At 47.8% G+C, this 72,089-nt stretch overlaps 1 protein-coding gene and 2 long non-coding RNA genes across 3 annotated transcripts; 2 read left to right on the top strand and 1 right to left on the bottom strand.

Annotated features, from left to right (window-relative positions):
• Positions 1–22,457: 22,457 nt before the first annotated feature.
• LOC123096389 (CBS domain-containing protein CBSCBSPB3) lies at positions 22,458–28,217 on the bottom strand. Its single transcript, XM_044518125.1, has 14 exons — positions 27,899–28,217; positions 27,635–27,794; positions 27,037–27,169; positions 25,757–25,927; positions 25,405–25,483; positions 25,196–25,309; positions 25,031–25,097; positions 24,833–24,938; positions 24,683–24,741; positions 24,484–24,593; positions 24,279–24,406; positions 24,112–24,194; positions 23,322–23,411; positions 22,458–23,152 (listed from the first exon to the last, which is right to left on the bottom strand). Exons 1-14 carry the CDS (start codon positions 28,054–28,056, stop codon positions 22,976–22,978), a joined length of 1,635 nt encoding a protein of 544 aa, XP_044374060.1. The 5' UTR covers positions 28,057–28,217; the 3' UTR covers positions 22,458–22,975.
• A 23,695-nt stretch (positions 28,218–51,912) lies between these two features.
• On the top strand, positions 51,913–54,780 carry LOC123096386 (uncharacterized). The gene is made up of 4 exons (XR_006446581.1): positions 51,913–52,485; positions 52,782–53,143; positions 54,294–54,546; positions 54,705–54,780. It is a non-coding gene; the product is annotated as an uncharacterized lncRNA (long non-coding RNA).
• Positions 54,781–54,880: 100 nt separating this feature from the next.
• LOC123096387 (uncharacterized) lies at positions 54,881–55,872 on the top strand. The gene is made up of 2 exons (XR_006446582.1): positions 54,881–55,051; positions 55,670–55,872. It is a non-coding gene; the product is annotated as an uncharacterized lncRNA (long non-coding RNA).
• Positions 55,873–72,089: the final 16,217 nt, after the last annotated feature.

Raw genomic sequence — 72,089 nt, 5'->3', positions numbered from 1 at the left:
TATCCGGGACTCCAAACTATCTACGGTACATCAAAACACATAAACTCATAATACCGATCATCACCGAATGTTAAGCGTGCGAACCCTACGGGTTCGAGAACTATGTAGACATGACCGAGACACGTCTCCGGTCAATAACCAATAGCGGAACCTGGATTCTCATATTGGCTCCTACATATTCTTCGAAGATCTTTATAGGTCAAACCGCATAACAACATACGTTGTTCCCTTTGTCATCAGTATGTTACTTGCCCGAGATTCGGTCGTCGGTATCTCAATACCTAGTCAATCTCGTTACCGACAAGTCTCTTTACGCGTTCCGTAATACATCATCCCGCAACTAACTCATTAGTTGCATTGCTTGCAAGGCTTATTGCGATGTACATTACGGAGAGGGCCCAGAGATACCTCTCCGACAATCGGAGTGACAAATCCTAATCTCGATCTATGCCAACTCAACAAGTACCATCGGAGAAACCTGTAGAGCACCTTTGTAATCACCCAGTTACGTTGTGACGTTTGGTAGCACACAAAGTGTTCCTCCGGTATTCGGGAGTTGCATAATCTCATAGTCATAGGAACATGTATAAGTCATGAAGAAAGCAATAGCAATACACTAAACGATTGAATGCTAAGCTAACGGAATGGGTCAAGTCAATCACATCATTCTCTAATGATGTGATCCCGTTATCAAATGACAACTCATGTCTATGGCTAGGAAACTTAACCATCTTTGATTCAATGAGCTAGTCAAGTAGAGGCATACTAGTGACACTCTGTTTGTCTATGTATTCACACATGTACTAAGTTTCTGGTTAATACAATTCTACCATGAATAATAAACATTTATCATGATATAAGGAAATATAAATAACAACTTTATTATTGCCTCTAGGGCATATTTCCTTCAGTCTCCCACTTGCACTAGAGTCAATAATCTAGATTACGCAGTAATGATTCTAACACCCATGGAGTCTTGGTGCTGATCATGTTTTGCTCGTGAGAGAGGCTTAGTCAATGGGTCTACAACATTCAGATCCATATGTATCTTGCAAATCTCTATGTCTCCCTCCTCGACTTGATCGCGGATGGAATTGAAGCGTCTCTTGATGTGCTTAGTTCTCTTGTGAAATCTAGATTCCTTTGCGAAGGCAATTGCACCAGTATTGTCACAAAAGATTTTTCATTGGACCCGATGCACTAGGTAAGACACCTAGATCGGATATGAATTCTTCATCCAGACTCCTTCATTTGCTGCTTCTGAAGCAGCTATGTACTCCGCTTCACACGTAGATCCCTCCACGACGCTTTGCTTAGAACTGCACCAACTGACAGCTCCACCGTTCAATATAAATACGTATGCGGTTTGTGACTTAGAGTTATCCAGATCAGTGTCAAAGCTTGCATCGACATAACCATTTACGACGAGCTCTTTGTCACCTCCATAAACGAGAAACATATCCTTAGTCCTTTTCAGGTATTTCAGGATGTTCTTGACCGTTGTCCAGTGATCCACTCCTGGATTACTTTGGTACCTCCCTGCTAAGCTAATAGCAAGGCACACATCAGGTCTGGTACACAGCATTGCATACATGATAGAGCCTATGGCTGAAGCGTAGGGACATCTTTCATTTTCTCTCTATCTTCTGCAGTGGTCGGGCATTGAGTCTGACTCAACTTCACATCTTGTAATACAGGCAAGAACCCTTTCTTTGCTTGATCCATTTTGAACTTCTTCAAAACTTTATCAAGGTATGTACTTTGTGAAAGTCCAATTAAGCGTCTTGATCTATCTCTATAGATCTTGATGCCTAATATATAAGCAGCTTCACCGAGGTCTTTCATTGAAAAACTCTTATTCAAGTATTCTTTTATGCTATCCAGAAATTCTATATCATTTCCAATCAACAATATGTCATCCACATATAATATTAGAAATGCTACAGAGCTCCCACTCACTTTCTTGTAAATACAGGCTTCTCCAAAAGTCTGTATAAAACCATATGCTTTGCTCACACTATCAAAACGTTTATTCCAACTCCGAGATGCTTGCACCAGTCCACAGATGGATCGTTGGAGTTTGCACACTTTGTTAGCATCCTTTGGATCGATAAAACCTTCAGGTTGCATCATATACAACTCTTCTTCCAGAAATCCATTCAGGAATGCAGTCTTTACATCCATTTGCCAAATTTCATAATCATAAAATGCGGCAATTGCTAACATGATTCGGACGGACTTAAGCATCGCTACGGGTGAGAAGGTCTCATCGTAATCAACTCCTTGAACTTGTCGAAAACCTTTCGCAACAAATCGAGCTTTGTAGACAGTAACATTACCTTTAGCGTCAGTCTTCTTCTTGAAGATCCATTTATTCTCGATGGCTTGTCGATCATCGGGCAAGTCAACCAAAGTAACACTTTGTTCTCATACATGGATCCCATCTCAGATTTCATGGCCTCAAGCCATTTTGCGGAATCTGGGCTCATCATCGCTTCCTCATAGTTCGTAGGTTCATCATGGTCAAGTTACATGACCTCCAGAACAGGATTACCATACCACTCTGGTGCGGATCTTACTCTGGTTGACGTACGAGGTTCTGTAGTAACTTGATCTGAAGTTATATGATCATCGTCATTAACTTCTTCACTCATTGGTGTAGGAGTCACAGGAACAGTTTTCTGTGATGAACTACTTTCCAATAAGGGAGCAGGTACAGTTACCTCATCAAGTTCTACTTTCCTCCCACTCACTTCTTTCGAGAGAAATTCCTTCTCTAGAAAGGATCCATTCTTAGCAACGAATGTCTTGCCTTCGGATCTGTGATAGAAGGTGTACCCAACAGTCTCCTTTGGGTACCCTATGAAGACACATTTCTCCAATTTGGGTTCGAGCTTATCAAGTTGAAGGTTTTTCACATAAGCATCACAGCCCCAAACTTTAAGAAACGACAACTTTGGTTTCTTGCCAAACCACAGTTCATAAGGCGTCGTCTCAATGGATTTAGATGGTGCCCTATTTAACGTGAATGCAGCCGTCTCTAAAGCATAAACCCAAAACGATAGCGGTAAATCAGTAAGAGACATCATAGATCGCACCATATCTAGTGAAGTACGATTACGACGTTCAGACACACCATTACGCTGTGGTGTTCCGAGTGGCATGAGTTGCGAAACTATTCCATATTGTTTCAAATGAAGACCAAACTCGTAACTCAAATATTCTCCTCCACGATCAGATCATAGAAATTTTATTTTCTTGTTACGATGATTTTCCACTTCACTCTGAAATTCTTTGAACTTTTCAAATGTTTTAGACTTATGTTTCATCAAGTAGATATACCCTTATCTGCTCAAATCATCTGTGAAGGTGAGAAAATAACGATACCCGCCGCGAGCCTCAATATTCATCGGACCACATACATCAGTATGTATGATTTCCAACAAATCTGTTGCTCGCTCCATAGTTCCGGAGAACGGCGTTTTAGTCATCTTGCCCATGAGGCATGGTTCGCAAGTACCAAGTGATTCATAATCAAGTGATTCCAAAAGTCCATCAGAATGGAGTTTCTCCATGCACTTTACACCAATATGACCTAAAAGGCAGTGCCACAAATAAGTTGCACTATCATTATCAACTCTGCATCTTTTGGCTTCAATATTATGAATATGTCTATCACTACTATCGAGATTCAAAATGAATAGACCACTCTTCAAGGGTGCATGACCATAAAAGATATTACTCATATAAATAGAACAACCATTATTCTCTGACTTAAATGAATAACCGTCTCGCATCAAACAAGGTCCAGATATAATGTTCATGCTTAACGCTGGCACCAGATAACGATTATTTAGGTCTAAAACTAATCCCGAAGGTAAATGTAGAGGTAGCGTGCCGACCGCGATCACATCGAACTTGGAACCATTTCCCACGCGCATCGTCACCTCGTCCTTAGCCAATCTTTGCTTAATCCGTAGTCCCTGTTTCGAGTTGCAAATGTTAGCAACAGAACCAGTATCAAATACCCAGGCACTACTGCGAGAATTAGTAAGGTACACATCAATAACATGTATATCACATATACCTTTGTTCACCTTGCCATCCTTCTTATCCGCCAAATACTTGGGGCAGTTCCGCTTCCAGTGACCAGTCCCTTTGCAGTAGAAGCACTCAGTCCCAGGCTTAGGTCCAGACTTGGGTTTCTTCTCTTGAGCAACAACTTGTTTGCTGTTCTTCTTGAAGTTCCCCTTCTTCTTCCCTTTACCCTTTTTCTTGAAACTGGTGGTCTTGTTAACTATCAACACTTGATGCTCCTTCTTGATTTCTACCTCCGCAGCCTTTAGCATCTCGAACAGGTCAGGAATTATCTTATCCATCCCTTGAATATTATAGTTCATCACGAAGCTCTTGTAGCTTGGTGGCAGTGATTGAAGAATTTTGTCAATGACACTATCATCCGGAAGATTAACTCCCAGTTGAATCAAGTGATTGTAGTACCCAGACATTCTGAGTATATGCTCACTGACAGAACCATTCTCCTCCATCTTGCAGCTGTAGAACTTATTGGAGACCTCATATCTCTCAATCCGGGCATTTGCTTGAAATATTAACTTCAACTCCTGAAACATCTCATATGCTCCATGACGTTCAAAACATCGTTGAAGTCCCGCTTCTAAGCCGTAAAGCATGGCACACTGAACTATCGAGTAGTCATCAACACGCGACTGCCAGGCATTCACAATGTCTGCAGTTGCCGGCGCGGGTGGAACACCTAGCGGTGCTTCTAGGACGTAATTCTTCTATGCAGCAATGAGGATAATCCTCAAGTTACGGACCCAGTCCGTGTAATTGCTACCATCATCTTTCAACTTTGCTTTCTCAAGGAACGCATTAAAATTCAACGGAACAACAACACGGGCCATCTATCTACAACAACATAGACATGCAAAATACTACCAGGTACTAAGTTCATGATAAATTAAAGTTCAATTAATCAAATTACTTAAGAACTCCCACTTAGATAGACATCCCTCTAATCATCTAAGTGATCACGTGATCCATATCAACTAAACCATGTCCGATCATCATGTGAGATGGAGTAGTTTTCAATGGTGAACATCACTATGTTGATCATATCTACTATATGATTCATGCTCGACCTTTCGGTCTCAGTGTTCCAAGGCCATATCTGCATATGCTAGGGTCGTCAAGTTTAACCCGAGTAATCTACGTGTGCAAAACTGGCTTGCACCCGTTGTATGTGAACGTAGAGCTTATCACACCCGATCATCACGTGGTGTCTCGGCACGACGAACTTTCGCAACGGTGCATACTCAGGGAGAACACTTATACCTTGAAATTTAGTGAGATATCATCTTATAATGCTACCATCGATCTAAGAAAAATAAGATGCATAAAAGATAAACATCACATGCAATCAATATAAGTGATATGATATGGCCATCATCATCTTGTGCCTTTGATCTCCATCTCCAAAGCACCGTCATGATCACCACTGTCACTGGCGCGGCACCTTGATCTCCATCGTAGCATCGTTGTCGTCTCGCCAACTATTGCTTCTATGACTATCTACCGCTTAGTGATAAAGTAAAGCAATTACATGGCGATTGCATTTCATACAATAAAGCGACAACCATATGGCTCCTGCCAGTTGCCGACAACTCGGTTACAAAACATGATCATCTCATACAATAAAATTTAGCATCATGTCTTTAACATATCACATCACAACATGCCCTGCAAAAACAAGTTAGACGTCCTCTACTTTGTTGTTGCAAGTTTTACGTGGCTACTACGGGTTGAGCAAGAACCGTTCTTACCTACGCATCAAAACCACAACGATATTTCATCAAGTATGTGTTGTTTTAACCTTCACAAGGACCGGGCGTAGCCACACTCGATTCAACTAAAGTTGGAGAAACTGACACCCGCCAGCCACCTGTGTGCGAAGCACGACAGTAGAACCAGTCTCGCGTAAGCGTACGCGTAATGTCGGTCCGGGCCGCTTCATCCAACAATACCGCCGAATCAAAGTATGACATGCTGGTAAGCAGTATGACTATTATCGCCCACAACTCACTTGTGTTCTACTCGTGCATATAACATCTACGCATAAACCTGGCTCGGATGCCACTGTTGGGGAACGTAGTAATTTCAAAAAAATTCCTACGCACACGCAAGATCATGGTGATGCATAGCAACGAGAGGGGAGAGTGTCATCCACGTACCCTCGTAGACCATAAGCGGAAGCGTTATGACAACGCGGTTGATGTAGTCGTACGTCTTCACGATCCGACCGATCCAAGTACCGAACACACGGCACCTCCGAGTTCAGCACATGTTCAGCTAGGTGACGTCCCACGAACTCACGATCCAGCAGAGCTTCACGGGAGAGTTCCGTCAGCACGACGGCGTGATGACGGTGATGATGATGCTACCGACGCAGGGCTTCGCCTAAGCACCGCTACGATATGACCGAGGTGGATTATGGTGGAGGGGGGCACCGCACATGGCTTGGAACAATCAACTTGTGTGTCTTTGGGTGCCCCCTGCCCCCGTATATAAAGGAGCAAGGGGGAGGCCGGCCGGCCCTAGGAGGGCGTGCCAAGAGGAGGAGTCCTCCTCCTAGTGGGAGTAGGACTCCCCTTTCCTAGTCCCACTAGGAGGGGGAAGGAAGGAGTGGGAGAGCGAAAAGGCAAGGGGGCGCCCCCCCCTTCCTTGTCCTAGTCGGACTCAAGGGAAGGGGGCGCGCGGCCTGCCTTGGCTGGCCGCTCTCTCTCTCTCTCCACTAGGTCCCATCAAGGCCCATTAGCCCCCGGGGGGTTCCGGTAACCCTTCCGGCACTCCGGTTTTCTCCGAGATCACCCGAAACTCTTCCGGTGTCCGAATATAGCCATCCAATATATCGATCTTTATGTGTCGACCATTTCGAGACTCCTCGTCATGTCCGTGATCATATCCGGGACTCTGAACTATCTTCGGTACATCAAAAGACATAAACTCATAATACCGATCGTCACCGAACGTTAAGCGTGCGGACCCTACGGGTTCGAGAACTATATAGACATGACCGAGACACGTCTCCGGTCAATAACCAATAGCGGAATCTGGATGCTCATATTGGCTCCTACATATTCTACGAAGATCTTTATCAGTCAAACCGCATAACAACATACGTTGTTCCCTTTGTCATCGGTATGTTACTTGCCCGAGATTCGATCGTCGGTATCTCAATACCTAGTTCAATCTCGTTACCGGCAAGTATCTTTACTTGTTCCATAATACATCATCCCGCAACTAACTCATTAGTTGCATTGCTTGCAAGGCTTATTGTGATGTGCATTACCGAGAGGGCCCAGAGATACCTCTCTGACAATCGGAGTGAAAAATCCTAATCTCGATCTATGCCAACTCAACAAGTACCATCGGAGACACCTGTAGAGCACCTTTATAATCACCCAGTTACGCTGTGACGTTTGGTAGCACACAAAGTGTTCCTCCGGTACTCGGGAGTTGCATAATCTCATAGTCATAGGAACATGTATAAGTCATGAAGAAAGCAATAGCAGTACACTAAACGATCGAATGCTAAGCTAACGGAATGGGTCAAGGCAATCACATCATTCTCTAATGATGTGATCCCGTTAATCAAATGACAACTCATGTCTATGGCTAGGAAACTTAACCGTCTTTGATTCAACGAGCTAGTCAAGTAGAGGCATACTAGTGACACTCTGTTTGTCTATGTATTCACACATGTACTAAGTTTCTGGTTAATACAATTCTAGCATGAATAATAAACATTTATCATGATATAAGGAAATATAAATAACAACTTTATTATTGCCTCTAGGGCATATTTCCTTCAGCCTCTACTTGACTAGCTCGTTTACCAAAGATGGTTATGTTTCCTAACCATAGACATGTGTTGTCATTTGATGAACGGGGTCACATCATTAGGAGAATGATGTGATGGACAAGACCCATCCGTTAGCTTAGCATTATGATCGTTAAGTTTTATTGCTATTGCTTTCTTCATGACTTATACATGTTCCTCTGACTATGAGATTATGCAACTCCCGAATACCGGAGGAACACCTTGTGTGCTATCAAACGTCACAACGTAACTGGGTGATTATAAAGATGCTCTACAGGAGTCTCCGAAGGTGTTTGTCGGGTTGGCATAGATCAAGATTAGGATTTGTCACTCCGTGTATCGGAGAGGTATCTCTGGGCCCTCTCGGTAATGCACATCACTATAAGCCTTGCAAGCAATGTGACTAATGAGTTAGTTGTGGGATGATGCATTATGGAGCGAGTAAAGGTACTTGCCGGTAACGAGATTGAACTAGGTATGAGGATACCGACGATCGAATCTCGGGCAAGTAACATACCGATGACAAAGGGAACAACATATGTTGTTATGCGGTTTGACCGATAAAGATCTTCGTAGAATATGTAGGAGACAATATGAGCATCCAGGTTCCGCTATTGGTTATTGACCGGAGATGTGTCCCGGTCATGTCTACATAGTTCTCGAACCCGTAGGGTCCGCACACTTAACATTCGATGATGATTTGTATTATGAGTTATGTGATTTGATGACCGAAGTTTGTTCGGAGTCCCGGATGAGATCACGGACATGATGAGGAGTCTCGAAATGGTCAAGAGGTTAGGTTCATATATTGGAAGGCTATATTCGGACACCGGAAGTGTTCCGGGTGATACCGGGTCACCGGAAGTGGTTCCGGGCAACTCGCGGCAAAGATATGGGCTTAATGGGCCAATTAAGGGAACACACCAGCCCACAAGGGGCTGGTACACCCCCTATAGGGCCAACCACGTGGGGAGAAAGGGAAAGGAGAGGAGGAAAAGGAAATTATGAAGTAGGACTCCTACTTCCTTCCCCTCCCCCCTCCTTCCTTTCCCCCTTGTCCAAATATGGTAAAGGGGGCCGAATTGGACTAGGGGCCCAAGTAGGATTCCTCCTACTTGGGCGCGCCCTAGGCTTCCTCCCTCCCTCTCCCTCCTTTATATACGTGGGGAGGGAACCCCTAGAACACACATCAATTGTTCCTAGCCGTGTGCGGCGCCCCCCTCCACAGTTAACACCTCGGTCATATCGTCGTAGTGCTTAGGCGAAGCCCTGCGCCGGTAACTTCATCATCACCGTCGCCACGCCGTCGTGCTGACGAAACTCTCCCTCGGCCTCAACTGGATCAAGAGTACGAGGGATGTCATCGAGCTGAACGTGTGCTGAACACAGAGGTGCCGTACGTTCGGTGCTAGGATCGGTCGGATCGTGAAGACGTACGACTACATCAACCGCGTTGATAAAACGCTTCCGCTTTCGGTCTACGAGGGTACGTGGACACACTCTCCCCGCTCGTTGCTATGCATCTCCTAGATAGATCTTGCGTGATCGTAGGATTTTTTTTAAATTACTACGTTCCCCAACAGCGGCCGCACAAGCTAGGGACGCCGTCCTACTGCTGCTCGCGGATCCACCACCAGTGGCACCCCTGCCACCTCTGGGGATCGCGTAGCGCAGCATCCCCCCTAGTGCGTCTGGCGCCAGGCCCGCTGCCGCCGCAGACCTCGCCGGCAGCAGGTGAGGAGGCGAGGGAAGACTGGCTGCGCTAGGGTTTGGGGCCCCTGCTGACGCCCAGGGGAGGCCAAGCGAGGGGGTACGAGGGGTTATCGTGTGTCTTCTCCAATCAAGTTAGTTTTATATGAGGAAAACATTCAATATGGTTGACATGATATACTATGTAGTATGTACCAATTTCTCAATTTCTTTTTTACTATGTAGCCTTATCTAAGAAGGTGCTTCTGGCGTGGAAGTGAGCTCTCGAGGTGTGAGGTTACCTATGGTTTGAACCCTAATTCTCGTGCAATGTCAAGTCGCAAATTGTCTCACTGCAGTGGATGGAGCTGGCTTTCGGAGCTTTCCTGATATAAGGACATCTCCAAAGCTAGCCCGCAAATGGCTCCGGCATATGCCCGTTTTTATGTCTGAATGTGATCTGCGAACATGATGCGGGAGACAGTCATCCAACCGATTTCACAAATTAATCTTTATTTGTCCAGTTGGAAGAGAGAGAGAGGAGAGTGGACCATGCATGTGGAGAGGAGAGAAAAGGGAGGAGGACCAAGTGGTGGCTTTTTGTCAAGTGGATGTCCGGACCTTGGTATAGCTCCCCCACATTTATCTTCGGTTTGCTGGAAAACGAACATCCGAACCACTTCATGGACCAATGGGGTCTCCATTGGATGACAAAAGTTGACACAAACGATCCGGACACTACAACCCAGACATGTATCGAAGCTTTGAGGGTCTCCTTTGGGTGTGACCTAAGGGTATCTCCAACATCGACTCTCAAAACGTCTGCATCAGTCCGGACCGAGTTGTCCGAACCCATTCTACCATCCATACCGAAGCGATTTGGATGTCCGTTTTCCTGCAAATTGAAAGCAAACTAGGGAGGGGGCTTTGCGAGAGTCTGGATAGCCGCCACGTAGGACCCCGACACCCGAGACCCACTCAAATTTCCCTCCGAGTCTCATTTTCTTCCACTGCGCCCGGCTCGCCCTTGCTTTGCATTCGCACCCTACTCGCCAGTCGCCGCCTCTGTACTTCTCCGGCCGCCGCCCAGGCATTGCCGAACTTCTGCAGCCCCCACCCACGCACCCGCTCGCCTTGTACTACCGTGTCGTCCACCCAAGATACATCCGCAGCCACGTACCTTTTGTCCCCTTGTCGACGTCATCCATGGCGGACAGCACGCCCGTTAGGTGTTCGGTCAAATGCCATTGAGCATATTTTCAAACTTCATGTTATTTTTTAGAGTAAGAAGGATGGTGGGGTACTCACGGAAGGAGGATGAGTTGTTGTGCGATGTGTGGTTGCCTGTATCTCTTGACTTCATGGGGAGGAGTAGAAGGGGGACCTTTGTCAGCGGGTGCATGGTTTGTTTCTGTGCGAAAGCACACTGTGCTTTATTACTTGCACATCATCCATGAACGTAATGTCAAGTCGTTAGCATACCGATAGTACGTCATCCAAAACTCTGTCATGACGTTTTTGGCGCAGTTGACCGGCTGGTGGCAATGTGACCATTGTGTGTTGCGCATGGTAACCATGGAGATCGTAAGTTTTACTTCTTCTTGCTCTACATGTTAATTGATTCATTCATTGATGTACACATTGTGTAGCCTGCACGCGCTACCATGATGTACTACAGGTCAGAGGGTAGACCATTCACGCACATACATTGTTGGATGAAACTCCAAGGGCAGTATATATAGGACAACATGATCCATCCATGAAAAACTTATTGAACATCCAGTTAATCACGTTGAAATTGTACTATTGTTGTACAAGACATACTTGCATGCTATTTATGATTAACTTGTGCTCCTTTCTATCCAAATTTTGATAGATTTCGTCGTGTTTGACGAAAATCATCGGGTTAGTTGAAATCCAATTTAAAATGTATGCGGCTATGGTTGGATGGCCAGCTCCCGCATCAGTGTCCGCGGACTGCCCCCTGATCCGTGGTCAAATGTGGTGTCCAGTTTGGACAGAATTGAAGATGCCCTAAAAAGCAATGCCTCTGGGTTGGTTTCCTTAAAGTCGAGTTTTTCTGTTCATGTGCTCTCATTTTAGGCACAAAGTGACATTTCGATAAGGTTGATGTGCGATTACAATAGATTACAATATTTGTACTATATAAAAAATTATGGTAGCAGTACATATAATTGTAATATTACATGCAAACATATGTGCAAAACAAAGTTCTTTTATTAAAATAGAGGAAAAGATTTGCCTCAATGACTAAGAAGAAAAACACTGCCCAGTTAATTTATGAAAAATCGAGCGAAAACCGATGAAACCGACCATTAATGCGGTACTCACAAACCGGATAGAGTTCTACATCACACTGCACAAAAGGACAAACAAAAAGGTGCAGTTACAAAAACAATTATTAGAACAGTACAAGCAAAACACAAACAAATAAAAACCTTTTGCCATGAAACTAGACCGTGGTAAAGCTATCAAGAAAAATGGTAACATGTGTTCCTTTGATGAGGCAAAAACCTCTTTTCAGACTAAAATAATAATCCTACAAAGCTAACTAATTAGCTTCTTTGTATAAAATACAACAAAATGTCTAACGAAAATCTTTCAACCCCAAAGAGTATATGGGGATTTATTTTACGGAACCTCGTTAGGGAGCAGGGTGCTCCTGCATATTTCATATAGATAAAATGAAGATACTACACAGGGTGATCCGATCTATACGAAAAACTAGGTCGAAAACCACACCATAAAAAGAAGAAAAGAAAGACAGAGGAGAAAAAACACAACACCGATGACAACCTAAACCGGCCACCACTATCCAGAGTGATTGAGAGCAAGAACTTCAGAGACGTCTTCAAGAAAAAGAACGACAATTATTGGCGTCGTCATCGACCAGCATGGCCACCGCCCAGACCCTCTCTAGACCGCCCCACCGAAATGTGGGTAATGATCCAGCCATGCCAAGAGCCTTCAACGCTTCTCGCACGGTCCAATGTTCAGGAAGGACTCTTCAAAGTGCACTCAAATTTTGGTCAGACTATGCGTCAGTACACTAGTTGTCTGAACTTCCTGTCTCTGAACATACCTGAAGAGATCGACACCTTCTCTGAAGAATTTGACATCTTGTGAAGGATCAACACCTCTATGCTTGTGCTTTTTTAGATAAATAATAGAGTAGATCAATGAAACTATATACTTGTGCTTGTTTCCTTGTTAGTGCTATGGCATTAGTAAATGGAACTATATATCTCAGACTTGATTGAGCTATTTGTGTTATTTTTTGCCATATATGATATGACACTTAGATTAGGAAGATTTTGCTTTGGAACTGAGAGTAACCATATATATTTTGTTTTTCAGATTCTGATGGGAGCACTGGTAGTAAGTACCGGAGAGTCCCGAGTGGTAGGACCGAGTCGTCCGCCTCCCATCAGGCCACAACCGAGGCATCGTCATCATCGGATGGCGATGTCGGAGTGGACTTAGATGCACCAAATCCGCTCGCTACCGAGTCGGGCGACATGGAGACCTCGGACGGCTCGGGGTATACCTCGAGCAACACTTCCAAGAGGAAGAAATCCGGGCGTGGTCCGGGGAAGGTCCCGGAACCAACTGCTGCCAGCAACCGTCCTGTCATTTGCCCGACAGGAGAGGGGTAAGCAAGCATTTCATTCGCATCATATTTTGGATGCCACAGCTTTGACATTCACATATGCTTGTCTTTATATCATGCAGTCAGTGGGCATTTATCCCGACACAACCTAAGGGGGCACGCCCGCCGAACCACGTCATCGGCTCCCTCTTGAGGAAGCACTTCCCTGGATTGTCCAAGCCGGGTGATGACGATCCGCCGTCGCCAGGTTTAACCTGGGAGCATTACCTACACAACAAGGATGAGCACGATGTCACCATGGCCACTCGGGTCATCAATGCTTTTTTTGTAAGTATCTTCGCTCCGACCACTGCATTTTTCCATATCCAAATCCTTGCTTGCGTGGATGGTGAGAAGATGCCATATGCTTTCTTGTAGGAAACATATGCTCCGACCACTGCATTTTTCCATATCCAAATCCTTGCTTGCGTGGATGGTGAGAAGATGCCATATGCTTTCTTGTAGGAAACATTTGCTTGCGTGGATGGTGAGCAGCAGAAGACGACCAAAGGCATCGTGAAATCTGCCCGAAAGATACTCTCTGACCTCAAGCACACGCTGCGGTACAAAGCCGTGATGCAGTGTCGGCCGCTCGATGAGAAGGGAGAGAAGATGACAAGGAAGACTGCTTGCCAGACCAACATGTCGCGAGAAGAATACCTGTCGGTGGTAAGTGACTACATCGGTTGCTAGTACTTTGATTCATCCCTCTTGTTCCTCAATTATTCGATTTTGCCTGACTAGGTGAAGGAACCCTGGATGAAGGACGATTGTTGGGAGGCCCTGGTTGACATGTGGTGTAACCCAGCATGACATGCGCAACTTGTGGAGAAGGGAAACGATCGAGCCAAAATGACAGGCCCGGCTCATGTCCAGGGGAGCCGGAACCTAACCGCTCTCAAGCAACACATGGTATGTGGATTAAGATGTTAACTTTTTCGCACGGTGCATCTTGGTTCATTAAACTTGATGGTTAATTTTGCAGGAGGCGAAGGTTGGTCGCCCGGTCCACATCCTGGAAGCCTGGAAGGAAGGCCACAAGGGGAAGGATGGCGCCGAGTTCTGCAGCGAGTCGGCGGAGGAGAAGTGGGGGACCTTCAAAGAGGTCTTCCAGGAGGTGCACGGGCAGGAAGCCGAACCTACGTCCAAGCCCCTTGATCCTGAGCTTCTCATCATTGCTGGCCAGGGGAAGGGCCATGCCCGCCACCTCCTTTGCAACGGGGCGATCGCCACCTCCTCGCATCGCAAGCTGCACGAGATACGCGCGTCGAGCACCAGCAGGAGTCGCCCAACCGCCACATCATGTGAGATAGAGCGTCTCAAGGTTAGCATCATAACCTTTCATTTATGTCCATGCCTCGAAATAGCATCGTTCCAACCTATATGAGCCTAATGCCATGTTACAGGATTTAATGGCGCAGCGGGCTGTTGAAGAGGAGCAAAGGCGGCAGGCTGAGCAGGAATCCAGAGAAAAGGAACGGGAAGACACGAACAAGAGGTTGAACCTGCTTGAGGATCAACTACAGGAAGAACATTATCTAAACTAGAGTAGAAGATTCATTACATAGGGACGAACCACCCTCACGTGACTCTACTCTTATAGGTTCTTATGCAATCTCGAAGCAGTGCAAGTGATGCTCCTCCTCCTCCTCCGGAATGTTAACCCGATGGCCTCTCCTCCTTAAGATGATCTATATATGAACAAGTGTACTTCTATTGTGACGTGCACGTGTTTTGCAAGTAGTGACAATATGTATGAATTTGCGACTTGTGTGTGACGTCTACTAGGATAATACATTCTACTTGTGTGTGACAATATGTGGACTATCCCTAATTATGCATATATATGTGGACTAGATCAAATTATGCCTATATATGATCAAATTATGCCTATATATGTGTGGACTAGATCAAATTATGCCTATATATGATCCTTCTGCCAAGTTGTTGTTTTTATCTGCAGGGATCAGAAAAGAAATAGCTTAAACAGCAGAATGGATGGGAAAGATTTCCGAGAGCAACACTCGGAAAACGATATACTACCGAGAACTCCTCTCGGAAACATGGTCGTCTGGGAGACCTAATGTTGTGCCACAACTTTTCCGAGAGCAGCTCTCGGAAAAGAAGGCGAGCATTGCCGAGACTAGCTCGGCAAACATATGTAAACTGTCAGCTGCCATGTGGGCCACGCTGTCCTACTGGTCAGGAGGATTGCCGAGAGCTGCTCTCGGCAAAGATATCGTCATTTTTTTCAAAAATATTTAGCAAGTTATTTGAAACTTTTACTGATAAATGTGACCAGTGGGGCCACATGTCAGTTAGAAAGAACAAAAAAAAGAAAATAGAATGTTGCATATGCTTTGCCGAGTGTCGTACTGCGGCTCTCGGTAAAGTTACGCAGTAACCGACGGAGCCGTCTGTTGCGGACGGGCATGCCAGGTGGCTCCTCTTTGCCGTGAGCGGCTCTCGGCGTCTGCAGGGTTTACCGTGCGGTGCCTCTTTGCTGTGAGGCAGTGATGGCAAAGATGGCAGTTTGCCGTGAAGCTGGGTTTGCCGATTATTTTAGCACTCGGCGAAGAGCATTACATCTGACGTACGTGAAAATTCCAGTATTGGTGCCTTCAAGGAGGAGAAAGACACCCTCAAGCACCAACATCATCGGTAACGACCCTCATCGAATCAAAGCTTTCATCCATAGTCCTATTCCTCGCTACCTCAAGTGATCCCGGGTAGGAGCCTAGCCACTTGGAGACCGAGCCGTGGCTCCATTCGTATTCATCAACAGCGGACCACACCGAACTGAGCAGAAAGACATCACAACCATGCAAAACCATGGAGGATCACCAAATTCGACGCCGGCACAACTCGGAGCCAGAGCGAGCCCGCAACACCGCCGCACAAGCAACACCCGCGAGAAAAGATGAGAGTGGAAAACAGCATCATAGCTTATTTCACACCCACGTTTGCCACCGTATTAAATTCATGGTATCCTTGCACATCTCCCATATCTCTAGGTCGCTACAGGTTTGTTATGCGTGCCCTCTTTGGTTCATGTGTAAGCTAAAGTAGTAGCTTGTGTCATACTCCTCTTGTCGTGTCGTTGCCATTGAACGAAGAAACCTCTCCTTGCTTAATTTTGTGCTCACGAGGAAGGAGAAGATACGAAACGTAGCTTTATCTCGTAGCTAGCTTTCATACACAAGAAACAACCGATACTCAACCTTTAATTTTTCTCTTGAATAGAGAGCTTGAAGAACTCTCTTGGCCCGCCCAGCATTGAATGCTCCTACTCCTAGGAGAGCGTTTACTACTCCTTCGTTCACAAATATAAAATGATCTAATTTTTTTTATGAACCAGATGTATATAAACAAATTTTAACGTGTTTGTACACTTATTTCACTTTGTATGTTGTTCATATTAAAATATTTAAAATATCTTATATTATGAACGAAGAGAGTAGTTTGTAGAGGAGCCTTCAAGAAATCAGTTTTGCACCTGGAGCACGTACATTCTCCGGCGAGGGCGTAATTGCAGCTGCCCATATGTAAACTAGTCCCGTTTAATTCCGTTTAAGCCTGCTTAGAGCAACTCCAACGGGCCGACCCAAACGGACAGCGCTTTTGTCCGCTTTTTGTCTGCTTGGGTCGGCCTGGCGGGACACAAACGTCCGGCGCTGTGCTTGGGTCGGCGCGAGCGCCCAACGCTGGCCCGACCTATTTCATCGGCGCGCCAAGAAAAAGTATTGCAAGCATTTTGAAAATAAATATATGCATTTAATTAAACATAAAAGCCGGCCACGAAGGCCGGCGAAAGTCCACATTACATTAAAAACACTAAACTAGATGACGCGCTGCCCTAGGCGTCCTCGTCGGCGGCGGCGTTTGCGTCGGGACCGGTGAGGTCGATCAACGTCGGCGCAGGGCCGGCCCAGGGGAACGCCGTGTTCCAGACGGCGGTGATGTCGGGCTTTGCCGCCGCTGCCTGGGCCTGGCGCGCCTCCTCTTCGGCCTCGCGCTCGAGCATCTGCAAGCGCTGGCCCTCCCGGCGGTCCTCGGCAAGCCGAACGCGACTCCAGTGGTCGAGGTAGGCCGCCTCCTGCTTCTCCATCGCCCCGAGCCAGATCGGCGGAGCGCTGACCCACTCGCGGACTACTCCGGTCCAGGAGTAGCGCTCGAGGTAGGCCGGCTCCTCCGGCTCGGCTTTGGGCGGGGACGGCGGGGCCACCGGCGGCACGACGCAGTCGCCCGGCCCGGAGAGGGCCATGGCCTCCGCCATGGCAGCCTCGAAAGCCGCCTCGTCCGCCTCCCTCCACCGCTCCTCCTCCTCGCTCTCCTTGATGGCCGCCTGGTAGGCGGCCTCGGCCTCCTGGTCCTCGTCGCGGACGACGAGCGCGGGCGGCGGAAGGTTGTGGTCGACGCCGCGTCGCCTCGCCTCCTCGTGCTCGATTGCGAACCATCGAGCCCAGTTGAGCGAGTCGACGGCGAAGCGCGGGTCGGCGCGCTGCTCCTCGCTCAGCAACGCCCGCCGGCGCCGCACCTCCTCCGCATGGGCCCTAGCCGTCTGCGGCGCCGCCGGCACTGGGATCCTCTCCGGATCCAAATGCCAGTCGTGCGGCAGCGTCACGTCCGGGTACGGCAGAGGCACGCGGTGGTGCCAGTGCCACTCGGCCTGGTGCAACGGCACGTTGATGCGCTGCCTCTGTCGGGGAGCGCGCGCAGGCGCGGGAAGGGCGGGGAGGGAGGGGGAATGGCGGGCGGGGGCTTTGCCCTTGCGGCTGCTGCCAATGCCGGAGAAGAAACCCATGCTGGCGGTGGCTAGGGTTGTCGCCGGCGTGGGGGCAGGGGTGGCCAGATGGGGACGGGGGGCGAGTGGTAGTGGGTGAGGATGGCCCCGCCGCACGCCCGGCTTAAAAAAGGACGACCGCCGTCGCTGACGCGTGGGCCCAAGGTGGGCGGTCGTCATAAATTATGTTGACCGTAGTAGTTGGACGGCCGCCAGGTGGGAACGCGGCAGACGGCAAGGAGACGCGCGGCGCGTCCGCTTCGCGTCCGCGCCGACGCATTCCAGGCGCAATTTTGGGCCGGAAATGGGTCGGCGCGGACGCTGGGCGGACAAGATTTGAGTTTGGGTCGGCGCGTTGGGCCGTCACTTTTGTCCGCGCCGAGCCAAACGGACGCGGGCGGACGAAATGGGTCACCCCATTGGAGTTGCTCTTATGATTTAGCAGCTCAATAAAGTTTTTTCTTCAAGAAAAATAAACTATAAAGCTAGCTAAAGTTAATTAAATGGGACTTGCGCATACTGTTTACTACCTCCATTTTTAAATATAAGACGTTTGGGTAATTTAAACTGCCCAAACATCTTATATTCAGGGATGGAGGTAGTACATCCCTAATCCCATGTGCGTACATCGATCGATCACAAAGACTGGGCTTTCTAGTGGTGCGTTGAGCTGGACGATGCTTCTCGTTTTTTCCTTTCAACTTTTGATGGATTTGACTTCATTTCCGGTAAACGGAATGTGGGTGATGCTTGTTCCGGTAGAAAAATGTACTGATAGTATAAATTTGGTCTTTGAGCTTTCGTCCCACCAGCCGCCACCACCACCACCGGTAGTGTATCTCTTGTTGTCATAAGTATGCCACAAGGTACTACATCCATAATTGTTCAATTAATGGCACTAAATCAGACTAATAATGAAGGACAACAAACTCCACCTTTTGCAGTATAGTTTGTTGGTGCCATTGTCCTCGAACTGCTAAATCTATGATAGATGGTGAAAATGAACTGGAGTGGAGAATTGTGCAACGCTTTCTTGTCATAAACTAAAATGAACTGGAGTTGCAATATGCACATCACGGAGCTCGGAACATTTTTCCTGATTCATACATGAATTTTGTGTCTTTTTTACAATGCTTGAATCGGAGAAAACATGAATAGAGAAAGGGTGGTTAGAGCATCTCTAACAGCGACCGGTAAATTATCTCCCACAGCAGTCTGCGGACAAGGATGCGGGAGACCGCCATTCAACGCTACCTGCATACATTTCAAATAAATCAGAATAAATTCATGCAAACTCGGCTGAATTTCATATAAGCACGACGGACTTCATACAAATCAGAAGAAAATGCTTACATTTTGGACATATTTAAACTAAAAAGGTAAAACTATGTGCACGCACAGTCGCGTAGAGCTCCATTCCCACGACACGGATACACTACACTAGTCTACGGCCGGCCGCAGCGGATCCCTTTGTCTTCCCATGTCCGGCAGCCCGCTAACTGAACTGCCAGGAGTCCCGGAGGCATATTCTTCCTCCGTATCTTCCCTATGTCTGGCTACGCCGCTCATCGGAGTGGCAAAGAGGTGCTTCAGCCGGAAGGGAAGGTGCTTCCGTGGAGCCCAGACGGGTGCGCCCAGGATGGTCTGAGATAAAGACTGAACAGGTCACCAGCTGTACAAGCCGGCGACGCGCCGACGGTGGCCTCCATGGGATATAAGCGTCGGCGACCTCCTGTGTTCTACTTCTCCTCGATCATGGCGGCGGGCGCGGACGTGCTGGCCGCCACCTCGTCGACATCCGTGCAGTCGGCTTCTTTCTCTGCCTGCATGGCGTGGCTACCGCGCCCGCCGCCACCTCGTCGACATCCGTGCAGTCGGCTTTTTTTCTCTGCCTGCATGGCGCGGCTACGAGTGCATCAACGGTGGATGGCGCGGTATGACGCAGCGTCGTCGACGGCAGCGACGATGCACATGCCGCCGTGCTCCCCACCGTGCCGGCCTGGAGCAACTCGTCACTCCTCCGCGAGCTGGCTTGGAGCGGCGAGTTGCTGAACCACGCGCCGGCTTGGGGTGGCAACTTGCTCCGTCGGGCTTGGAGGTAGAGCGGTGAGCTGCCTCGTTGCGGGCCACCCAGCCGGCTTTTATGGCTGAGAACTGCTATTCCGGCTTGTCGGATGCCATCGAAAGGGTGGAGAAAATGGTGGAAGGAAGAGAAGGGGAGCAACTGAGTGGTGCGATTCTTGCTCGGTGTTTGGCCTCGTTTAAATAGAGGGCGGACGGAAGGAGCCTGCCCGGCGTTGCGTTTAATGCCAGTCCGCTAGTGAACGGACGTGTGGCCGAAGTAGGTTTCTCGGCTTCCACACGGGTTTAATGGAGGCGTTTGAATGCGGCGAGGAGGCGTGTTCAGTCGTGCATGCAGCGGGCGGCACCCTCGGCCGGCGCGTCGCTTCATTAGCGAAGGAAGTGAGAGGTCGCGTCCGCCCTGAGCCGCCTTCAATGTAGAGCAGCGCGCTCTACGGCGGCATGAATCCGGTAGCTGGCGACGGGCGAGAAGCGCGTGCAGGCGGGGGAGGGTTTTTTGGTGGGCTAGGGTGTGACAGCGGTCCGGGCTCCCGCAAACCTTCCCCGCGTTTGTCTCTGGTTTGCGGGAGAAAACGCGTCCGGACCGATACATGACCGCGTTGGATGGCTTCCGCGGTTCGGACAACGCGATCCGAACGGATGCGAGAGGTTTGAGGGTCGGCGTTGGAGATGCCCTTAAAACATCTCCAAGGACAATTCCCGTGCCACCCCATATATCCGCTCAGACACCATTTGGATTAAGAAAACATCATCCTACAAGCCTTCCAAACATCTCCTTTTGTCTGGACTGTTCGGACTGCCCCAAACCCAGCACAACGGGCCTCCCCAAATGTCCTTCATTTGTTCGGACTGTCCCAAACCTAACCCAAGTGTGAGACATATATGGAGTTGTCCATACATGTCCACCACATCAGATCCAACATGTCGGCCCACCCTAATACCACCAAATCTCCACCATGACCTGCTCTCTTCATCCTCTCCTCCTATGTCATGTCCAGCCCTCGGTCCCGCGGCACTCGGAGCACCAACGCCCCCCCCCCCCCCCCCTCCCGGGGACTTGTTCGTCATCCCTAGTCTTGCCTCCACCCAAAGCACCTTCCACAGACACGATCGGCTTCTCAGATTTCACCCTGGTACGTCCTAGTCTGCCCGGCCACCACCATACAACCCGTACATCACCTGCTCACCAAATGCCCGAATAGAATTTTGAACCTCTATTTCGGTACAAATTTGTAGGGACACACAATGGACTTAGATGATGCGTTTATTTACAAGAGGTCTTCAATTCATCGTCATCGGAATACGAGTTGATGATGATGAGCATCCTCGAAGCAATAGAGATGGGAGAGTAGCATGTTCTCAACTACAAGGGTTCGACGCTGGGCGGGAAAAGTGTTAGTTAGAACAGGGCAAAGGGTCATGTCGATCTCTACGACGACTATTTCAAAGCCAATCTAATATATAATGAGGGCTTCTTTCAGCGTCACTACCTCATGCACAACCGTGTGTTATTGCACATAGTGGAGGGTGTGAAGGAATATGACATTTACTTCACGCTGAAGAAGGATTCCACGGATGCACTATTTGGATGGTTGCATATTGTACAACTGTAGACGCTGTTGATGAGTATGTCCGGATGGGAGAGAGGACATGCATGGACGCAACTGTGAGATTTGTCACTGCATTGGTGCAATTGTTTGGACCGTAGTACTTGAGAGAACCAAATGTCGAGCACACAACCAAGACTTTTGCACTTGGAGAAGCAAAGAGGCTTTTCTACTATGCTAGGTTCCGTCAATTGCATGCACTGGCAATGAAAGAATTGCCTGTTAGGTTTGCATGGGCAATACAAAGGTCATGCAAAAGGACCCACTATCATACTGAAAGTAGTGGCATCACATAACTTGTGGATTTGACATGCAATGATCTCAAAACAATGTCAACATGCTTCAGCAATCTCCACTGCTTAAAAGACTGATCGACATGCTCCAGAGTGCAACTACAACATTAATGGACACAATTATACAGTAGGGTAATACCTTATCGATGATATATTTACTCAATGAGCAGATATTGTTAAGATCATCTCTGAGCTCATTGGGCTATTGTTCATGGAAATTGCAATTATGTAGGATCCCAGAGACATTGTCGGAAGTAATGATTTGTTGTGTGATCTTGCACAACACAATTGTGGAGGATAAGCACATTGGTATACGTAATGCCCAACATTACACATTATGTATACCATCGCGGTCATCCCCCACAATCTGACATTAGTTGCCTCCCAAACATTGCGACCTAACTTTTAGAACATGTATAAGACGCATGCTCAGTAATCAACCACACAGGACATAAATATATCCCCCTCATCTCAGAAAATACGTAAACAGTAAGTCAGATCCAGTGATTGTTTTGGAAGTAATCCCACAAGTAATCCCTCACCGGATTTGTGGTAGAGATGGTTATAAAAGGCACATGTTTCATCGCATTCATGAAACTAATGAACTGAAAATATATATCATAGTTCCGTGCTTCCTTCCCAGTATAACTAAACTCATAGTTTCGTGCTTCCTTCGCGGTATAACTAAACTCATAGTTTTGTGCTTCCTTCCCAGTATAACTAAACTCATTTATGCAAAAAATTGATATGGTCAGCTGATTACTTTCTGGACTTCGGTGCATCTGGTGTATGGTCCATGATCTTCAGTTCTTCAATCTTTTTCTTTTTCTTTGTCTTTTTTGAGGAGTTCAGTTCTTCATCCTTGGTCAGCTGAAGCGCCGAGGCGTTTGAGTCTTCTGAGGGACGTTAGTCACAGAGGTAAGGATTGGAGTTAAGCGTGCCTCCCAGAACTCACACTTTTGAGCGCTTCAAGTAAACCACGAGCACAACGCCTGTCAGGGCAATAGCGCCGGCCATTAGCCCGTAATGAACAGGCGTCAACAGACTTTTTTGGGGAGGCACCAGCTCCGGCAATTGTTTTTTAACTTCAGAACTGGAATCCGAGTTGTCAATGTGCAACCTCAGGACCTGCAAGTCCAAGTTCCACTACAATGAGGCATAGGTGACAAGCAAATGACTGACACACCTGGCCCTGACAAAGTGGTAAAGGAATCTCCGGATGCTTGTGCTCATAGTAATAGCAAAATAGCGGCATTTTAAGCAGGCAAATGGGCTCTAAGTCAGAGAAAGGAAATACCTTCAATCCGGATGATTTGGCATTGAGAACAGCACCGGCAAGATCAGAATCTGTAGTAAGCAGCACCCTATCGCCTTCATCATCGTCATACTGCATAGAACATCAGAATCAAAATCTTATTGCTACTGCAGTTTGGATGTAGTATAGTGTAGAATACAGGCTAAGGTAGCTGCAACTACAAGTGAGCGAGTGCTCTACGATTAAGAATACATTCATTCATTGGACTAAGTAGCTAGCAGTACTGCTCAAGATAGCTGATGTTATTCAAAGGCGGTTCTTGGTGTTAGTCCACTAGTTACAGGAACTAATTTTGTATACTATGTAGGATCTCGAATACATTCAAATTATACTCAATGGTGACGGCAAGTTGGCAACTACGTACAGGTGTCTTCGGAAGGAGAGTAGCTTTGACTAGGCGTGTAGTTTCCTCCATAACCATAGGAATGAATAGTATTCCCAAGGAATTCATGTGCTCGTTTCATATACAAAACTAATGCATCCACATGGAACTTTCCTCTGGAATCCGCATTCCTATGAAAATCCTCCAAACCGAATGAGCCCCTAGTCAAAGCTCATTTTACCATCCTATCGCATTCCTATACTACTACTAATTACTATGTTTTGGTTTCCTCTAAAACGAAAAAGCCCTCAATTCTACTTGCAATTATAACAGAAAATGTTCCATCAAAGCAATTAGAAATGCAAGACTGAGGATTAGGAACTGCTCGTCTAGCTCTTCCGTTCAAAATGCCAAGAGTTTAGAAACACAAATATATCAAATAAAGCTTACCAGAAGTTGAATTGGGCCCTTCTCACCACCAGTGCCTAATCTTTGTGTTATAGAAGACATAAGTTCATCTAAACTCTCAGAACCTGCAGCGATGAAACACAAAATGTTGTTAGTCGGTACACTGCCACCACAGCTAGCTCTCATCAAACTATGAAGTGTGTACCCACCGCATGTAAATCTATGCATACGTCCCTTCTTGACCTGAAGCTTGAAGGCAAAAGAATTGCCAACAACAGCAGGATAAATGCTACTCCTGCCATCTCCGACCTCTGACGGCATCACTAAGGATATTTCACTGAGCGATGAAATCATGCAGGTAAGCATCACATTTTGTAGCGGAGAAAGAAAATCACAAAGGATGCATCAACCAACCTCTGGCTATCAAATTCCTCATCTGGAGGCTCCAAAGCAAGAGCAGAGTCCCAGAACTTCTGCATCATTGTGTTTGCTACATCATTTGCAGCTCCAGAACCTCCTTCAGCCTTCAGACAGAGCATGTTAGATGGACCAAGGTTACAATAATATTCCTATATTCCAGTAATAGAGGAGGGGTGGAGGGGAGGGAACACACCATAGAAATGGCTGCCTGGGTAAGTTGCAGAACATCCAAACAAGCAACAACTCTACCATCTGACATGGAAAATTGAAAAATAGGTTAGACACAAAAAACAATAAGTACCAAACAGCTAGTATTACTAGGCTGAGAACAAAAAGGTTTTACCTCCATCAACAACAGGAATATGCAAGAATTTGCCATCATGCATTATATGTAATGCGTCCAGAATTGACGTGTCCAATGTAGCACAATCAGGGTGTGCAGTCATTACCTTGAGGAAAATGGTAAATAACAGTTAGTCCAGAATGAGTTGCATAAATCTTAGCCACCTTTTGAAATAAGAAATCAGTCTGGAGAAGAAACCTTTTCTACTAGAGTTAATTCGGGAGAAAGATTTTGTGCCACAACACGCATAAGCACATCCTTTGAGCTGAATTTCAGAGTAACATATACATTAACAGCTCGACAATAAACATAAAAAGGAAACAATAGACAAATATTGAATGAAATAAATATGAGAATGCTTACGTAAAGATCCCTTGCAGCAAATTTCCGGTAGTTATAACCACTGAATTAACGCGTAGTTCACGCATTTTTTGGGCTGCAACATAAACAGGATCTGAAGGAGAAACAATCGCTACTCTGCAAATTGACATAAGAGGTAGCTCCCATCATATAATTAACTTTTTTGTTATAACATAACCAAGAAAAATGAACAAGAGAAAACAGATAAGTACTTTGTGCTTTCCGTGATAACGGTTGACAAAGAAGGTTTAAACATCCGTTCTCTTATAGTTTCTATTAAAGTGGAAGGAGCTGTATCCACAAAAGTCACATCAGTTTGGTCAGTTCATGAAAAAATTGGTAGACAAGAACAATCTATTTAGAAAAGAACACATATTTACGTCAAAAACTTGAAGACTTGGTTACATGTTCCAGATTGGTATGATGTGAAAATTAATGTGTTTGAAATAAACTGGATATTGTTAACTATTCACGAATATAGGTCATGTGTTCTATTACTTCTTACTTGTGTATCATCAATGTATAACAACAAGGGAGTAGAGTTAGCTGGCACAAACACGAGACCTGAGAAGTTGCTACCGAATTGGCGCTCAACCCCTTCTACAGCAGCTGCAAGTGCACTTCCTTGTTCTGCTGCCTTCTCCAGTCTTGATATTGCATCATAGAGACATTTTGCAATGTCCAGCATGGCAATAACCTCACCATTATCAACCACAGGAAGGTGTCTAAATTTCCCTAAAACCAGAATGTACAAAATTAACTTCTAGGAGTCGACACAAACACCTCTGGAAGTAAGCTTTATGTGAAGAACACGAACACAATCACCATCAACATACATACACATCTCTCATCATAAAGCTAAAGAAAACTAGAAATGCAACCACATTTGAAACACCTTTTGAAGATTTTGCAGAAGAATAAACATAGTTAGTTCTATCACTAGGCCACGTTTCCACCATATATACAGATTTAGTAAAGTGGCTCTAAATTGCTACAAGAAAAAACACCAAATGATTCCCCTAACAGTAAGCATGAGAATTCCTAGTGCCTCTGTTACTTCTTTATTAACATGTCAGTTTGTGTTATCAGCATAGTTAAAAAAGGCGTGCCTAAGCTCTAGGCGATAGCCAAACGCCTAGCACATAATTGCGCTCAAGCGTGCACTTTGGACAGAAAAGCGCAAGGCGGTGGCAAAACACACAATTGACGCCTAGCGCTTGTTTTAACTTTGGTATCGGTATAGATAAATCATTAGGGTCTTCAGAAACTAAACTTTGTCAGTTTTGTAATCATTTAGGATATTTGTTTTGAATTGCAATCCATTTTGTTAGGAGTTATTGCTTTCAAATGCTAATGCATAAGGAGTTGAAGTTATGTAGCAGCTAAACCTATAAAGCACATCCTACATGAATTTTTAATAAAGCAGTGAGAAACTTGATAGAAAAGATATAGCCACAGAAAATTTAAGGAAAAAAAGGACGAAAATAAGAAAACTTTGAAAAGGTAAAGTGCTAAAATTTAACAAATTGCAAGAAAAGAGAAAATTGGAGGAGTAAAAATTAAAAAGTTAATACAGGGTCAATGACTTGACTTGACCAAGGGAACAGATTTAACTGCTGAACCATCTTGTTGTCAATTGTGTATTTTAAAGGACTAAATTATGGCAATTGGAAAAGAGACGTATAATATAATTAACTGAACTGTACTGATCGTGATATAATACAATTACCTTCACAAAATACAACACATGTTACAAGTTATAGGATGTGAGTTCAACTGATTCGACCACTCACAGTGATGGTTAGTTGGAGCATACTGTAACTTAGAGTGTAGCTCAAATATACCTTGGACCATTTTCTGTAGTGCCTCGATAGCAAGTGTGTCAGCTGTGACATAATGAGGGCTGCGTGTCATGATCTTGGATATGATTGTTTGCTCAACCCGCAGCCCCTCAGCAATAACCCTTGTGGCTATGTCCTACATCATAAGTCAGATGGTAAGAAAAAACAGAGCAGGTTGTTCACATCATAAGCATTTTCACATGTAGCAGTCAGAGAGACCGCTGAATCAGTCCAGAAATATGGTCGAACACGTTGATACAGTGTTATTCAAAGAATAAGATGACTCATATGAGCTTACAAAACATTGCTACTGTACTGACCATTTTTCCATCAGTTCCAAGTCTGAAGCATCATCAGTTAAACAAGAAACTGAACAAACACATTGCTGGCCACAAACTAAAGTTGTATAAACTGAACATAACTTCCAACCTAAAGCAAATGCAAAATTGCAGACACAAGCAATCTTTATGGTGTGGAGTACAGTTCAAAACAGGCAATGTACACTGTTACCTTAAAGCATCCTACCGTTCAAGCTCCGAACACTAACTAAACGACAATCGGCGCAATCATCAAAGGAAGATTCCAAGAAAGAACATATCACCTTGTCGGTGACAATGCCGGAGAGGAGGCCGTTGACGTCGGTGAGCAGCACGGCGTCGACCCGCCTGGCCGCCATCCGCCGGCACGCCTCTGATACCGTCGTCCCCTCCGGGATCGTCAGCGCCTTCGACAGCCGCAGCTTCTTGACCGTCCTCTCCCCTCTGACAAAACCCACGCCCGGTCAAATTTTTTTTCCAACGCTTGGGTCAGGAATCAGGATCGAGGTGGAAACAGCAGAAAAAGGAGGAAGCGTTCGGGAGCTTACGCGACGTGGTTGGGAGAGGTGGGCTTGGAGGGCCCCTTCCCGTTTCCGTTGGCGGAAGCGGCGGAGGGATCATCCGACTTGCGGGAGGAGGCCGCCGACGGCGGACGGCTGCGCGTGCGTCGGTTCTGCGCCACGGCGGCTGTCGCACCGGAGTTCATGGCTGTGCCGTCGAAGGCGGGTGAAAACTCTAAAAAGGGCTTAGCCTACGGTTTGGGGGTTGCCAAGGGAGGACAACGGCGACGAGGTGGCGGCGGCGGCGAATGTTGGAGTTGGAGGAGGGGAGCGGTCGCTGCTTCTTGTTGGGCTCCTTCCATGTGGGAGTCGTTTTCACATTCGATCCCTTAGATACTGCATTATTGCGTCAAGAGTTCATGTGACTTACTAACTTACGTATTTTATAACATTTCTCAGAAAAACTTTATCTTATATAATCTGCTGTAGAAAATAGCCACCAAAATAAAGAATAGAGTGGTTAACTAATGGTAAAATCTATAAGAACTGATTAGAATAAGAATAAATAAATAAACAAGACTGATCAAATAATGGTGATTAGTGTAATCCACTATGATGCCAAGCACACATAACTTTAGACTCCTTCATTATTTCAATGATGAATCTAGTGCGTTAGATTACGTTAGGACAAGTATTTAGCCAAAGACCACTATTATTAAAACTGAGATCAATCTGATGGGAAAACAATAGGGTAGTACAGACCTATCACTCAAATTATAAGAATGATCTTGAGTGATAACTATTAGATTCCGTTTCGTAAAAAGTGTGTACTACGAATTAATTTGGTGGTCATAATTACCGGAAAATTGGCGAACCAACTTGTGATTATATGGTTAGGTGGACAGTGATATACCCAGCCCATCAGGGTTTAAGTTCTGATACTCGCATCTATCCTGGTGCTCGCATATACTTTGGTTCCCCTCGACTAGAGGCGCCTACGATGACTTCGTAAAATCTCAAGATGATATGCCGACTCAGTATCTCAGAGATGCTTATAGGGGTAGAATGTGCGTGTGTGCGTTCATAGAGGCGAGTGTATGCACGTATATATGAACGATTGTGTTTGTACTGTGTTCAAATTTTTTTTACCAGGAAATTGTTGAAAGGGATATTTACGTAAGTATTCCCATATTTTTCATTAAATTTGTGTTTGTTCTTCTTATATTTATGTTCACTATGAAGTTGTTCGCGTATTCTATATTATATATACCTACATATGTAGTCCTTTTTTGCAGGTACCTAAATATATGGAAAACGCTAGGGTGCGGCAGACGCGTCCACGCACGCAGCGCTCCAGCCTTTTGGTTCGTGTCACGTAAGGACAGTGGACCCACCCACGTGCGGATCAAATCTCGTGACTTATCCCTTTCTCCTTCGTTCTCCTCCGCCCCTTTCTTCCACCTCCGGCCGTCGCGGCTCTGCTCCTCCACAACCTCCTCATGCAGCTCGCGCAGGTGTCGCCGAAGGGCACGAGGCGGAGCTCGCCGCAGTCGGTCTCCATCCCAGGCGCCAGCTCCTCGCAGTGAAGGAAATATGCCCTAGAGGCAATAATAAAGTTGTTATTTATATTTCCTTATATCATGATAAATGTTTATTATTCATGCTAGAATTGTATTAACCGGAAACTTAGTACATGTGTGAATACATAGACAAACAGAGTGTCCCTAGTATGCCTCTACTTGACTAGCTTGTTAATCAAAGATGGTTAAGTTTCCTAACCATAGACATGTGCTGTCGTTTGATGAACGGGATCACATCATTAGAGAATGATGTGATGGAAAAGACCCATCCGTTAGCTTAGCATAATGATCGTTAAGTTTTATTGCTATTGCTTTCTTCATGACTTATACATATTCCTCTAACTATGAGATTATGCAACTCCCGAATACCGGAGGAACACCTTGTGTGCTATCAAACGTCACAACGTAACTGGGTGATTATAAAGATGCTCTACAGGTGTCTCCGAAGGTGTTTGTTGGGTTGGCATAGATCGAGATTAGGATTTGTCACTCCAAGTATCGGAGAGGTATCTCTGGGCCCTCTTGGTAATGCACATCACTATAAGCCTTGCAAGCAATGTGACTAATGAGTTAGTTGCGGGATGATGCATTACGGAACGAGTAAAGAGACTTGCCGGTAACGAGATTGAACTAGGTATGATGATACCGACGATCGATTCTCGGGCAAGTAACATACTGATGACAAAGGGAACAATGTATGTTGTTATGCGGTTTGACCGATAAAGATCTTTGTAGAATATGTAGGAGCCAATATGAGCATCTTGGTTCCGCTATTGGTTATTGACCGGAGATGTGTCTCGGTTATGTCTACATAGTTCTCGAACCCGTAGGGTCCGCACGCTTAATTTTCGATGACGATTTGTATTATGAGTGTCGGTGTGGAACGACACCTATGGGATCACAAGAATCCCTACTACGGTTGCCGGGGCGCGGGGTTGCAAAAAGAGCAGGGCTAGTAGACAACACAAGGATCGTTTACCCAGGTTCGGGTTGCGAGGATGCGTAAAACCCTAGTCCTGCTTTGGTGGGTGTATTTCAGAGAGTTCTTGAGCTCTCGAACTAGCTGTGGTCAGTGCGTGGTTCGAAAGAGCCGCATCCTTCTCCAGTATGCCATGGGCCTCCTTTTATAGTCGAAAGGGGCTGCCACAGTGGCACACAGGAGGTGGAAAGGCGTACAGTGCCCTGAGCTTATCGCTCGTATTACAGGACAAGACGCATTTAATGCGTAGCTTAGGTGTCCTCTCGCTTTATCGGGGACAGGGGCGAGGCCTGTCCCGTCCGTCGCCGCTCCCCATCGCTTCGACACGCGCCCTGGCCAGCGATGCGTGTGGTGCCATGTAGGCAGGCAGGCAGCTGAGGTGGCGCGATGGTGGAGCCTTCACGAAGATTTGCATGCCGCCACGCAGGCGCTTGATGAGTTGGCCTGGGAGCTGCATGTTGCCACGCAGGTGCCCGCCCAGCTGGTTGGGCTGGCAGCTGCATGGGAACGGCGGTGGAAGCTTGGTTGGCGCGGGCCTGGCGGTGGTCCCGCTGGCGTCCTTGGTGAGGGCCTTGCCGGGTGGCCCAGCAAGGGTCTTGCCGTGTGGCCCGGCAAGTGTCTTGCCGTGGCGCGCTGTCGTCCCCGACAAGGACCTTGTCGGGGGTCTGGTGGCTTTCCTCGGCAAGGATCTTGTCGAGGGTCGTCGTCTTGTAATCCTCATCTGATCTTGAATATGTCTTCATAAAGATCTGCATGCCACCACGGAGGTGCCTCCCGAGCCCCGGCCCCACGTGGATGATGGTGTTGGGGATCGTGGGCTCAAGGGTGGCTCGCTCTGTTGGTGTGGGGCGAGCTGTCCCGGCAAGGATCTTGCCGGGGCCACTAAGGTTGCCCCGGCAAGGGTCTTGCCGGGGGAACCTGCTTCGTCCCTCTGCTCTTTGTGGTCTTGGCCTTGGGGTTGCTCTGATTATCTTGGGCTTCGGTCTTACCTTGGCTCACCTCCCCTGTTCTGCTTAGCGTGACCGTAGGCGCGGCTCCGATTGCCCGTGCACAGGTAGAGGGGTACAAAAACGCACCCCTCTTTTTGTACACCGACAGGAGCCCCCGGGCCTGGGCCACACATAAGCACGACACGTTGTTGGGTCAGGCCCAAAACGGTGCGCGGGCAGGCGGGGCGGTTTTTACCACGGTAAAACTTTTCACGCGCTGCGCTTCCCACAACCCGCGCGCGCGGCGCGGCGTGGAGGGGCGTGCATGACGTGGGCGGCATGCGTGGGGCGGTTTCCGCACGCATGCGTCACATCGCAGTAAAGAGGCGGCTCGCGCCTTCCCCGTAAAAAGAGGGAGGCGTGGAGGCGCGACTCTTTTACTGAATGGGGTCGGGCCGCGGTCTTCAAGGCATCCACTCCCCACGATCACGGGGTGGGGAGATGTCGCTTCACCCGTCCCCTCAGTTCTGCGCGTCCGCCACGCGTCCTTCATGCGCCTGGGGTGGCAAGTGGTGGAGGCGGGAAACCGGGCCGTCGCGGGTTGGGGCAGCGGGTCGGTCCTGATTCCCTGCGCCTCCGATGGCTGGATTGGCCGAGCGGGGCGGCCGAGCCCTGACCCCGCCCCTTTATAAAGAGGGGGAAGAGGGGATGGCGTCCCGCATTCTCCTGTCATCTATCTCTTCTTGCTTCTGCTTCTTCCTTCCACTCGCCATGGAGAAAAGAAACCCGGGTCCCTCGACGGTGGCCGCGAGGGTCGCCGCTCGACAGCGCGCCCCTCCTTCTCCTGAGCCCATGGTGGTGGAACCGGCCGCGAGGGGAAGGGGGAGGGGGCGAGGCCGGGGCAGAGGTCGTAGTGCTCGGGGAAGAGGAGGACGGGGCGGCGCGCCGGCTTCGCCCCCGCCAATGGTACCTTTCCCGATGGAAGGCCATGTTGGAGACCAGCCCCGCGAGTTCTTCATCAGGCTGCGCCGGCCTCCGCGTCGTCGTCTCCGTCTTCCTGCCCCGTTCGCTCGGGAGATGGAGCGTGACCGGCCCCAATCCCTCATATTGCACATGAGGGGTTGTGGGAATGGGGGCACGCGGGTTGACGTCGACTTCCCGGTTCTTCGGGTCATGTACCTCCGCCGTGGGTGGAAGCCGTTCGCTCGCATCCACAGCCTGACGGCGGGGCTCGTCCTCTACTTCAAATTAATGGAGGACGGCCTGCTCTCCGTCAAGGTCTTCGGAGAGTTCGGAACTCGCCTGAAGTGATGCGTGGAGAGCTCCTCTGATGGAGATTCCGACGATGGAAGCTCTTCCTCGAGCGAAAGTGATGAGGAGGACAGCGGGGCAGATGACGGGGACGAGTCCGACTAGGCGTCGGACGCCCTGCGCCTGGGCGGGTGCGGCAGCAGCAACATCTGCACCTGGCCGCTCCTCCGGCAGAGGCTTGCCGGGGGTGGGGCCAGCTCCTTGAAATTCTCGGGGCCGTCTCCTTGGTCGGCTGGCGTCGGGAGGCTGCGGAAGAGGAAGAGGGCGGGCGGCAAGGCCGTCAACTCGGAGTACGCGGGCACCGACGCCTTCATCGCGTATTGCCGGTCCTGCCGCCTCGTCTTCCAGCTCCTTTCCCGGCACCGTCATCACCGGCCCACCCATGGGCGGCCACCGAGGTGTTCTCTTGGTGCTTTCTGCTGCTCGTAGCTCGCCTAGGCGCCCCTTTTGCCCTTTCGCCTCCTTGACCTGCCTCCTGAGGAGAGGGACAAGAAAGGGATTACGGGCATCTTATCTCTTTTTTAGTTTGTAAGCCTGCGGGCCTTTATTAAATTTAAAACTTGTAATCCCCTTGCTCATGTTTTTCATCTCGCACGAACCATACCTGTATGGGATGTTTTTAATGAAAAAGGGATGCTTGCCGGGTTTTTCGTTCGTGGGTAAATCCCGCGACAAGGAGCGAATCCTTGTTATTGTTTAAGATAAACGTTTTTTGCCCAGCAACAGGCCTTGCCGTCCCCCCACTCCACTCGACCGTTCTCGCGCTCTTGGCGGAGGCAGGGATGAGGTGGGCTTTAGGCTCCTCATTCTACCTCCTTGCCGCCGCGGCTACAACCAAATCCGGACCCAGGAAATAATCCTTAGGTATAGGAAAAAGGGGAGCACGGCAGCCTAGAGATAAAAAACGAGGTTTCACATACCCCAGTCCGGTTCCGAAATGCATGACAGAGGATAAAAGACTTATCTGGATCTGCAGCCCCCGGCAATCTCATCTTGTCGCGGTTGGATCCTTGTGCTTGCAGCCCCCGGCAACTCTGGTTTTCCGGGGTCGGGGCGTCGGTATGTTTCCTTCTTTCAAAGTAGCTCATCAGAAGTGCTCATGTGCCCTGCGAACCAAAGGAGGACAGAAAAGGAACAGATAGACGCGCACTCGACCTCTAGGCTAGGGGTTAGTCGCCGCTAAGCACTATCAACCCTAACCAAGGAAGAGACTCGACCTAGCATGCATGCTATAACTTAGGGCGCCACCGCTTCATTTATTTATGCTCAGGGTCTGTGCCTGGCTTTGTACAAAGGGTCACATGCCTTGCCGGCAAAGCTTATACAAAAGGTGGCTTGCCGGGAGGCCCGGCAAGCCGCGCCTTATGGGTAAAACTTGCGAAGATGCTCGATGTTCCAGGAGTTGCTCACTGGGACGGCATCTTCGGTCTCCAGGCAGACTGCGCCGGGCCTGGTGACTCGTATTACCCGATAAGGGCCTTCCCACTTCGGCGTCAACTTGTTGGTATTCTTGGCCGACTGAACGCGCCGAAGAACAAGGTCGCCTTCCTCAAAGCTTCGGGCATGAACCTTGCGGCTATGGTAGCAGCGCAAGGCTTGCTGGTAGCGCGCTGCTCTCACAGCCGCCCGAAAACGATCTTCCTCAAGGAGCGTCACGTCATCTTGGCGCAACTGCTCTTGCTCAAGCTCATCATAAGCGAGCACTCGAGGTGACCCGTATATGAGTTCCGTGGGGAGAACTGCTTCTGCCCCGTAGACCAGGGCAAAAGGTGTCTGGCTGGTGGCTCGATTTGGCGTCGTCCTGATCGACCAAAGAACCGCCGGCAATTCATCAATCCAGCGCCTTCCGCTCTTGCGCAGCTTGTCAAAAGTCTTTGTCCTAGGCCTTGCAACACTTCAGCATTTGCCCTCTCCACTTGGCCGTTGCTCCGTGGGTGTGCCACGGAAGCAAAACAGACCTTGCTGCCGAGGTCTTGAATGTATTGCATGAAGGTATGGCTCGTGAACTGCGTGCCGTTGTCGGTGATGACTCTGTTTGGCACACCAAAACGGCAGACCAGTTCCTTGAAAAACTTGACAGCTGACTGAGCAGTCACCTTTCTCACTGCTTCCACCTCCGGCCACTTTGTGAACTTGTCGATCGCAACGTACAAGTACTCAATGCCCCCGACATCGCAGGGGAAAGGGCCCAGTATATCGAGCCCCCAGACCGAGAATGGCCAGGAGAGAGGGATTGTTTGAAGGGCTTGAGCTGGTTGATGAAGCTTCTTTGAATGGAACTGACACGCTTCACACTTGGTTACTAGTGCCGTTGCATCCTGGAGGGCGGTGGGCCAGAAGAAACCTTGCCGGAACGCCTTCCCGGCAAGGGCCCTCGACCCTATGTGGGAGCCACATATGCCTCCGTGTATCTCCGCCAACAGCTCCAGTCCTTCCTCCCGCGGGATGCACTTCAATTTCACACCGTTTGGCCTTCTCCTGTACAGGACGTCATCGACGAACTGGTACAGGGCGGACCGACGGGCTACTTTTTCCGCTTCTTCCTGCTCCTCAGGAAGCTCCCCTGTTTGGAGGAAATGGACGGTATGCTGCGCCCATGCCGGAGCCTGGGGCTCGACGGCAAGGACCAAAGGCATTTCTTCCGCCATGGGAGCGGCTGTCTCTACGGCCAGGGCTTGACGCCCTGCCGGAACCAGTTGCTCTTGGGCAGGTTCAGCATCCATGGCAGCACCCTTGCCGGCGGCCCCAGGGGGCTCGGTAGGAAAGTACTTGCCGGGACCTGACTTCCTCCGCTTGTTCTGCCCCGTTGATGGCTCGACGGATGGTTGAGTTAGCCGGAGCAAAAAGGTACCTGGTTCCACAGGTAGCTTGAATGCAGCACGCTTTGACAGGTAATCGGCGATGTCGTTCTCCACTCGGGGGATGTGCTCCGCTTGGATACCGTCAAAGCGTTCCTCCAGCTTCCTCACCTCATCTACGTAAGCTTCCATCAATGGGCTCTGATAATCCTTGTTGACCTGTCTGACAACGAGCTGCGAGTCACCCCTGACGATGAGCTTCTTAACCCCGAGGTCTGCCGCGATCCTGAGACCGGCAAGCAATCCCTCGTACTCAGCAGTGTTGTTGGTGGACATCTCCCTGGGGAAGTGCATCTGGATCACGTACTTGAGGTGCTCTCCGGTGGGTGCGACGAGCAGCACACCGGCGCCGGCGCCTTGCAGCGAGAAAGCCCCATCAAAGTACATGATCCAGTCGCGGTCTGCTTCCTTGCCGGGGAGAGTGGTCTCCTGGATTTCTTCGTCAGGCGTCGAGGTCCATTCTGCAATGAACTCCGCCAAGACTCTGCTCTGAATTGTCGAGGTACTTTCAAACCTTAAACCAAAGCTTGACAACTCCAAGGCCCATTCCACAATCCTTCCAGTCGCATCCGGGTTGTGCAGTATCCGTTGCAATGGGAGGCGGGTGACGACAGTGATCTCGTGGGCTTGGAAGTAATGACGCAGCTTCCTCGAGGCCATAAGGAGGCCGAAGAGCAATTTCTGCACACCGGAGTACCTCGATCTAGCTCCCTGCAAGAGGGAGCTGACAAAGTAAACCGGGTGTTGCATCATCTTCTTCCTCTGCACCACCTCACTCGACTGCGCGGGCACTGCCTTGGTGGCATCAGACTCTGCCGGGGGCCGCGCCTTGCTGGCACCAGGCCCTGCCGGGGGAATCTTTGGCTTGCCATCCGCTGGTTCTGCTGCCGCCACTGCCTCCTCGTCGACCTCCCTCTGTGCCACCAGTGCGGCGCTGACCACTCGATTCGTCGCCGCCAGATATAGCAGCAACGACTCTTGTGGTTTAGGCGCAACCAGTATTGGCGTGGAGGAAAGGTATTTCTTCAGATCCTGCAATGCTGCCTCGGCTTCTGGGGTCCACTCCATTGGGCCTGCCTTTTTCAAGATCTTGAAGAAGGGAAGGGCGCGCTCGGCAGACTTGGAGATGAATCGGCTCATGGCGGCAACGCAGCCGGTGAGCCGACGCACATCCTTGATCCGCTTGGGCGCCTCAATCTGCTCAATAGCCTTGATCTTGTCTGGGTTTGCCTCGATCCCGCGCTGCGACACAAAGAACCCGAGAAGCTTGCCGGATGGAACGCCGAAGACACACTTCTCAGGGTTCAGCTTGAGGTTGATCTTGCGCAGGTTGGCAAATGTCTCTTCCAGATCTTGCACAAGAGTTGGCCCGTCCTTGGTTTTGACCACTATGTCATCCATGTATGCCTCCATATTTCTATGGAGCTGAGGTTCAAAACCAATTTGGACTGCTCTTGCGAACGTTGAGCCGGCACTCTTCAACCCGAAAGGCATCCGTAAAAAGCAATACGTACCACATGGGGTGATGAATGTTGTCTTCTCTTCATCCTCTCTTGTCATGAAGATCTGGTGGTAGCCTGAGTAGGCGTCGAGGAATGATAACAGATCACACCCGGCTGTGGAGTCAACAATCTGGTCGATGCGCGGCAACGGGAAGGGGTCCTTAGGACAAGCCTTATTAATATCTGTGTAATCAATACACAGCCTCCACTTCCCATTCGCCTTGCGCACCACTACCGGATTGGCCAACCACGTCGGGTGGAGCACTCCTCTCACCAAACCTGCCGCTTCCAACTTCCTGATCTCCTCTGTGATGAACTCCTGCCTTTCCAGAGCCTGCTTTCTGACCTTCTGCTTGACGGGCCGCGCGTGGGGGCAGACAGCTAGGTGGTGCTCAATCACCTCCCTGGGAACACCGGGGATGTCGGACGCTTGCCATGCAAACACGTCGACATTTGCCCGCAGGAAGGTGACGAGCGCGCCTTCCTATTTGCTGTCGAGGGTGGAGCCTATGGTGAAGGCCCCTCCCGTGCCATCCTCCCCGACGGGCACCTTCTTGGTCTGCGGCGGCTCGGCTCTGGATCTCTTGCTCTTGTCGGTAGAGCTCTCTGGCACGTCCTCAACGGTAGCACAACACTCCGAGGAGGTGCGCTTGCCGGAGTGGGTGCGAGAGGTCTTGCCGGGCTCCTTCTTCCCTCCCGGGCCTTCAGCGGCAGGAGCAGGTGCCTTGACGGCAGCTGCTGCAACTGCTTCCCGGTAGAGTTGGTCGGCGCAGATCAGCGCGTCCTTCTTGTCGGAGGGGACGGAGATGATGGTCAACGGCCCGGGCATCTTTAGCATGTTGTAGGCGTAGTGTGACGCCGCCATGAACTTGGCTAGTGCCGGGCGGCCGAGGATCCCGTTGTAGGGCAAGGGGATCTCGGCCACGTCGAAGACGATCCTCTCCGTCCTGTAGTTCAACTCTCCTCCAAATGTCACGGGCAGTGTGACCTTTCCCTTCGGCTGGCTCCTCCCCGGATTGACCCCTTGAAACGTGCCCGTTTCCTCGAGGTCTCCATCAGGGATTTGCAACCTTTTGATCACGACAGGCGAGATCAGGTTCAGGCCGGCCCCGCCGTCAACCAACATCTTGTTCACCCTGAGGTTGCGTATCGTTGGTGAGACCAACAATGGCAAACACCCGACCGCGGTAGTGCGGTCAGGGTGGTCCTCGGCGTCAAAGATGAGGGGCGTGCTGGACCACTTCAGCGGCTTCTGAGCGTCGAACGACGGCTCTGCTGCTGTAATCTCACGCGCCCACTGCTTGAGCTGGCGGTGAGAGGTATGCAGCGAGGCGCCGCCATCGACGCACATGGCCTCCGTAGCCTTCTGGAACCCTTGCTCACCAGACTCGTCGTCCTCGTCGTGATCATCGTCTTCTTGTTTCTTGTCGCGGCCCCGGGCGGGCCTCTCTTGCTGGTTGTCCTTGCCGGGGCGGCCTCCTTGGCCGCCACGCTTCTTGCCGGATCCCTCAGCACCGTCCTGGTCCTTCTCCTTGTCCCGCCTCTCGTACTCAGCCTTTTGCTTCTCAGCAAGCAGCTCGACTTGTCGGCAGTTCTGGAGGTCGTGGCCCTTGGTGCGGTGGATCTTGCAGTATTGCTTGCCGGAGCTTCCTGGCTTGTCGGTAGCCGCCAAGGCCCGGCAGGCGGCGCACCCGGCAATCTCCTTGCCGGGGGCGTCTGCCTTGACCTTCTTGCCGGCACCGGTATCGTCAGATCCCTCAACGGCAAGCACGGCCTTGCCTTTGCGTTTCCTGTTGCGACGCCGGCCCTTCTTCGTCGGGGTGGCGGCATCTTCATCGGTAGAGTCGGTTTCCGTGTCGGCGTCTTCGCCGGGGTACTTCCTTCCCTCTTCAGCCCGGGCGCACCTATCGGCCAGAGCGTAGAGCTCGGCCACATCCTTAACCTTGGTCATCGCCAGCTCCTCGCGCATCTTGCGATTGCGCACGTTCTGGTGGAACGCGCTAATCACAGCGGCGGGATGAACGTCGGGGATGTTGTACTGCACCCGGCTGAATCTCTGGATGTACTTGCGCAGGGTCTCCCCTTCCTTCTGGGGAATGATATGCAGATCACTGGCCTGGCCATGAGCTTGGTGGCCTCCTGTGAAGGCGCCAGCGAACTCATGGCACAGATCTGACCAAGAAGAAATGGAATCCACCGGCAAGTGCATCAACCAAGACATCACATTGGGCTTGAGCGCCAACGGGAAATAGTTGGCAAGCACCTTGTCGTCGCGAGCCCCAGTAGCCTGCATCGCGATGGTGTAGATGCTGAGGAACTCGGACGGATGGGTCTTGCCAGTGTACTTCTCGCCGACGTCGGGCTTGAACGTGCGGTGGGACGGCCACTGGAACTGCCGCAGCTCACGGGTAAAGCCGGGCAGCCCACCTCGTAAGGTAGGCCGCCGGGGCCCCCCGGTGCCGGGTGGTCCATAGCGCGTCCCGCCCGCTTGTCCGACTGGCGGCGCATTTCGCGCCGGAGCTCGACGGTGCTTCGAGCGTCTTCGTGAGCTCGCTCCCGAAGGACCTGGCGCTGGTCGCGGAGGGTCCGCGGGTCGGACGACGCTATGGAGATGTTATCACAAACGTCGTCGCGACGGGCCGACGCCCGCGGCGGCTGGCGAGGAGGAGGAGAGTGCACCGTGGCTGCAGCTACCCCGGTCCTCCCAGCGCCAGCATGTGGTGGCTCGGTGGAGCGCCGATCCGAGGGCCCTGCCGGTCGCGGATCGTCTTTGTTTGCGACGGCGACGAGGCTCCGGATGGTGGCCCTCCACTCTTCGAGCTTCTCCGCAGCAGGAGGGAAGTCGAGGAGCAGCTGTGCGCGCGCCAAAGCTTCCGCTGGCGTTGGCGGCGGCGACAGCTGCGTGGATCGCGGCGCGCTTCGACTTCTAACTACGTTAGAAGGAGCTCCGTTACGACCCAGCGGCTGCGAGCCATTTCCGCCAGCGCTTCGGCGAGCGTGCTGGACCCCTTCATCTTGTGGGTGACGCACAGCGCTCTTCCCACGGCGGTGCCCAGGGTCACCAACGTGGTGACGCTGCTCGGCGTGCACACCATGGGAAGAGCGCGCGGTGGTCGCCGGTGTGAGCGTTTTGGAGGTCGCTGCGCCGCCCGGAGGTGGCACAGCGACACCCCTGGAGGGCCTCGCGCCGCCTGTGGGGGGCCCGGCTCCATCTTTGGATCTGGCGGCGTGCGGCCGGTTGTCTGGCGCGCGAACGACGCCGCTCACCAGGCTCTGACTGCCTGGGCGATGCTGGTGCTCGCGGACCGCGGCCCGGGTCCTGTCCGCGACCGGTCCACTGCTCGTCCGCACCGGCACGGGCCATTCGGCTCCCAACGAGCCGATCGCCGTGGCCGTCTTCTTCTTAGGAGCCATGGCGACGAAGAACTACTAGGCTAACTACTAGACCAGATTCTCACAATTGCGCCCCCTACCTGGCGCGCCAAAGATGTCGATGTGGAACGACACCTATGGGATCACAAGAATCCCTACTACGGTTGCCGAGGCGCGGGGTTGCAAGAAGAGCAGGGCTAGTAGACAGCACAAGGATCGTTTACCCAGGTTCGGGCTGCGAGGATGCGTAAAACCCTAGTCCTGCTTTGGTGGGTGTATTTCAGGGAGTTCTTGAGCTCTCGAACTAGCTGTGGTGAGTGCGTGGTTCGAAAGAGCCGAATCCTTCTCTAGTATGCCATGGGCCTCCTTTTATAATCGAAAGGGGCTGCCACAGTGGCACACAGGAGGTGGAAAGGCGTACAGTGCCCTGAGCTTATCGCTCGTATTACAGGACAAGACGCATTTAATGCGTAGCTTAGGTGTCCTCTCGCTTTATCGGGGACGGGGGCGAGGCCTGTCCCGTCCGTCGCTGCTCCCCATCGCTTCGACACGCGCCCTGGCCAGCGATGCGTGCGGTGCCATGTAGGCAGGCAGGCAGCTGAGGTGGCGCGGTGGTGGAGCCTTCACGAAGATCTGCATGCCGCCATGCAGGCGCTTGATGAGTTGGCCTGGGAGCTGCATGTTGCCACGTAGGTGCCCGCCCAGCTGGTTGGGCTGGCAGCTGCATGGGAACGGCGGTGGAAGCTTGGTTGGCGCGGGCCTGGCGGTGGTCCCGCTGGCGTCCTTGGTGAGGGCCTTGCCAGGTGGCCCGGCAAGGGTCTTGCCGTGGCGCGCTGTCATCCCCGGCAAGGACCTTGCCGGGGGTCTGGTGGCTTTCCCCGGCAAGGATCTTGCCGAGGGTCTTCGTCTTCTAATCCTCATCTGATCTTGAATATGTCTTCACAAAGATCTGCATGCCACCACGGAGGTGCCTCCCGAGCCCCGGCCCCACGTGGATGATGGTGTTGGGGATCGTGGGCTCAAGGGTGGCTCGCTCTGTTGGTGTGGGGCGAGCTGTCCCGGCAAGGATCTTGCCGGGGCCGCTGAGGTTGCCCCGGCAATGGTCTTACCGGGGGAACCTGCTTCGTCCCTCTGCTCTTTGTGGTCTTGGCCTTGGCGTTGCTCTGATTATCTTGGGCTTCGGTCTTACCTTGGCTCACCTCCCCTGTTCTGCTTAGCGTGACCGTAGGCGCGGCTCCGACTGCCCGTGCACAGGTAGAGGGGTACAAAAACGCACCCCTCTTTTTGTACACCGACAATGAGTTATGTGTTTTGGTGACTTAAGTTTGTTAGGAGTCCCGGATGAGATCACGGACATGACGAGGAGTCTCAAAATGGTCGAGAGGTAAAGATTCATATATAGGACGATGGTATTTGGACACCGGAAGTGTTCCGGGTGATACCGGGTCACCGGAAGTGGTTTCGGGCAACCCCCGGCAAAGATATGGGTTTAATGGGCCAAGTAATGGAACACACTAGCTCACAAGGGGCTGGTGCGCCCCCTATAGTGCCAGCCACGTGGAGAGAAAGGGAAAGGAGAGGAGGAAAAGGAAAGTATGAAGTAGGGCTCCTACTTCCTTCCCCTCCCCCTCCTTCCTTTCCCCCTTGTCCAAATATGGTAAGGGGGGGCGAATTGGACTAGGGGCCCAAGTAGGATTCCTCCTACTTGGGCGCGCCCTAGGCTGCCTCCCTCCCTCTCCCTCCTTTATATACGTGGGGAGGGCACCCCTAGAACACACATCAATTGTTCCTAGCCGTGTGCGGTGCCCCCCTCCACAGTTTGCTCCTCCCGGCATATTGTCGTAGTGCTTAGGAGAAGCCCTGCGCGGATCACATTATCAACACCGTCACTACGTCGTCGTGCTGATAGAATTCTCCCTCGGCCTCAACTGGATCAAGAGCTCGAGGGACGTCATCGTGCTGAACGTGTGCTGAACACGGAGGTGCCGTACGTTCGGTGCTTGGATCGGTTGGATCGTGAAGACGTTCAACTACATCAACCGCGTTACTAAACGCTTCCGCTTTCGGTCTACGAGGGTACGTGGACACACTCTTCCCCTCTCGTTGCTATGCATCTCCTAGATAGATCTTGCGTGATCGTAGGAATTTTTTTGAAATTGCATCCTACGTTCCCCAACACGCAGGCCTCGGCCACGGTCGTGAGCGGGTGCTCCATCCCCTGCCGCGCGGCCACACGGCCGCCGCTGTCACACATCTGCTCGGAGCTCGCCGGTGATCCTAGTAGCTGCGTAGCGACCACGATGGCGCCTTGCACGCCGGTTTTTTGGTACGAGCGAGTGTTGTTTTGGGGAGTGCACGGCGATGCTGCGGTCCTGGCACCCATGGCCACCGTTTGCCAGGGCGTCATATCTCAGCGAACCTGCGGGCGAGGCATTGCAGGACCTGCCGTAGACCCCCGTGTGCTACAACTGCTAAAAAAACTTCAAACTCTAGATGAAAAGCTTCAACCGGATATACAGAAAGCTGCAAGCGTTTAGTGCTATCGAGGAAAGCTACCACCGTCTATAGAAAATGCTACAACCTTTGACGAAAAAAGTTTCAACCCAACGATAGAGGAAGCTTTCACCCAGGCACTGCTCAAAACAGAAAAAGTTTCAATTGTTTACAGAAAAGATTCTATCGAGGGAAAAATCTTCAACCTTTGAGAGAGAAAGCTATAACCAGACTCTGCAGAATCAGAGAAGTTGCAACCGTTTGACAGAGAAAGCTATGAATCGTATGTGCGTTCAATCGTTTACAGAAAATATTATATCGTAGAGGGAAAAAGCTTCAACCTTTGAGAGAGAAAACTACAACCAGACTCTGCAGAATTAGAGAAGTTGCAACCGTTCGACAGAGAAAGCTTTGAATCATATGTGCGAAAAAAAGTTTCAATCGTTTACAGAAAAGCTTCTACCATAGAGGGAAAAAGCTTCAACCTTTGAGAGAGAAAACTACAACCAGACTCTACAGAATCAGAGAAGTTGCAACTGTTCGATAGAGAAAGCTTTGAATCGTATGTGCGAAAAAAGTTTCAATCATTTACAGAAAAGCTTCTACCATAGAGGGAAAAAGCTTCAACCTTTGAGAGAGAAAGCTACAACCAGACTCTGCAGAATCAGAGAAGTTGCAACCATCGGGGCGCTGTGTCCGGTGAACCGTAGCCACCAGAGTAGGGCCATCGTGCACTGGAATTGCGACCGGTGGCACCGGAGCTACAAGGTTGCAACCATGGGCGCACACTGCTGCATCCACGGAGGTGAGAAACGCATGAAGGCAACATAGGTGAGGGCGGCGACCGGCGGTGAGGAGGCGAGGCGAGGCGGTTGGCACGTGCGGGGGCGTCCGCGCGTGCGAGGCGGGCCTCTCGCTTTTCCGCGTGGAAGGTTGAAGATGGGAGGTTGGGGACGAAGGGATCTGACGGCTCGGGGGGCCAGATCTGATGGCTGGGGCTTGACCGGCCCAACGGTTAGGCTGGCGCGCCGGCGCAGATCGTTGCCCTAAATATATAGTTCATTCCCATTATCTTTGTTATCTTAATACATGCACACATGCCATCTCATCAAAGACCCATCACAACATGCATGAAATCCATTATTAGTTAATCTCATGCACGCATACCACCTTATCAAAGGTCCACTCAATATGCATGGGAATTTGTTTCCATTTTATTATGCCACTTATATTCAAAATATTGTTTGACTACACAATAATCAAATACCCCTCCGCAAAGTAAGTAGTGATCTGAATGCTCTTATATTAATTTATAAAGGGAGTACAATATGATTTATTCATTTGTAGTTTCAATAGATATTATTAATCCAACTACGCATTTTTCACAAAATCAATCATCAAAAATATATTTTAATAGATTCTCGCAGCAACACGCAGGGTATTCTCCAGTGTTATATAAGTCTTTCAAAGCGGATTTTTAGCGCACACCGGCTTTATCATACGGTATCTGGGCCAACGGTGCACGCTTTGAGATGAACTAAATTAGTGGGCTACTGGCTTTTCTAACAGCGCATGTTCCTTATACTTTTGAGTGCTTGTATGATACGGAACCAGACACCCAAACCCTATCAGCGCCTTAAGTGCTAGTTACAGGTGTTTTAGCAGATTATCAAATCACATCTTTCTTTCCTCCACGAGAAGAAAGAAAGGCGATCTCGCCTCCGGCGGCTCCCCTACGGTGACGATCTCGATCGTCAGTGCTGAGGGGGGTTGTCGGATCCACACGTGTGAATTGTTTTAGGCATTAGTTTCTTCGGGTTTTGGGTTGTTCATCATCTTGGCTTCGGCGGTGGCGATGGCGGCGCCGACTGATAAATCTTCATATCCTTCCCAACGAGACGATCCGCTTTTGGGGTTGATTTGGAAACCAGTCTATTCAAGCAAGGATGATGCGGCGGCGGCACCCTCTTGGTGGAACTGTGCCATCGGGCTCCACCGTTGCGATGGCATTTGCTCCAGCGCCGACGCGGAGCTTGGGAGGTAGTCCAAGAGTGGATGCAGATTGTGGTATGCATCGGCTGCATCTGAAAGTTGGTGGATCGTGTGATGGGTTCGTGGCAGGCGGGTATGGTTTCCTCCTCCAACGTCTTAGTTGGGCGGGGGTGCCAGATCTGGAATTCGATAGCGTATCCGGGGTGTTGCCCCAGTCTGATTCGTTCAACGGCAGTGGCTTCGCCTTTATTGGTGAGCCACCTTAGAGAGGTGCGCAAAGCTGCATATCAGCGATGGAGCCGCGTCGAGCTCGGGTGTGGAGGTGATCCGTCATTTTCTCCTTTGGTGGCTGCTATGGTCGTGCGAGAGGCAGGTGACGGACGTTGGTGTCAAGCTCAAAGGATTATTCAGTCTTGTTTGTAATTTTACTTCTTGGGCGGTGTTCTTGTGTACAAAGGCTAGTGTTCTGCTGTCTTTTCAGTTTTGTCAGGTCGATATGTACTTGATTTGTACTACGATCCTTATGATATAAATGAGACACGTATTACCAGCAAACAAGATAGTTATAGGTGTTTTAACAAACCAGCGCACCCCCTCCCTCCATCTTGGGCTCCGCCCATTAAACACATTTTTTCTCATTTGCAACGTATGTCGCGCGCACCAGGTTCCTGTTCAACCTGTCCACCTAGTTTATTTCTCACCGATTTTAGGAACCTTCTAGGAGGTTCCATTGATTTTTTTGAGCGATTTCCACCTTTTTCTTTAAAAGAGACCTGGAGGATTAGAGTATCACCAAAGAACTAGCTATGGACAGGGGCGTGTGAAAACTTGCTATCCATGTGCCAGAGCATGAGTTGGTTGCGAAATTTTATGGGTTTCACCTCTAGCCTACCCCAACTTGTTTGAGACTAAAGACTTTGTTGTTGTTGTTGTTGTTGGTGGTGGTGGTGGTGGTGGTGTTGATTTCCACCTTTTCTTAGGACAAATTTTGTACGTTTTTCTCCTTTTATTTTGGAATTTTATGAAACTTTTTCTCAAAATCATGAACTTTTTTAAATTCATGAATTTTTTTAAATTCGTAAACATATCAAAAATCAGAATTGTTTATCTTTTTTTATTTTTTCCTCCTTTTTCAAATGGTGAACTTTGCGCGAATTCATGATCTTTTTTGAACTTATGAACTCCTTTTCAATTTTCTGTGAACTTTTTAAATTTTTATTAATTATGAACATTTTCAAAACCTACATTTTTTTCAGATACATGATAATTTCCAAATATGTGAATTTTTTCAAATTTTGACATTTTTAGAAATTAGTAAACATTTTTAAAATATGTGAACTTTTATGTTTAAAATTCTTAATTTTTTTTATCATATTTTTTGCTTTTTCTCTTGCTTTTTTGGACCGGTCTTCTTTTTTTTTCTTTTTCTTTATTTCTTTATTCTTTATACTTTATTATTTTCATTTTCCTTTTTATTTTTATTTTTTATATGTCAAACGCAAGAACTGTTTTCAAATTGTATTAAACTTTTTTTAAATCGAAGAACTCCTTTTCAAAATAAAGTTTATTAAAGTTCACGATCTTTTTCCAAAATTGATTAAGTTTTTTGTGTTGTTTTGTACCACACTGATTGCTCCTGCGTGGGCCAGCCCAGTCGAAGACTGGCCTGTGCGTAGCCCCGGCAGTCTGCACCAGAATGCGGCAGATAGGAGGTCCCATATCTCGCGCTCAGTGAGAGGGGGGAGCCCACGCTGAACGGGAGACCAAGATGGCCCGGCCCAGAAGCATGAACACCACAACCTCTTTTTTACGTTTTCTCTTTTCGTTTTTATTTTTCTACTTTTGTTTATACTTTAAAATATTCTAAATATATATATATATTTAAAAACACTCTACAGTAACATTTAAAAATGTTTGACAACTATTTGAAAAATATTGGTAAAGCATTTGAAAAATGTTGAACATGTATTTGAAAAATGTTAAACAAGTATTGGAAAAATGCTAATCAAGCATTCGGGAAATGTTGAACAAGTATTTGAAAAATGTTAATCTAGTATTTGATTTTTTTGAAAAGTATTTGAAAAAGTTTAATCAAGTATTCGGGAAATAGTTAACGTGTATAGGAAAGTTGTTGATCATGTATTGAAGAAATGATGAATTATTTTATCATCTATAAAAAATGTTAATCAAGAATTTGAAAAAAAAATGTTGAACAAGTATTTGAAAAATGTTATTCAAGCATTTTGGTAATGTTAAATGTGTATACAAAATATGTTAACCATTTAGTAAAAAATAATGATTTTTTTATCATGTATATAAAAATATTAATCAAGCATTTGGAAAATGTTAAAAGTATATAGGAATAATGTGGACCATGTATTCGAAAATTCTGTATCATTTTATTTGAAAACTGTTAGCCAAGCATTTGAAAACCTTTAAAATTGTTTATAGGAAAATGTTGACCTAGTACTCGGAAAAAATATTAATCTTGTATTTGGAAAATATTAATCAATTATTTGAAAAATGTTAAAAATGTGTACTCAAAAAAATGTTGAGCATGTATTAAGAAAATGTTATGTATTGGAAAAATGTTGACATATACATGAAATGTAGAATGAAAACGAAAAGAAACAAAGTATACCAAAAAGAAACAAAAAAAGCCAAGAAAAAGACAAATAAAAAACCCCAAAAGAATGAAAAAACAAAGAAAACCAACAGAAACCAAGAAAGAAATAAATGAAAACCGAATAAAGTAAAGCAAAAAATCTGTGAAAACTGAGAAAATAAAAATGGTCCGGCTTATTTGCTACAGTTTATGAGCAAAGCTTCAGCGAGATGGAAGAAAGGCTCGCGTAATGCGAGATATAAAGCATGTCAGGTTTGATGCCAAAAATTGGCATGCCAACATTTGGCAAATGCTAAATATTGGCTAGTGTTGGTTGGTTACCATGTTTACTTGCCAACCTCATAAGAAGTTATCAATTTTTGGCAACTTTGATATTGTCAATTGTTCCCTTACCAAGTATTGGCAATGCCAAATGTTGGCATCAAACTAATTATCCTTTGTAGTTCTCACGGCGGAGAACACGCCAGTTAGGAGCTTGTTGCCCAAGCGCGTCCTTCCTCTTTCGTCGCTGGGCCGGCCCATGCGATGCAACACTCGCTCCCACGTACTACTTATTTGGAAAAACATGCATCTAAAAAACAAATCTGAAAAAACAGCGTGCTAGGTTCCCAACAAGAGTCAGTGATTCTTTTTGAAATGCTTCTGAATTTAAAAAAGTTAGTGAGATTCAAGAAGTGTTCATGAATTGAACGAAATGTTCATGTACTTGGAAAAAACAATGTGAACTCCAAAACTGTTCGCAAATTTAAAAAACTTCTCTGAATTCGAAAATTGTTAAGGAATTTGGAAAATATCCATGAGTTTGAAAAAATTCATGAATTCAAAAAAAATTTGTTAATGAATTCAAAAAAGGTCCCGAATTTGAAAAAGTTTGTGAACCTAAAAAAATGTTTGCAAAGATGAAAACATGTTCCCAAATTCAAAAAAATGTTTATGAATTTGAAATATGTTCACGAGTTTAAAAAATGTCCATGATGAAAACAAATGTTCAGGAATTTGAAAAATAGTTTGTAAACATAAAATGTTAGCAAATTTGAAAAATATTTGCGAATTTGAGTATATCCATGGGTTCCAAAAATGTTCACAAATTTGGAAACAGTTCATGAACTTAAAATGTTTGCAAATTCTATAAATGGTTCTTGAATTTTAAAAATATTCATGAATTTGAAAACTTTGCTCAAAATCTAAAAATGGTCAAGGATTTGATAATGTTACCTTAATTTAGAAAAATCCTCTCGCCTACGCTCCTCCCCAAGAAAAGGCTTGGTTTCCTCTGTCTCCCACCGGCTTCGCCGCCGGTCCGCCTCGTCTCCGATGGCCTTAGGGCCATGGCAGACGGAAAATGGCAGCTAGAAATATCATATGGTCAAGTGGGAGAAGCAGCAGAATTGAATGCTCAGGATCCCGAGTACCAAGAGGAAGAAGGTCTCGAGGAAGGAGAAATAGCACCCTATCAGCATGAAGAAGTTGCCACACTCACTATGGAAGAAGAGACACCAACCCTTGAAGAGCAAGCTCTCGATAAAGGAAAGAAGGCAGTACCGTCCCTGGAGGAAGAAGAGCCACACTATGATTGTGCACTGTATGGAGGAGAAACATCACTATTCAAGAGATGTAAGAGGAAGCAAAGGGATCCGCAAGGTACTGAGACTGTGACCATCGACCCACAAGAGATGGAGTCCATGTTGAAGGAATGTGAATCAAAGAAGAAGAAGGTCAAACCTTCGAGACACATGAGTTTGGTTGAATGTTTCAGCTGCAATCTAGCTTCTTTAGGCAAAATACCTAAGAGGCGAGCCTCTCCTAGCATGCTCTCGCTCAGGTGGGTCCTAGTTTTGAAAATACATCCAATGGATCAAGGAGGATATTCGTCCAGGGGTCTCCTTCACCATAGGAAATGGGGAAGCAACCCAATTCTAGCTTGATCCATGGGTGGGTGGCGAGGCACTTAGGGTGGGTCTCTCTAGTATGTTTGCTGTGTGCGCTGATCCGATACTTATGGTTTCCACGGCCTCCCAAAATGGGCAGTGGAACATCTTGTTCCGTCGCACATTTGGACAGGAGGAAATTGTAGAGTGGGCTAGGTTGCAGGCAGGCCTCCCCACGGTATTGGCAAAATATCCAGACACCGTATTTTTGGAGTCTCTCACCTTCGGGTGAGTTCTATGTGAGCTCGACATATTATGCACCATGCAGTTCGCCCACTATTCCTTGACTTTCTACTCTGTGGAAGGCCCTATTGCCTTTAAAGATCAAGATTTTTGTGTGGCAACTATGGCGTGACCATCTACCCTTTGGGCCGAGGTGCTTAAGCGATATGGCCCGGGTAATGGCATATTCCCACTCTGTGATGTCCCGGAAACCAGGATCCACATCCAGTTCTTGTGCACGGCAGCGCGGGCCCTCTGGAGTTTCGTACGCGAGGCACTGGGGCCCGACTGGTGGGCCTTGGACTTTGCGTAGTTCCTTCAGACAAGAGCTACGCAGACCAGGTGAAATCGTCGCTTATTCTGGTTAATCTTTGTGGCGATGTCGTGGACATCATGATCGACACGTAATAAAATGGTGATTGAGCGGGTCTTTCCGCGAAAGGCCTCTGACTCGCTTTTAAAATTCCTTCCTTTCTTGCAACACTGCCACCCGCTTTCTAGGCAGCGTGACCACGACCGGCTTGGGCTCATGCTGGATGCGCTTCTGGCTATCGCGCGTCACTTATCCTCATCGGAGGGCTGCCTTGTCTGTTGCCACTCGGTGACTTTTGTTCGTATTACTTTTATGCTTTCTTTGGGCGTGATTGTGCTGTTGCCACATCCGTCTTATTTGCTATGACGCTTGTGATTTGGTTGTATGAATGATTGTTTTATTTATAAAGCGGAGCGAAAGCCTATTTCAAGAAGAACAACCTGCTTGATAGAAGTTGAATTGCTAACAACAAATGAGTGTAGCTCAGGAAATGCAACATTGCAGGGTTGTCCATTCCAAAGATCATACCCGAGCAAGATAGTGTGGCCCTTCCCAATCTGACAATGCATGCCTGTTTTAAAGTGGGGCAAATGATTATTTATGGATCAAGGACTTCTTTTCATTTCACTATAGGTCCCTAAGGGGCTAGGGCATGAGACTAGTCCTAGTGGGAATTAACTTAGACTAGCACATTCGTATCTTTATAGTGGATAGTATCATATGTGTGGTAACATAGATATCTTTATTTATTATTTTGTAGAGTCATTTTTCATTGAGAAGCACCAATTGTTCGCTTACCAAGTATTGTTACTCTATTTGTCTCTCTCCTCTTTATTTACTTGTCACATCATTTTTTTTTCTTATTTGGTAATGCATGTTACTTTCACTATGACGAGTGTGAGCTATGACGCTCATTTTGTGTAAATTGGTGTTTTTTGCACCAAGAAAGCTTGGGGTGTACTTGGACTTATATCGGTATCGGGAATAGGGTTGACAAGTTTATCCGCTTGGATCGAACTCATTACAACTGTTATGGTGATTGGCGATTTTACGGGCCGTCCACCCACTGCGATCAAACGGTGGAGAAACTAGAGTTACGAGGAGTTACAAGACTAAAAGTACAAATAGTGATGGGACCATTACAAAACTAGAGTGGGGCTAGTCATTTTCTAAAAGGGTAGTTCCGTCCAATTTTAGTCAAGGCCAAATCCTGTTCGCACCCTTGCTGTGTGGCCCGACACATCTGGGTCGCTCCTGGTTCTAATAAAGAATCTGGTGTCCATGTATTTTTTTCAAACATATTTTTTTGGTGTCAACTTTTTTTCATACACATTCTATATTTTTTGTATAAATAAGGAACATTTTTTATACACACATTTAACAATTTTTAAATACATGCTTAACACTTTTTAAAACATATTTTTTATGTCAACTTTTTTGCATATATATTGTACATTTTTTGTATATATCAGGAACATTTTTTTATACACGTTTAACATTTTTTAATTACATAATTAACATTTTTTTAAACATATTTTTTATGCCTACTTTTTTTGCAAAAACAATTAGCCCACAGCGAGCTAATTAAATCCAGTCGGCCCATAGTGGGCCGACAGGACCCAGTCAGCCCACAGTGGGCCGACAGGGGCCAGTCGGCCAGCTGTAGGCCGACTGGAGTCCAATCGGCCTGCTGTGGGCTGACTAGGCCCAGTCGGCCTGCAGCGGGCCGACGGTGTATTATTTTTGAAAAAAATTACCCAGCGTAATATTTATGAAAATTAATAAAAAATGTATTATTTAAAAAAATTAGCACCATTACAAAACTAGAATGGGGCTAGTCATTTTCTAAAAGGGTAGTTCCGTCCAATTTTAGTCAAGGCCAAATCCTGTTCGCACCCTTGTTGTGTGGCCCGACACATCTGGGTCGCTCCTGGTTCTAATAAAGAATCTGGGTCGCTCCTCCACTCTTCCCGTAGAAAACTTGTTCGAGCCCTATCTGTTCGAAGCAGCAGGGTAGGATAGGGCGGAGCCGCCGGTGACCCCGGCGTTGGCGGTGGCAGCGGCAGAGGGGTTCGGAGAGAATGGCCGCTGGGGCGAGGAGGCGGAGCCGATGACCCCAGCGGTGGCGGCGGCAGAGGGGGTCGGCGATGATGGCCGATGGGGCGAGGAGGCGGAGCCGATGACCCCGGCGGCAGCGGCAGAGGGGTCCTAGGGGCTCGAGGACCGACGTCTGATGCAGCCGTGGTTCCTTGCCGTCAAGAGCTAGATCGAGCGCACGACGGTGTAGCCGTCCAGAGGAAGAAGAAGAGCACCCTGCGCCGGTTCGGCCGTGGCGTCACGGAGGAGATGGAGAGAAAGGGCACTGGTGGCCCCGTGAAGGTCGAGGAGGTCGCCGCCTCGTCGTGCAGCGCGCGATGGTGGACCGATGGGCGTCCAAGAGGCACTTGACCTTGCCGGATCACACTGCTGCTGGCGTAATCCAGGCCGGATCTGTGGAGAGCCTGGCGCAGGCACGCAACACCGTCTACAGGTCCATATCTCTTACAGTCTTACTCTACCTTATTCCTTGTAAGTTCACGGCTTCCATTGCTCTTCAGTTCTGGTTAGTAGTTGGAAACTGTAAAAGTATCTAACGAAGCACATGAGCTTTCTATAGTGGCCATGCAACTAAATTCTGAATGTTGCTTCGTTATGCTTAATGGAGCAGGTGGGCAACCCCCTTTTGTCTAAGATTTTGCAAGTCTGTGATATCTGTATTATGTAAAACAGGTCATGACTGATTCTGCAGTTGCTGATTCGATTTTTTTGCTTCCAATGCTTTGTTAGATTGATAAGGGCAGGAGCTTCAATGACGAATCTACTATTCAACACACATCCCAACTCGACAGGCACTAGCCATGTCAACAGGCACTCAGGGGCATGCTCGCCTCGGCAATCATCAAGGTGGCAATAGGACACTTGAATTCTACCATTTCAGGTGAGATCAAGCTGCACAGGAATATGAGGAACGATCCGATCTGGAGAACATGAAGATGACGCTGGAGTCGGTGGATGCTGTGCTCCGCGATGCTGAGAGGGAGTCTATCAAGCATAAGTCCATGCTTCTGTGGCTGAAGCAACTTAAGGATGCCACGAACGACATCTCTCACGTGCTTGAAGATTTTGAAGAAGAAACCGACCTCAACATGGTATGCAAGATTCTGATTTGGTCACTATCAATCTTGATCTGAATGTTGTTGTTCAATAACATATGAATATTTTTAGATAATGAACTACATCTAAAACTTTTTTGTGTACTGAAGTAGATCTGAACCTCACTGTTGGAGTTGATCTTTGAGTCGATGTTAAGTAAAAGCTACTTATACTTGCCAAGACCAGCTTTTCATTCCTAAATGTCCCTGTTTTCTTATGTTTCACAAATAGTAAGCTATGTCCACAAATATCATGATTTGATTGAGGGGAAAGTGAAGTAATACTAGTCTGGTATCCCAAGTGTAATATCAGTTTATGCACTGTTTTTTGTCAAGCACCTGATTGAAACAAGACAGAAGGACCAAAATCATCTACACTTGCTCACTAAGTAGAAATTTGCTACTGCAACCCTTCTGGTTTAGGAAAGTGACAGTTTTCAGAAATTGTTTAGACGGAGGGAAGAACATACAACATATCCCTTTATTCTACACATTAGTGTCCGATGGAGCAGTTGTAGGACGTTGTTTTTTCTCTTCGATGTTCTTTTCCAGGTGAAATCCATGGCTGCTTCCTAAAACTTAAAATCTATAAGCCGATGTTTCAATTGCCAAAAGATGGTTGTTGTTCTGCGACTAGACTGACCATCCAGCTCTAAATTTTAGTGTAATCTCAAGATATTGCAATTGAACTCTTCTTAAGGTAATTCTTTGTTTTATCTGAACTCACTAAGATTATTTGCTTTTTCTTTGGTCTTTTGCGCATTTAAAATGCCAGAGAAAATTTTGCCAATCTCTTTAATTTTCACACAAAGCTAAGGTGTTCCCCATTTATAATTTAGAGACAAGAATTTTGTCAAAGCTTAGGCTTGCAATGGAGAAACCATCAATGGCAATTCCAAAGTTCTGTGCCTGATCTGTCAGTATCTTTCTAATCTCCCACCTCACGCGCTGAAATTAAAGGGGAAAGGAGCAAACAATGAGCACCCACAAGTAATATATTCTGCCAAATATATACAAGCATGCCTACACAATGCTAGTAATCATCGTTGTGTAGAATGGCGCCATACATTGTGGAGCAAGGCCAGAACTATGTCTCTTCATGTACATTTGCACAGATGAGCAATTATTGTCTTCTTGCCTTTTTCAGGTATTTTGGCAATGTTGGCTCTTGGGCTGCCCAATTGATCACTGAAGCTGGTGGCAAGGTGGTCTCCATCAAAGATGTCACAGGGGCTGTCAAGAACTCCAATGGCATCGACATAGCCAAGCTGATGAAGCACTCGGCAGAGAACCGCGGGATCAAGGGCTCCGACAAAAGGCGACGCCGCCGACCCGACCTCGCTGCTCACGGAAGAGTGCGACGTGCTCATCCCGGCAGCTCTGGGAGGAGTCATAAACAAGTAATCTTCTTCTTCCTCGTCCCAGCTCACTTCATCCTATCTTCTATCAGATTAATGCTCTAAAGCTCAGTTAGAGTATCCTCCTGGCTGTTATTTTTTTCTGTATCTGAAAACATTTTTGTTAATAAATAGTCCTTTCGATTTTCTTCTTCTCCTAGGGACAATGTTGATGCCCTCAAAGCAAAGTACATCATCAAGGCTGCTAACCACCCAACAAACCCCGAGGCCGAAGAGGCAAGAACACCAACATTTTGGCACAAAACTAAGCTGCATTTGTTGACACATTTCACACATTGACTGACAGTAGAGAAGTGTACATGTTCGCGCTGCAGATTCTGGCAAAGAAGGGCGTGCTGATCCTATCGGACATCCTGGCCAACTCCGGCGGAGTGATGGTGAGCTACTTCGAGTGGGTGCAGAACATTGAGGGGTCCATGTGGGACGAGGAGAAGGTGAATCGGGAGCTCAAGACGTACATGACCCGTGCCTCAAACATTTAGGCAGTGTATGGCGCTGTATAAAATGGACAGTAATTATGTATATAGTATATCTTCGAAAACCAGAATTGGCTCAATTTGGAACAATGCCTGCTTTATATGAATTTCTTGCCCGCTTTGCACGTATTGCTACAAGTGCATTACCATGCCTCAGTCATAATCATCCTTGACAAATATGGCAATGACCTTTAGTATGGAACAGAAGAAGCATGCACAACCTAGTTTGTCAAGGAGCAAGTTTAGCATATGTTTGTACATTGCTGATCTAGTTAGTAAGCAGAACTCTGTTATAGTAAAACTAGCTAGAGGATCACAACACCACACGTTGTCACAGCTTCACTTTTTGGAATGGTATGGTTGATGGCACCAGCCCCTCCTCAAGGTGGAGGTCACGGGTTTGCAGGGGCATACTGGAGATTTTCAGATTTATTTGTTTGAATGTATCTCTGCTCCATCGGTTCACAATTATAAGATGTTTCTAACTTATATTTGTGTCTGCTCCATCCGTTTATAAGATGTTTCTAACTTATTTGTGTCTGCTCCATCCGTTTATAAGATGTTTCGAACTTATATTTCTGTCTGCCCCATCCGTTTATAAGATGTTTCTAACTTCTATTTGTGAACAGGGGGGTACTAAATATGAGCTTCTATCTACAAACTTTTGTCCGCGATCTATTTGTGACGACTTCTCTCAAGGTAGGAGCCACTTTTGTATGTATACTTCTCTTGATTCGTTCTATGTTGTCAAGTTCTCATTCATTTGGTGATCTTCTGTAATATTTGTGTTCGTTGATCATGGCCAAGTAAATCAAATTGAATTTCCTGTTAAGGCCTGATGCTTACATTGAAACTGAACAAAATATATAGTGAAATAATCAAATGATAACAAAGCTTTGCACGATCCTCTGCACTTTTTATGCTAATCTGAATAGTCTCACTTGAATCTAATAAAAATGCATTATCTTGTCTAACAGCCACAAGTAAAAACTGATAATCTTATCTACAGCAATCTGGAGCTCCTTTATCTTCTCTTGTTGTGCAACATCCTTCTTATCATGTTCTTGCGCCTTCCCTTCCATCTCTTCTAACCACCCATCCTGAAATTGCATAGTTTTTTAAATCAAAAATTGCACTGTGGTATTGATGTAAGCATATCTGTTTCCTACTGCTGCCTTGTGTATGGATCATTCTGAACATTAAAGATGATACCTGAGCTACTCAAGGCAGATGACACTGCCAGATTATTGTTTTGAACTTTTCGAGTGAGAGTCAAAAGCTGAGTATCTAGAGTTCCATTCACTGCCTCTGTAGATTAATATCTACTCATTGTCAAATGACAGAAGAACACAAGGAACAAGATCATACATATAGAGAACCACATAATTTAGGTCTATATTGGAATATCTAAAAAGACTTATATTTAGGAACGGAGGGAGTACACGGTAACATAACGGATATTGGGGGTGAGAACCTTGACCTTTGCTCCAATTGTTTTGTAGTTACTTGGTTCCAAACCCTCGCAATCAATATTTCACCAAATCATTTCCCTGGAAAGCATCCCAAACATCCTTTACAAGATTGATATATATTCTATTTTTTGCTGTAAAACCAAGGAGTAAAATAACACAAGTTACCTACATGATACAGTGGAGAGGCAGGATACAAATCATAGAAATAGCAAATTCTATGATCTAATACCCTTGGCATACAACCCCACAAATAAGTTTGGAACCAATCGTGAGGCCAGTAGGGTCAAAATTAGCATTCATTTGGAATAATCAGCTCATGGTTATCCAAATTTAGCAGGCAGGATTGCACATTTTCAAGCATGATATGAATCATCCTGTCAACACACCTCGAGTTGGCAGCGACATCCTCGCATACTGAATTGCCAACGGACCCATCGCCGGCATCACACCACCATCGGCGCATCGGTTCCGAAATTTCCACCCACAGCTTCTTCGAAACACCGCAAGGATTTTTCAGTCAGGCGAAGCAGGTGATGGACCACCGGTGGCCGGTGATGGGTCGGTGTAGAAGAATAGTGGCACCTGATCCTTCAGGCGAGGTGGGCGGTGGCCGGCGGTGTAACGCCCACGATGCGGCTATATCTCTCACGTGTCGAGGCACGACTTAGAGGCATAACCGCATTGTAGGTTTTGTCGCAAGAAGGGTCATCTTCACACAATCCCATGTAATGAACAAGAATGGTATAAAGAGTTGGCTTACAATCGCCACTTCACACAATACATAAATAAATTCATACATCATTCAAGATACACACATAGACCGACTACGGTCAAATCCAGATAAAAAGAAGATAACCCCAAATGCTAGATCCCTGATCGTCCCCAACTGGGCACCACTACTGATCAACAGGAAAACTAAACGTAGTAACGACCAAGGTCTTCGTCGAACTTCCGTTAGAGCTCGGTAGCATCACCTGCACTGGTATCATCGGCACCTGCAACTGTTTGGAAGTATCTGGTGAGTCACAAGGACTCAGCAATCTCACACCCGCGAGATCAAGACTATTTAAGCTTATGGGTAGGAGAAGGTAGTGAGGTGGAGCTGCAGCAAGCACTAAGCATGTATGGTGGCTAACATACGCAAATAAGAGCGAGAAGAGAAGCAACGGAATGGTCGTCAACTAGTAATGATCAAGAAGTGATCCTGAACTCCTACTTACGTCAAACATAACCCACAAACCGTGTTCACTTCCCGGACTCCGCCGAAAAGAGACCATCACGGTTACACACGTGGTTGATGCGTTTTAATTAAGTCAAGTGTCAAGTTCTCTACAACCGGACATTAACAAATTCCCATCTGCCACATAACCGCGGGCACGGCTCTCAAAAGTTTATACCCTGCAGGGGTGTCCCAACTTAGCCCATTATAAGCTCTCACGGTCAACGAAGGATATTCCTTCTCCCGGGAAGACCCGATCAGTCTCGGAATCCCGGTTTACAAGACATTTCAACAATGGTAAAACAAGACCAGCAAAGCCGCCCGATGTGTCGACAATCCCGATAGGAGTCGCACGTACCTCGTTCTCAGGACACACCGGATGAACACTATGTACAACAAAAACCAGCCCTCAAGTTTCCCCGAGGTGGCGCTGCAAGTGGCTCTAGTTTGGACCAACACTCCGAGGAGCACTGGCCCGGGGGGTAAAATAAGATGACCCTTGAGTCTGCAGAACCCAAGGGAAAAAGGCTTAGGTAGGCAAATGTTAAAACCAAGGTTGGGCCTTGCTGGAGGAGTTTTATTCAAAGCGAACTATCAAGGGGGTCCCATAAATCGCCCAACCGCGTAAGGAATGCAAAATCAATGAACATAACACCGGTATGACGGAAACTAGGGCGGCAAGAGTGGAACAAAACACCAGGCATAAGGCCGAGCCTTCCACCCTTTACCAAGTATATAGATGCATTAATTAAATAAGAGATATTGTGATATCCCAACATAAACATGTTCCAACATGGAACAATCTTCATCTTCGCCTGCAACTAGCAACGCTATAAGAGGGGCCGAGCAAAAGCGGTAACATAGCCAAACAACGGTTTGCTAGGAAAGGTGGGTTAGAGGCTTGACATGGCAATATGGGAGGCATGATATAGCAAGTGGTAGGTAGCGCGGCATAGCAATAGAGCGAAACAATTAGCAAGCAAAGATAGAAGTGATTTCGACGGTATGGTCATCTTGCCTGAAATCCCGCTAGGAAGAAGAACGAGTCCATGAAGAAGATAAACAGACGTAGTCGAACGAATCCTCACAACTCCGGAAGGAAACCGAAGCTAACGAGAGACGTAAACCGGAAAGAAGCAAACAACATGGTAAACAACCAACACATAAGCATGGCATGATGCACAATCAAGTATGATGCATGTCCAGTTTAATGAGGCATGGCATGGCAAGGTGCACAAACAATACTACAAATTAAGTGGAGCTCAATATGCAACGACTTGCGTATTGACGAAACACTACATTCAAGTTATTTAGTTTGCTCTCGTTTAGGAACAAGACAAGATTAAATGTTGGTTAACATGGCAAGAGGTGAAGCATAATTAAACTAACTATTTAGGCAAGTTTAAATGAGGCCGGAACAACAAACAACAATTCCGGAAAATCCTCATGTGCATATTTTAGATTTGGTACTGTTCTGCCCTAAACACAATTTTAATGTTGTTAAACAGCAAAATGAAGTGCACCATGTTAATCTATGCATTTTTCCACCCCATTTACATATAAATTTTATTAAATTTGGAGCTACGGTTATTTAGTTATGAATTAAATCATTTTTAACATGGCATTTATGCAAAATTAAACAAACAACAAGTTAAACATTTTTAACATGGATGAAAGTAGCATATTATGAAACTAGATGAAATTCTAAGCATTTTACATATATAAATCATTTTAATCCGATGCACGGTTGATGAGTTATTATATGCATGAAGACTAGGGACTTTTCTGCAAAACAGTAAATCCTGGGGTAATAGCTAAATTCGCAGATCCTGAAAAAAACATCACATGGGCCGAATCTGAACAGGAAGCCCAACAGAGGAAAAAAACAAGAGGAGGGGCGCTGGGGTGTGGCCTCACCCAGTGGGCCTTGGCCCGTTCGGTGTAGAGGCTGGAGGAGGCCGGATCTAGAGGGGAAGCAGGTTGGGCCTTGGCAGCAGCCAAGCTAGGCGCTGGACGAGCGTGCGGCTGCGGTCAACGGTGATGAGCGAGCGAGCTGCTGCTGCTCGTTTCTGAAGAACAGAAGCAGCAGCAGGCGATGCAGAAGACGGCGGCAGGGGTCCTGGCGACGGGGTCGGCGGGAACCGGCCGGAACGGGCGGAACAGAGCGCGGGGAGGCGGAGCTTGGCGCGGATCCATGGCGACGAGGAGGGGCGCGGTCAACACGCTTGAGGCAGGACTTGGCGCTGGTCGTCGTCCTTGCGTGCTCTCACGACAGAAGCAGGGGACGAACGGGCTCCGTGGCTCCAGGAACATGGCGGGGCGGCGAGATCCGACGGGCCCCGGCCGAATCTGACGAGGAAGGGCGGCGACGGTTGACTCGGAGCAGAGCATGGGCGTCCATGGTGTCGGTTCCCTGTGAAGAGGAGCGAGAGAGGGATGAGATGAGGAAGAGGTCAGAGAAGGGGAGAAACGAGAAGAAGAGGAGGACAGGGAGAAGGAGCGGGCGGCCTGGTGGATGGTCGTCGGCGGAGGGAGCTCCTGTGGTGCTGCTGCTTTTGGCGGCGCGCGGGAAGCACGGGAGGAGGGCGATGGGGGTCGGCGTGGAGTGGATCGAGGAGCTGCTCTGGTTGGCCGGGCGAGCAAATCGGGGAGGAGCAGTGGAGAGCGCTGGTTGGTGGGTGGAGGAAAACGAGGAGAAGGGGGATCCCGAGGTGGATCGAGACCGGGTGGCGGCGGCGAGGAGGAAGGATGGGACAGCTCTCCCAGAATTTAGGGTTGCCCCATTTATATATGCGGGTGGATTAGGTTAGGGGGTATTCGGTCCGTCCGATCGTAATCGGGCGGTCGAGAATAAATTGGCTAGGGAGTCCAAAAAAAGAAAACGAAGATGTTTTAGGGATGTTTGAGGTTGATCCGGATCCATCGGTCATGACAGCCCACGGTCGGGTTCGGGGAAGTTTCGAACACGGGCGAGGGGTCGATGCACTGTGCAAAGAGGGGTTAGGCGAACGAGGTCAAGTGTGTGGTTGGACTGAGAATGGTCAAGGAAGAAAAACGGTCTGACGACATGCCACGGAGACAAAGAGAAGCGGCAACTACGAACGACTACGAGTTTTATGAAAGACATGCGGATGCAATGCGTATGATGACATGAGAAATGCAACAAACAAATAAAACACATGACGGTCACGCAAAACATGGCAGGCGTCTGGAGCGTCGGTCTTGGGGCGTCACAACACTTCACCACTACAAGAGGATCTCGTCCTGAGATCTAGGATGGCACCGGAGAAAAGCGGAAGAGGAAGAGGTAAAACAAAGTTGCTTCTTCGACGAATGAGTGAAACCAAGGAACCTTGAGAGATTGAACGAACGAAAAGAGAGAATACAAGGGAGATGAACGAGATTGAAAACACTCCGTTATCAAAGAGGAACAAGGAACATTGCGAGAACCTTTGTAGGTTGAAGAATATGAAACAAGAGCTTAACGGATCAAAAGGAATATGAAAGCACACCGGTAGAAAAGAGAAACAAGTAACACCATGTGAACCTTGGAGTTTGCAAAGCTATGAATGACGAGAACAATGGACGAGAAGTACATGCAAGCACTCCGGTTGAAACGAGATGTACAAGGAACGATAAGGATCAATTACGATAACGCTCCGGTTGGAAAATGGACGGGATAGAATATGAACTTGGCAAAATGAAAGCACTTGGATGAGACTCCGGTTAAAAGAGGAATGATAGACATAACACTCCGATTAAATGGATTAGTAAGAAAAGAACACGACCCTCACAATTCGAGATGATGAGCGAAGAGAGCAACATCACCATGCCTCCGGAAGAAAAAATAGAAGATAGATCATTGGAATAAAGGAATGGAGAAGAAAATGCCAACTTCTGCCACCAATGATCTTGGAAAGCACCCTTCCAAGAAGGTTAGAACGGAGTTGTTGGAAAAACCAACAACGAAACGAATAAGCTTGTAGTGGGCTTATGGAAAAACTTCTCAAGATAGAGGCGAAATTCTGCCACTACGGAAACAGTTGATTGGATTGAGATCAACAAGGAGAAGAAAACTTCTTCACCAAGATGAGAAGGAGAAAATTTGATCATTGATAAACACCACAATTAGCAACATTCCTTCGAGAAGGCTTTAAGTGAAATCTATACCAAGATAACTCCAACAAAGAGATTATTATGGGTTGAAACAACTCATGGACGAATAAAATATGATGGGTTTAAATATCTCATTCTTGACAACTTGTGAATCATGAAACATGAAGAAAATTATCAAGAATGACATAACACCACCTCAGAAGATAAGAGAGAAAGAATTGCACTTCGGAATGCAAGATGAAGAATGCTTGAACTCCTCAAAACAAACATGTGTTGAGCACCATGTTTATTTTAGAGTATAACTTGACGGATCTTGACTCCGAGAGAAATCTTGAAGAACAATTGAAGAATGAAAGGAATCCTTGACGAAGCACCATGTAGAGCCTCCATGAAGAACTCCGGTAAACAAAAGGATGATAGAAAGAAAGAGAAGTTGACAACACAAGGTGAAGCCTTGCAATGATTTAGATGGAGCTTCAGGACGATATGATGAGAAAACTTTGAACTCCGGATAAGAAAGATGAACAACATATAACTGAGAAATTGATATCACTACGAACTCCGGAAGAAGGAATTAATCACTTGGATGAAACAAGAACAAGAATTATGTTATGCGTATCCTTCACCAATATAAATTGATGACAAGCAACGGATTTGGTATACTACTTATTCTCGTATAAAGGATTAAGAGAGATATAGCACAAACTTGGGAAGGTCTTCATCGAACCACCGGTAGGATTGAAACAACGAATAAATTGATATGTGACGAAGGAAGAGAAATCTTGAATGAACCACCGTAAGAATCTGAAAATCAACGAAGATAAGATAAAGAAACACCGAGAAGAATTAGAAAACGAATAAAGATACTTGACCGAATTTAGATACAAGTGAAACGAAGAGATCATGAATTGATTAGAGAATACTTGAATGATGCACCGGTAAGATTTGGAGAATGAGATCTGAAAGCTGAGAATGAATAATTCTGAGATGATGGCTCCGGAGAATCAAGCTGAAAAGACTCCTGAATTGCTCCGGATGGGTGAAAAGAATTCTCACAATCAAAACAATTATGAGAGGATGGCAACAAGTTAGAACCACGCATCTTTGAGAGAACAGATTAGATTGAAGAGAAACTCTTCTTCAGTCTTCAAATGTTGAGAATGATGACGAGAAACACCACCATGAATTATTGAGGCACTCCGGAACCATGAAGAATAGAAAGGTTGAATCAACAATGAAAAGAATTTGAAAGATCTTGGAGAAAGACATATGACTGATGATAACCCATTCTTACGTCAAACTTTGAAATGAATTTGAGAATAACTCCAGAAAAATTAGAAGAGTCAGGTAAGATCCTGGAAAAAGACCTGTGGGTTAGGGCTCACTCAAAAGATACACCGTTGAATGATTAAAAGAAAGATTGCGCCGGTTGAATTAAATGGCTCAAAAGAGATAACAACCTCGAGATAGCTTGAACGGATTGGGAATGGAAATGCGGATCTTCTGAGATATCTTCAACACTCCAGATAACATGAATAGCAAGAGGTGGATGATTAAGAGATGCACCGACATGAGAAAGCATTTGAAACGAGGAAAAGAATACGATCAACACTGAAAGCTTGACTTGAGTCCACCGGAGAAGAAAAGAACGAAGAATAATAGACTTGAAGCTTCCTTGGCATCTTCATGAGAATCACCAGGTAAGAACATTGATGGAAAAGAATGGAGAAACTTCACATCCATAAGATGGATACATGATTAAGAAATCTGAGTCCTTGAAGAAAGAGGGTGGGAGGGCGGGAAAAACAAAGGCAACTTGGGGCATATGGAACAAACAACGTTGGGAAAACTGAGAGGTGATCTTGCGAATGTTGAAATGATTGGATCCACTTGAAGAGAAGCACGTCGGTTGGAAAGGAATTAACATGGCAACCTCGATGATAAAGAAGGATTAGTATTCACATACAAATATGAGAACACCGTTTTGGGAAGGTATGGAATCAACACTTCGCATTGAAGCAACTCGAATACCACAAAACAAAACAAAAACAAAGGATTTGGCTTGCAGAATAAGCTGGAAACAAACATATGATAGAGATTTCGCCCAAAGTGTTCGTGATGAGGCCCCACGGGCACGACGTACAACGGACGTCACGAATGACAAACAAGACGTCCCCGAATCGGCATAGCCAAGGATTCTTTAAGACGCCTCGCGACCACTGTAAATCGACCGTGAAAAGCGAACCACTAGACGTTGGACCCCAATCTCAAATCATACATCTATCGAAAAGATATCCTAGGAGCTACTTGAATTCCCACCTATAAAACTCCCAAAACTTTCTGGTTATGCAATCTGGTGTTGGGGATACAGGGGACACAATATATCTCACCCAAACTAACAATCCTTAGATCCAGCTGTATCCATCCGTCAACACATAACCAAGAAAACTCCAGAAATCATGTACCTCAACCTTCGAAAAGCATCCGTTATACGAGCTATGGCAATACTCCCGAACTCCCGCCCCAGTACTGGGTGGCGTCGAGGTGATCTCACCAACAACTGCATAAAAGAGATTTTCGATGTCGGCGAAACTCAGGTATTCCAGAACTGCAACGATAAAATTGTGACGACAACACCTCGGAGCTCAACTCCCCGGGACACTGCCACAACCCCTAAATGTCAGGAGGCACCAAGAACAATGTTCTCGTCACAAAACCATCGGAACGATTCCAAGATACCCGCGTGATCCTAAATTTTTTAGTGAAATTTGAGGAGAGGAAAGTCAAAACATCTACGTCAGGAGGCCTCACCAGAGCGACGAAGGGACTGGGGAGTAAAAAGAATCCTGCTCTCCGATATATATAATCCTAAGACTCAAAACATTTTTGTTCTAGACTCAACAACGTCAGCGATTCGATCAAGCAGGGGGCTCCTAAGTCGGGGATGGCTCTGATTACCAACTTGTAACGCCCACGATGCGGCTATATCTCTCACGTGTCGAGGCACGACTTAGAGGCATAACCGCATTGTAGGTTTTGTCGCAAGAAGGGTCGTCTTCACACAATCCCATGTAATGAACAAGAATGGGATAAAGTGTTGGCTTACAATCGCCACTTCACACAATACATAAATAAATTCATACATCATTCAAGATACACACATAGACCGACTACGGTCAAATCCAGATAAAAAGAAGATAACCCCAAATGCTAGATCCCCGATCGTCCCCAACTGGGCACCACTACTGATCAACAGGAAAACTAAACATAGTAACGACCAAGGTCTTCGTCGAACTCCCGTTAGAGCTCGGTAGCATCACCTGCACTGGTATCATCGGCACCTGCAACTGTTTGGAAGTATCTGGTGAGTCATGAGGACTTAGCAATCTCACACCCGCGAGATCAAGACTATTTAAGCTTATGGGTAGGAGAAGGTAGTGAGGTGGAGCTGCAGCAAGCACTAAGCATGTATGGTGGCTAACATACGCAAATAAGAGCGAGAAGAGAAGCAACGGAACGGTCGTCAACTAGTAATGATCAAGAAGTGATCCTGAACTCCTACTTACGTCAAACATAACCCACAAACCGTGTTCACTTCCTGGACTCCGCCGAAAAGAGACCATCACGGTTACACACGCGGTTGATGCGTTTTAATTAAGTCAAGTGTCAAGTTCTCTACAACCGGACATTAACAAATTCCCATCTGCCACATAACCGCGGGCACGGCTCTCGAAAGTTTATACCCTGCAGGGGTGTCCCAACTTAGCCCATTATAAGCTCTCACGGTCGACGAAGGATATTCCTTCTCCCGGGAAGACCCGACCAGTCTCGGAATCCCGGTTTACAAGACATTTCGACAATGGTAAAACAAGACCAGCAAAGCCGCCCGATGTGTCGACAATCCCGATAGGAGTCGCACGTACCTCGTTCTCAGGACACACCGGATGGACACTACGTACAACTAAAACCAGCCCTCAAGCTTCCCCGAGGTGGCGCTGCAAGTGGCTCTAGTTTGGAACAACACTCCGAGGAGCACTGGCCGGGGGGGGGGGGTAAATAAGATGACCCTAGAGTCTGCAGAACCCAAGGGAAAAAGGCTTAGGTAGGCAAATGTTAAAACCAAGGTTGGGCCTTGTTGGAGGAGTTTTATTCAAAGCGAACTGTCAAGGGGGTCCCATAAATCACCCAACCACGTAAGGAACGCAAAATCAAGGAACATAACACCGGTATGGCGGAAACTAGGGCGGAAAGAGTGGAACAAAACACCAGGCATAAGGCCGAGCCTTCCACCCTTTACCAAGTATATAGATGCATTAATTAAATAAGAGATATTGTGATATCCCAACATAAACATGTTCCAACATGGAACAATCTTCATCTTCGCCTGCAACTAGCAATGCTATAAGAGGGGCTGAGCAAAAGCGGTAACATAGCCAAACAACGGTTTGCTAGGAAAGGTGGGTTAGAGGCTTGACATGGCAATATGGGAGGCATGATATAGCAAGTGGTAGGTAGCGCGGCATAGCAATAGAGCGAAACAACTAGCAAGCAAAGATAGAAGTGATTTCGAGGGTATGGTCATCTTGCCTAAAATCCCGCTAGGAAGAAGAACGAGTCCATGAAGAAGACAAACAGACGTAGTCGAACGAATCCTCACAACTCCGGAACGAAACCGAAGCTAACGAGAGACGTAAACCGGAAAGAAGCAAACAACATGGTAAACAACCAATACATAAGCATGGCATGATGCACAATCAAGTATGATGCATGTCCAGTTTAATGAGGCATGGCATGGCAAGGTGCACAAAGAATACTAAAAATTAAGTGGGGCTCAATATGCAACGACTTGCGTATTGACGAAACACCACATTCAAGTTATTTAGTTTGCTCTCGTTTAGGAACAAGACAAGATTAAATGTGGTTAACATGGCAAGAGGTGAAGCATAATTAAACTAACTATTTAGGCAAGTTTAAATGAGGCCGGAACAACAAACAACAATTCCGGAAAATCCTCATGTGCATATTTTAGATTTGGTACTGTTCTGCCCTAAACACAATTTTAATGTTTTTAACCAGCAAAATGAAGTGCACCATGTTAATCTATGCATTTTCCACCCCATTTACATATAAAGTTTATTAAATTTGGAGCTACGGTTATTTAGTTATGAATTAAATCATTTTTAACATGGCATTTATGCAAAATTAAACAAACAACAAGTTAAACATTTTTAACATGTATGAAAGTAGAATATTATGAAACTAGATTAAATTCTAAGCATTTTACATATATAAATCATTTTAATCCGATGCACGGTTGATGAGTTATTATATGCATGAAGACTAGGGACTTTTCTGCAAAACAGTAAATCCTAGGGTAATAGCTAAATTCGCAGATCCTGAAAAAAACATCACATGGGCCGAATCTGAACAGGAAGCCCAACAGAGGAAAAAACAAGAGGAGGGGCGCTGGGGTGTGGCCTCACCCAGTGGGCCTTGGCCCATTCGGTGTAGACGCTGGAGGAGGCCGGATCTCGAGGGGAAGCAGGTTGGGCCTTGGCAGCGGCCAAGCTAGGCGCTGGACGAGCGTGCGGCTGCGGTCAACGGGGATGAGCGGGCGAGCTGCTGCTGCTTGTTTCTGAAGAACAGAAGCAGCAGCAGGCGATGCAGAAGACGGCGGCAGGGGTCCTGGCGACGGGGTCGGCGGGAACCGGGCGGAACGGAGCGCGGGGAGGCGGAGCTTGGCGCGGATCCATGGCGACGAGGAGGGGCGCGGTCAACACGCTCGAGGCAGGACTTGGCGCTGGTCGTCGTCCTTGCGTGCTCGCACGACAGAAGCAGGGGACGAACGGGCTCCGTGGCTCCAGGAACATGGCGGGGCGGCGAGATCCGACGGGCCCCGGCCGGATCTGACGAGGAAGGGCGGCGACGGTTGACTCGGAGCAGAGCATGGGCGTCCATGGCATCGGTTCCCTGTGAAGAGGAGCGAGAGAGGGATGAGATGAGGAAGAGGTCAGAGAAGGGGAGAAACGAGAAGAAGAGGAGGACAGGGAGAAGGAGCGGGCGGCCTGGCCTGGTGGATGCTCGTCGGCGGAGGGAGCTCCGGTGGTGCTGCTGCTTGCAGCGGCGCGCGGGAAGCACGGGAGGAGGGCGATGGGGGTCGGCGTGGAGTGGATCGAGGAGCTGCTCTGGTTGGCCGGGTGAGCAAATCGGGGAGGAGGAGTGGAGAGCGCTGGTTGGTGGGTGGAGGAAAACAAGGAGAAGGGGGATCCCGAGGTGGATCGAGACCGGGTGGCGGCGGCGAGGAGGAAGGATGGGACAGCTCTCCCAGAATTTAGGGTTGCCCCATTTATATATGCGGGTGGATTAGGTTAGGGGGTATTCGGTCCGTCCGATCGTAATCGGGCGGTTGAGAATAAATTGGCTAGGGAGTCCAAAAAAAGAAAACGAAGATGTTTTAGGGATGTTTGAGGTTGATCCGGATCCATCGGTCATGACAGCCCACGGTCGGGTTCGGGGAAGTTTCGAACACGGGCGAGGGGTCGATGCACTGTGCAAAGAGGGGTTAGGCGAACGAGGTCAAGTGTGTGGTTGGACTGAGAATGGTCAAGGAAGACAAACGGTCTGACGACATGCCACGGAGACAAAGAGAAGCGGCAACTTCGAACGACTACGAGTTTTATGAAAGACATGCGGATGCAATGCGTATGATGACATGAGAAATGCAACAAACAAATAAAACACACGACGGTCACGCAAAACATGGCAGGCGTCTGGAGCGTCGGTCTTGGGGCGTCACAGGCGGCTCTGATCCTGCGGGTGAGGCTGGCGGCTCTGATCCCGCGGGTGAGGCTGGCGGCTCCGATCCCGCCAGTGAGGAGGGCGGCGGTGTTCGAGCGGACTGGGCCGCGGAGGAGAGGGTCATGCGTGAGGCGGCAGCCGGGATCCCGCCGATGAGAAGGGGGCGGTTGGATCGGAGGAGCTCCGATCTGGTGGTGGCGAGAATTGTGGAGGGGATGGGAGAAAGATAAACTGAAAGAGAATACGGGGGTGGAGCGGTTGCTGGGTGCGGGATAAGATCGTGGGGGCTGTTTTTTTTTCGTGATTGACTGGTGGGGGCCATAGGGTGCCAAGGGCCGAAAATTTGGAAAAGTGGCGGGATTATTATTTTTAGTGAAGGGGAAAAGGTTCCTCATAAAAAAGTGAAGGGGGGAAGGTATTTTTGGGGTAAACACGTGAAATATTTTCACAAAATCAGAAAAATATAATTTTTTCGGTGAGGGCCTTGTTGGGGAACGTAGCAGAAATTCAAAATTTTCTACGCATCACCAAGATCAATCTATGGAGTAATCTAGCAACGAGGGGAAGGGGAGTGCATCTACATACCATTGTAGATCGCTAAGCGGAAGCGTTGCAAGAACGCGGATGAAGGAGTCGTACTCGTAGCGATTCAGATCGCGGTTGATTCCGATCTAAGCGCCGAACCACGGCGCCTCCGCGTTCAACACACGTGCAGCCCGGTGACGTCTCCCACGCCTTGATCCAGCAAGGAGAGAGGGAGAGGTTGGGGAAGACTCCGTCCAGCAGCAGCACAACGGCATGGTGGTGATGGAGGAGCGTGGCACTCCTGCAGGGCTTCGCCAAGCACTGCGAGAGACGAGGAGGGAGAGGGGTAGGGCTGCGCCAAGAGAGATGTTCTCGTCTCTATGGCAGCCCCAAAACCCCCACTATATATAGGGGAGGGGAGGGGCTGAGCCCCCATCTAGGGTTCCCCCAAGGGGTGCGGCCAGCCCTAGATGGGACTTGGAGGGGCGGCCAAGGGGGAAGAGAGGGGGGCGCACCACTAGGTGGGCCTTAGGCCCATCTGAGCCTAGGGTTTCCCCCTTCCCCCCTTCCCTGCGCCTTGGGCCCCTTGTGGGAGGCGCACCAGCCCACCTAGGGGCTGGTCCCTTCCCACACTTGGCCCATGCAGCCCTCTGGGGCCGGTGGCCCCACCTAGTGGACCCCCGGGACCCTCCCGGTGGTCCCGGTACGTTACCGATAGCACCCGAAACTTTTCCGGTGACCAAAACAGGACTTCCCACATATAAATCTTTACCTCCGGACCATTCCGGAACTCCTCGTGACGTCCGGGATCTCATCCGGGACTCCGAACAACATTCGGTAACCACGTATATCTATTCCCTATGACCCTAGCGTCATCGAACCTTAAGTGTGTAGACCCTACGGGTTCGGGAACCATGCAGACATGACCGAGACGTTCTCCGGCCAATAACCAACAGCGGGATCTGGATACCCATGTTGGCTCCCACATGTTCCACGATGATCTCATCGGATGAACCACGATGTCGGGGATTCAATCAATCCCGTATACAATTCCCTTTGTCAATCGGTATGTTACTTGCCCGAGATTCGATCGTCGGTATCCCGATACCTTGTTCAATCTCGTTACCGCCAAGTCTCTTTACTCGTTCCATAACACATCATCCCGTGATCAACTCCTTGGTCACATTGTGCACATTATGATGATGTCCTACCGAGTGGGCCCAGAGATACCTCTCCGTTTACACGGAGTGACAAATCCCAGTCTCGATTCGTGCCAACCCAACAGACACTTTCGGAGATACCTGTAGTGCACCTTTATAGCCACCCAGTTACGTTGTGACGTTTGGTACACCCAAAGCATTCCTACGGTATCCGGGAGTTGCACAATCTCATGGTCTAAGGAAATGATACTTGACATTAGAAAAGCTCTTAGCAAACGAACTACACGATATTGTGCTAGGCTTAGGATTGGGTCTTGTCCATCACATCATTACTCCTAATGATGTGATCCCGTTATCAACGACATCCAATGTCCATGGTCAGGAAACCGTAACCATCTATTGATCAACGAGCTAGTCAACTAGAGGCTTACTAGGGACATGGTGTTGTCTATGTATCCACACATGTATCTGAGTTTCCTATCAATACAATTTTAGCATGGATAATAAACGATTATCATGAACAAGGAAATATAATAATAACCAATTTATTATTGCCTCTAGGGCATATTTCCAACAGGCCCAAACGAGCAAGACAGGTACTTATGGATCCGTACAAGTGAGATTGGCACTTGTGGTCATTACGACTAAGATCGATAGTAGTGGGTCTGGATGACTAAGATCAGTATCTGTGGACCAGTATGAATAAGAATGGTACTTGGACACCAACAATAAACATTAATATTTGTGGTCTGAACAACTAAGAGTGATACTAGTGAGCCCAAACAGGTACGACCGATAATTATGGGTTGGGACGACTAATACCAATGGTAACAGCCCGAGCGAGTAAGATAGATACTTGTGGGTCCGGACAACTAAGATCGATGCTTGTGGATGAAAACGACTAAGATTGGTACTTGTGAGCCCGGACGATTAAGATCGATACTTGTGGACCTGAATGACTAAGATCGATACTTCTCGTCTCGAACGACTAAGATTGAAGTAGTGAGCCCGAACGAGTAGGACCGACAGTAGTAAACCCGAATAACTAAGACCAATACTTGTGGGCCCGACGTCTAAGACCAATACTTGTGGTTTTGGACAATTAATATCAAAAGTAGTGTGCCCGAACGAATAAGATCGATAGTGTCCGATCACGCTAATAATACCATGGGTCGTCCAAACCCACAACTAGCACTATGGGTCATTTGGACTCACAACTAACACTATTAGTCGTTTGACCCCCAACTAGCACTATGGGTCACCCGAACCCATAACCTAGCACTATTGGTAATCTTGATCTATGATCATCATGATTGGTTGTCCGGTCCGGTAACTAGCACTAGGTTCGTCTGATCCCACAACTAGCACTATGCGTCGTCCAATCCCATAATTATCATATGGGTCGTGTAATGCCACTACTAACACCATGGTTCATTTGAACCCAAAACTACCACTATGGGTAATCTGAACCAACAACTACCATTAAAGACCGTCCTGATACACAACTATCACTACGGGTCGTGTGTGGTAATCTGAACCTGCAACTACCATTAAAGACTGTCCTGATACACACCTATCACTACGGGTCGTGTGTTTCTTCTACTAAACTACAGATAGTCCTGACACACAACTACCACTATGAGTCGTCCGAACCACGGCTAGCACCATGGGTCATCCGGACTAACAACTACTGCTACAAGTCATCCAGACCACGACTAGCACAAATTGGCCATACTGATCCACAATTAGCACCATGAGT

This window comes from Triticum aestivum, chromosome 4D (assembly GCF_018294505.1).
Source record: "Triticum aestivum cultivar Chinese Spring chromosome 4D, IWGSC CS RefSeq v2.1, whole genome shotgun sequence".
Classification (NCBI taxonomy): domain Eukaryota; kingdom Viridiplantae; phylum Streptophyta; class Magnoliopsida; order Poales; family Poaceae; genus Triticum; species Triticum aestivum.
This window is presented reverse-complemented; position numbering and strand designations above follow the sequence as displayed.

What these genes read in the sequence shown, in the direction of transcription:
- LOC123096389 (XM_044518125.1), bottom strand. Translation starts at nt 28,056, where the DNA reads ATGAACTCCGGTGCGACAGCCGCCGTGGCGCAGAACCGACGCACGCGC. An exon ending in CCGGCATTGTCACCGACAAG is followed by an intron (nt 27,170 to 27,634) that starts GTGATATGTTCT and finishes CTTATGATGTAG; the next exon opens with GACATAGCCACAAGGGTTAT. An exon ending in TTGCTGCAAGGGATCTTTAC is followed by an intron (nt 25,098 to 25,195) that starts GTAAGCATTCTC and finishes TCTGAAATTCAG; the next exon opens with CTCAAAGGATGTGCTTATGC.